This window comes from Lynx canadensis, chromosome A1 (genome assembly GCF_007474595.2).
Source record: "Lynx canadensis isolate LIC74 chromosome A1, mLynCan4.pri.v2, whole genome shotgun sequence".
NCBI lineage: Eukaryota > Metazoa > Chordata > Mammalia > Carnivora > Felidae > Lynx > Lynx canadensis.
In genome coordinates this window covers 131,414,791-131,486,879 of record NC_044303.2, presented here as the reverse complement: position 1 = coordinate 131,486,879, position 72,089 = coordinate 131,414,791, and the positions used below count along the sequence as shown (strand labels likewise).

Sequence of the window (72,089 nt, the reverse complement as noted above, 5' to 3'; positions counted from 1 at the left end):
ATTGAAGGGGAAGGGAGGAAGCTTGACAGTTGAAATGAATCAAAGACAATAAAGAAACTATGGCCCAAGGGAATGAGTGGACTTTTGAGAAAATTATCTTAAAACTCATAATTAAATTGGGGGTGCCTGGGTGTCTCAGCTGGTTAAGTGTTTGACTTCAGCTCAGGTCATGATCTTGCAGCCCGTGGGTTTGAGACCCGCGTCGGGCTCTGTGCTGACAGCTCAGAGCCTTGAGACTGCTTTGGATTCTGTGCTTCCCTTGCTCTCTGCCCCTCTCCCTCTCCCTCTCCCTCTCCCTCTCCCTCTCCCTCTCCTTCTCCCTCTCAAAAATGAATAAACATTAAAAAAATTTGAAACTCATTATTAAATTGTTTGGAGTTAGAGAATAAAGAAGTGATTACTGAAAGCGTTTCTCAGCTGAGGTGACCAACTCAGGTAGGTAGCCTGGATACACAGAACATGACAAGGAATAAACTGTCTTTAAATTCTTGAAATACATGTTTCTTCTATAATTAAGAATAACTGGAAGATAAGGTTGGCTGTTAGGAAGCCAGGAATTACCTAAGCTCACCAGAGTTTTGGACTCCTCCAAACACAGAGCTGTAGGGGAGGCCGTGCTTGCCAAAGTTGCCTCCTCAACTCCTTTTACTGTAGCCCTATCCCCTTGCTGGGACCTCCCCAGCAAGGTGTTCAGCTCAGGAGACCTGGGCTTTTGTGATATTTCCTGGGGATATAAAGCTTTCCAGCAAAGTCCCTCTAGAAAGCAGAATTGGAGGTTCCAAAATGTTCCATTTCTCATCCTTGTTCCCTTCCTTAATCTTGTTGACAGGCGAATAACAGTTTTGTAGGAGGTAAGGCTAGAGGAGTATTTTAGGCACTGAATGTTGCATTGAAAGTAGACAGTCATGACTAATGATAGACTTGTTTTAACAGAGTTGAACAGGCCAACATAGAAACACAAACCGAAGAAAGCTTTACCTTTCCAATTGACAATTGCTTACCACTCTGTTTTAGCACTTAGTTAGATTTCTGCATAAGCAGGGAAGACAATTGTCTCTGGGAAGTTTCTACAAGTGCCAGTCAGTCTTCTCTGCCTAAGTATGTTACTCCCATGAATCTGTCACAGCATCTGAAATTTCATCACCTTCCTTTGAATTAAAGCACTGTACCTCAAGTATTCTTTTGTTTTGTTTTGTTTTGTTGTTTTAGTTTCAGTCCTGATGGGGCAGAAATAAGCAAACAAGCAAAACAAACATATTTACCAGGCCAGCTTCAAGGAAAGCACAAGGGTTTGAATCCCTCTTTTGTATGTGCATACAGGCCAACTTCACGGTCTTCAGTGATCTCCTCTCAAGCTGGGGAGGAGGAGTCTCAAGGGATCCGATCTCTAGGCCATGGATGACAGAGGCTGGAGCTGGTTGGCTGGCTGGCTGGCAGTAACAGAAAGAGGGAGGGGAGCACAGGTATGAACATACAGAATGCAAGTGTCACATTTCTCACGAACTAAATAGCTCCTTTACTAAACCTGGACAGAAGGGGCCACTTCCCCTCAGCAACAAAGACAATCCTGAATGAAGGCAGCACGGCATCATGTTGGAAATTAATCTCTGGTTTTCTTTTGAGGGCTGTTTGGACTTCTATTTCAAGACTTACGGCTTGTAATGAAAGTTTACTTCTTTTCAGAATCCTATGTTTTTGTCAGACCCTCTGGAATCCAATTTTACTTTTTTGTTGCTGGACTGTTTCTTTCTGGAATTTCTCTCTTTATGTTATTTTTTTTTTTAATTTAATGACTTCAAATTTACCTCATGCACTACAAATTTTGTAACCTTAATTTTTATTCTTGCTCATGGTTCTCTAATGAAGTTTTTAAATAAGATTGCAGTGCTAACACATTAAAATCCTCTTTGCAACTCAGTGTATTTTCATTTCAGATTTTTTTTTCCCCCAGTGCTGCGGGCTATCTTTGGTGTTCAGGATCTTGCTCACATCTGAGCTAATTTGAATTAATTTGATCATTGAGTTACCATGAGCTTTGTGGTATGGAACAGCCTAATTCTTCCATCCCATAAAGTGAGAGCCACTGAAGCCTTGAGAAAGTCTTATCTACATGGTTGAAACTTCCTAGGGAGTTTAGGTGCCACAAAACTCCCACCTCCCACCTAAAATGGAACAATTGAGTCAGATTGTTCCATTAACTTGACCTATTGGTTTGGTCAATATCACAGAAAGTTCAGGAGCACTTGTGGCCTCAGAGTTGGTAGGCATTGAAGATTTCAGCCCTGCCTGTGACTTGGTGGGGCTCCCTACTTGTGCTTTCTTTTATAACATGGGTAACATTTCCCTCTTTTTGAATATAAATTTTTGAGTAGTCATGGAATTATAAAAGAGCTTTATTCTCAGAGTAAAGATTAATGGTCCATATTATCTGTTACTGGTAAATATAATTCTTGATGTTGTCTGTTTAAAATATTCTCATTCAGGAAGCTTGTTGTTGGAGAAACCTACTCTAGTTCTTCTGTTTTCTCTTTTGACCAGGAGGTACCCTCCTGTGGAGGAGGATAACTCCCCTGCCATTATGCAGCACACTGCTCCGCTCTAAGTCTCTTGAATTGCTCACGATATTTTTTCTCTTTGGTCACTTTTTTTGTCCCTATTATTGCTAGAGATGATAGGACTGTCTTGGAAAATAATTCTGTGGTCAGAGCATTCTTTTGTTTTGGAAAAATATCATGTGACATAACTGCTTTCTCCTGACTTCGTTGTCCTTGTCCATTTTTACCTCTTCCTTTATAATTTTACTTGTATGTTATAATTTAACCATATATTCTATATTACTGCAGAGAGTTTTTTCTTTTTACTAGAAGCAATAAGAAGCGCAGATTGTCTTCTTTTCCTCACTTCTTTCCTGTTGATCAGTAAAGGTGGGTTACTAGTGTTAGTGGTATTATTTTCCTTACAGCCAGAAAGCCAAAATGGTATGATTATTCTTTTGGTCACTTTCTGATGGACAATGTGCACAAGTCCCCACACTCTGCACATGTGACCTTTCTGCTTCTTCATTACATTATGTGGAGGTTGTACCTTCATACTATGGGCAATTTTGCTGGTATGCACAATGTTAATTCATTGCACAGAGATATTTAATACCTCTTTAGTCATAGTTTCTTCTGTAGGTCTCTCTGGGGATAAGAGCTAGAATGCAGAAAACATAGACACATTTAAATTAAGAGGACCCTCTCCATTGCTTTTCCACATCCTCTAAGCCCCATTAGCCTGGTACAAAGGAGAGCTCACTTAACACAGGTTGAGGAAAGAGGCAAAAGTAAAGACAACACAAATCTCAATTAGTTATAGTAAATATCACTTAGCTCTCGGTATCTAAATGAATGATGGAGAGGAAAAGAAAATGGCTCAGGATGAGTTAGTTCCCTCTTAAAAAATATATGGTTATAAACTACAATAGTTCTAAGAGCATATAGTTCTTAAGATCTGTATGTTTCTACATCAGGCAGTTTTATGGGGTTTTTTTTCACTCTAAATCATTGGGTAATATTAATCAGAAGAGATAATTCTTCTGGAGGAGGGCAAATCACTAGATCTTGTCAGTGGAAATAGAATGTTATTCTATTCAGTGAACTCAGGGGAACATGTACATTTTAGTAAGACACTGGTAAAGCAGACACAGTAAGGAAGAGGTTGCATTCTTAACATTCGGGAAGTTAGTGGCATGAGTTTAAAAGGAGGCTGCCATTCTTCTCTTCTTATTGCTATTTTGTCCCATACCAGATGGCACCTCAAATGCATATGAGTAGACACCCACTTGTCTAGAAAAATATGCCTGTGTTTCTCATTTACTCTCACACTAGTATCATACTTCACTTCATTTTTGACCACAGATATGTGGGGTTTCCATATACATCAAGAGATTCTCTGATAACAAATGGGGGGTCCTACAATTTAATTCAATTCTGAGACTGTCTATCTGGAGATAGCATCAGATTCCACAGGTTAAGGGCTCAGGCCCACAAGACTAACCTTCCCCCCACTTCAGATGTCATATGCAAGTTCTTGCTTGTCACTGGTACTTCAGATGGACTGGCTATGAATCAGGGTTCCCCTGACCTCCAACTTGGGTTCAATAAAATTGGCTGGAATGGCTCATAGAACTGAGGAAAACACATGCATATATTTATTATATATTAAAGGATATGATATGCGATACAAATGAACAGCAAGATGAAGCAATTTATAGGGTGAGGTCTGGAAGGGTCTCACGTGAAGAAGCTTCTGTCCCTGTTATGAATGAATCATTGTGTTTAGGATGTATGTAACAGCAGTCCATTCATTGGTGTAGGGGCTCTGGAAATAAGCTAGGGCATGGCTGGGAATTCTGGTATTGTTGGTAACTGGAACGTTTATGTAGAGGACAAAGGCCCATGCCCTCTCCTCAACTAGTAGAGAGAAACATGATGAAAGGAGGGCCAGAATGGGACCTCTCAAAATATAGGGGACTTGGGTGAATGGGTGATACCATTTGGTTTGTGAGACTCCAGTAACAAAAGGCCCAAAAGACAAGATTAAGCCTCCCTCCACTGAACTTTCACCATTTCTGGTTGCTTTGGTTATGAGACCACATGTTATATGAAGCACATTAGATGCAGCAGAACGACGTGCGAATAAGATAATAGTAATCAGGGACAGAACAATTCATGGCCAACCAATGCCATTTTGGGGAATGACTTGGGGGTTCATTGGAAAGGGTTTTGAACCATACATAAAGGGTGACATTATCAGGAATGTGTTACTCTTGAGTGTTCTATGACTTCTAGGAGCTGCAGACGTTTCCCCCTGACTTGGACAGAGCTGTAAGTACGCTAGATGGTGATGTATCCTCATTGTATCACTTGTATTGCATGATTCTGTGAGACTTTCCATTATGTTCCTAAGACATTTCTCACATTCACTTCATTCTTCACGTTGTCACAAGTACCACTCCATTCGAAGCTCTTACTAATTATTTTTTAAGGCCCAGCTCAGAATGATTGATTTTATAATACCTTTCTCAGGTAAACTGAACTTCTGTTCCCTAGCACCATGGATTATCAGGACAGTCCACTCGGCCTTTGGCAATTATTGTTTTATAATATATTTGCCTGTTTTTCCTGCTTACTCATAACTTCTTTTTTCCCCTAAAAACCTGGGCTGGGAGGGGAGAGGTCATTTGTCCTCACTTCCTTGGTGGCTGCAAAATAGGATGGAAAATATTGTAGGTCAGAGGTTGAGGGAGGAGAAAAAATTTGATGAAGAGAGATCACAGTATAACACTCTTGCCTCTGTGTCTAGCATTGTTTGGGAGGTCTACCTAGAATCCTCTGCACTCAAAGATAGAAGAAACCAAAAATATAAGACACTTAGCAAGGGGAACTCATTCAGAGTGGGCAGCTTAGAATCTATGGATGCAAGCAGTTATCAAGTTTTACCAATCGTGCATTTCATATGGACATGTTAAGAAGCTATATCTCTGCAAATATAGACAGTATTGTCACTATTCTGTCATTGCCCAAAAAAATTCCCGTTTCAGAACCAGTTCTTATTCAATAGCATATAGTATAGTAACATACGCTGTGAGAAAACACAGGAGAGATCTTTCCCTACTAGATGTTTTTTCTTAAAGTGATGGTGTTGTGTGTGTGTGTGTGTGTGTGTGTGTGTGTGTGTGTGTCACTGGGGGCCAGGACAGAGAGGAAGTTTAGGAAGATACATTCTCACTTTTTGCCAGAAACCTCTGTGGGTTTCTACCACAGTCTGAAAGGCTGACCACCATGTAGTCTGTGACATCAGTGAGGATTCCGAGCCAGAGACCAGAGGAATCATTTCATGGAGGAACTCGATGTTAATTAAAGATGAGGAAGTACTAAAAACCTGAGGGACTAACCCCTCTACCAGCTAGGAGAGGAGTAGGACAATTTGTGTAGGTGGGAAAGCACCATGAATAACTGCCTGTCTGCTCTCCAGCTGAATTAATTTGCATTTAAAACTCTGAGAGGTGGTCAAAGCTGCCTCTGGGAACACTGAATGTCAGTACCGAAACTTGTAGTGTCATCTGTACTTTGGAAAGTAGGATATCCTGAAGCACAAAGATCATTGAAGAAAACAGGTCTTGTTACCACTGTACCTCAGAGAGAGTACAGTGAATTTGTGGCACTTTCTGCTTACTAGCCTACAATATATCAGTGAGGAAAAGTCTCTCCAGCTTCTACTATTGCCTCCCATACTTCACTCCAATCCCTTGCCTTCTAGTCTGGTGTGGAATGGGAGGTGACCTGGTAGGAGAAGGATGCCAGAAGCATACTTCCGTCTTGGTTGGAATACCTCCTGCTGTTTGGAACCGTAGGAGGTATGGGTTCCTTCAGAGAGAACCAACTTGGTTCCCATGTCAACTCTGAGATCTGTTGCTCCATTTCCTCTTTCCCCATCCCCTGTATGGCTCATGATGCTGAAACTGGTTGAGTTGTTCCCCTCAACAACAGCTCTGATGGATTATGCTGCTTTTAACTTCTAGGATGGAGCTCCACTATGCGCTAGTCCACACTGGTGGCTGGTGCTGTCCAATCCTGCTTTGATTTGACTAGTTATCTCCCATCAATAACGAATATTTTCCACTTACACACAGCTTGTCACTCCACATCCGACTCCTGACCACAGCCACTGTCAGTTTTTTCCTGCTGTACCTCACTTGCCCAACTGACTATTCATGAAAGAAATATTCATTTCCAGAATAAGGACTGAGATTTCATTTTGTCTTGAGTTGCACTTTCCTGGCTCCAAATCTGCTGTCAGTGACCAAATGACCTGTTATGTCTGGAGCCTGAGTCATCCAAGGTGTGACATTGACAGGAAAGTCATACTATTTCCTCAATTTTTAAGATCTTCCTGTCTTGACATTCCAGTTCCACCTAATTTACTGAAGCACAGATACTCACCCCTACTGTGGCCACTGTGCTTATTTTATAATCCTAGCTGTGTTCTCCTCCAGGCTTTGGTAGATACAGGCTTTTTATTAAGATCATTGTGACTACTATTTTAGCTCCCTGGACCATCTACTTCCATTATGACTTTTGTTAGTTAGCCCTTTCATGCTGTGTTCTCTGTATCGTATATAGTTAGAAATTCCTCGTGTTTTTGTGTTCCTTGAACTTCTGGTTTGGGGCCTGATCTTTCTTAATATTCTGTGGCATGGTTTGCATGCTTGTACCTCCTTTATACACTTACTCCTTGAAATCCAGGGATGTCTGGGTGGCTCAGTTGGTTCAGTGTCTGACTCTTGATTTCAGCTCAGGTCATGATTCCAGGGTTTTGGGATTGAGCCCCGCATCAGGCTCCATGCTGAGCACTGAGCATGGAGCCCACTTAAGATTATCTCTATCTCTCTGCCACTCTCCCTGGCTCATGCATGCTCTCTCTCTCTCTCTCTCTTTCTCTCTCCAAATTAAAAAAAAAATGCTAATTCCTTGAACTCCAGTCTCTGCTTCACTTTCTCTTCTTAAATTTAAAACACTTCTTTCCATTTAGTGATTTATCTCCTGGCCGTGATTATATCTAGATTTTTGAAACAACTTTGGTTCTATCCTTGCTACGCAGGCCTTTTATACGATATCCCTAGTACAGATGATAGTAATTCTGATTATCTCTAAATAAAGAATGAGAAATGGCTACAGTAAGGACAAAAAGAAACTCACAAAGTATCCATATACTAGAAGCAGAGCCAAGCTTCAGGGAACCAGGGAAGTGATTAGGTACCACCTTTTCCTTATTGTGGCTACATTGTCTATCTTTCCACATCTCTTTTTGTGTCTGCAACATTCTTGTTTTTTTTTTTTTTAATTTTTTAATGTTTATTTGTCTTTGAGAGTGAGACAGAGTGTGAGTGGGGGAGGGGCAGAGAGAGAGGGAGACACAGAATCTGAAACAGGCTCCAGGCTCTGAGCTGTTAGCACAGAGCCCAACGCGGGGCTTGAACTCATGAACTGTGTGTGAGATCATGACCTGAGCCGAAGTCGGATGCCCAACCACCTGAGCCACCCAGGTGCCCTTGCAACGTTTTTATTTTTTTCCTGGACTGGCTTCCTCTCCAGACCTGTTAATTTACCCTTTGTAACTTTGGTCTGTTATAGGTTGGCCTTTCACCCCATCAGATGAAGTGTCCACCCCAAATCTAATCAGAGACAGCCAAGGAGTGGATCTTGTAGTAAAACACAGCCACCCAAGTTCATCGTCTCAGAAGAGGTCATGAGTAAGTGCCAAAGAAAAAGGCAGGGATTGAGCATGTTCCCCAAGCATGTCTAATACAATTAACTCTAAGAATTTGACTAAATATTGCTCAATATAGTGGCCATGCATGGATGGGTCAATAATACTAAAAAAAGCAAACTAAGCACTGCAACTGACAGAAAGTGGTGTTAAATATTCAGAGACAAGTGACTGAACCTAATCAGGTGTGAGAAGTTGGCAAAGAAATACATGCTAAAGGGAGGTAAGAAATTAAAGAAATTTAAAGAGAGTGGAAAATGTGGATAAACTTGAACTGATGACTCAATTAGTACTCAAAATATCCTGCAGGAATATATAAGGGCAAGTAAGGCATACGAGTGTATCTGGGAAAATATTTCTAACTATTGAAAAGTGTGCCCAGGGTTTGTACTCCTCTATGAAAATATCATTAAGAAACTAATTAGAGAATTATAATTATCATCGATTGATTCTCCTTAATTGAAAGAGCAGAAAAGCATATCAGATATGATTATGTAGAGAAGATTAATAGAGCCGGCTATGGGCAGGCAGATGTGGAGAAGGGCTGCCTGTACTAAGGCATTGATTTTCCTAACCTGCTGTATCCTCCAAAGACAGGACCTCAACTACCTATGTGAGAGTGAGTCATTTTATTTCTTGAATACTTATCTCTGAGTAGCTGGGAGCTTCTCTAAGGTGCCATCAGACGCAGACTGTGGGCAGCCATGACACAGGGCAAGGAAGCGATGCCATGCAAGGTATGTGTGTGTTTGCTGACGGGCTTGGACACACGGGAGTCTAAGCATTCACACAGGAAGAAGCAAGGTTAGTGGGGAAGAGTGCAGACAGCAGTCCTAGCCCCACATTTCCCCCCACACAGGTAGACTTTTCCCCACATAGGTGGACTTCCGTAGAGAGACTTCATCTTTCAAATCTTCTGTTCCCTCAGCTATAAAATGTGAAATAGCAATCCCTACATCATAGAATAGCAGTAGAGTTGTTGGTAAGATAGTTATAAAAAATACCAAACACCATGACTGACATGGCAGGTTTACAATAAATGGTGGCTGGTATTACTCAAAATGAATAAAAGGAACAGGCAGAAAAACGAAACCTAGGATGGAACATGGCACACAGTTATGCATATGAAGGTGATTTGCTATCATGCTGCTGTGTGTTGACAAAGCTTGGTAGGTATATACTCTTTAATAAAATGAGTCAAAGAATTGCAAGTATTTGGAGCTAGTTCACTGCAACAAAAAGAGAACTAGGCCCTTTGGGGAGACCTCCACATTTCTGCTGTTGGGAAAAAAAAAAAGGTGTAATTTTTCTCTATGCCTGTTAAGTGAGCTTAGTCATTGTCTAATGGATCTCAGAGACCCCTGTGAACTCTCTCTTTGCCTTCCAACATGCGTTTAAGGATCACTTATTTTGCCTCTTCTTCTCCCCCAATCTTTCTAAGAGTCATTTAGATTCTTCAGAACCACAGCTCAAGGATAAATTGTAGGCATCCCATAACTAGATTCCATTCCCATTTTCCCTAGACTGGCCTCTCCTAATCCATTTCCCTCTATCATGAATCGAGAGGTTAGTGCAAAGACTTTCTTCTTTAAATTATATCTTACCCATTTCACGCAAATTTCTTTTTTTTTAACGTTTTTTAATTTATTTTTGAGACAGAGAGAGATAGAGCATGAACGGGGGAGGGTCAGAGAGAGAGGAAGACACAGAATCTTAAACAGGCTCCAGGCTCTGAGTGGTCAGCACAGAGCCGGACACGGGGCTCGAACTCACGGACCGCGAGATCATGACCTGAGCTGAAGTTGGACGCTCAACTGACTGAGCCACCCAGGCGCCCCTCACACAAATTTCTGACAGTACCAGGTTGCTCTTGGCATCAGATAGCAGTTTCTTGTAAAGAATCAGATATTCCTGAGCTTTTGGAAGTATTTCTATTTCAATGAAATGACAAGGAAAGTCACTGGAATGTAAAATGTAGCTGTCTTGACAGTTTACCTGACCACCAAAATAATTAAACATGTGTCACCTGAAAATGATATTATCCTCCATTACAATAACACCATTATCACACTCCAGGAATTTAACCTTGATAAATCGTATTTTCTAATCTACGGTCCATACTCAAATTTTCTTAATTGTCCCTAACATATTCTTTCGAGGCTTTTTTTTTTCTTTATATATGGATGCAATCAAATATCTCTCATTGTCTTTGGTTGTCATAGCAGGAGTACTTTTAAAAACCCATAGGGTAGTTCTGATAACCCCTTTGCTTCCCTTCCTGCTGAAAGCCAGGGAGGTAGAAGCCTATTCTTCCCACCGACAAGAATTTTATTTTATAAATTCCATAACTGTATAATAAGAAATATCACACACTGGGGCACCTGCATAGCTCAGTCAGTTAAGTGTCTGACTCTTGATTTAAGCTCAGGTCATGATCTTGCTGTCTAGTCCATGGGTTCGAGCCTGCGTTGGGCTCTGTGCTGATGTCTCAGAGCCTGGATCCTGCTTCAGATCCTGTGTCTTCCTCTCTTTCTGACCCTCCTCCGCTCACACTCTGTCTCTCTGTCTTTCTCTCAAAAATTAAAAAACAAACAAACATTAAAAAAAAGAAATATCACACACTAAGCTTTCTTAAAATTAGGAATACTTCCAAAGAGATGAGGTTATTATGGGAAATTCAAGGCCCAAGATTCCTTTGGGGAGATTTCTAAATCAAGAGAACTCAAAGAGGCATTCCAACTGGGTAGGGTTGGAAGAGGGTGAGTAGAGTTCTGACCCCAGAGGGTCTGATCCTCTCTTGAGAGTTGTTTATTTTCCTTGGGCGTCAAATGATTTAGCACCTGCCACAGGTTATGAAATTGCCAAAAAGATCTCTAAGGGATAAATTTATATTTTCAGTCCAAGATGATGGTCTGAACAATGAAAAGAACCACAACTCACTAAGATTATCAACAAAGTTCTAATTATAAAAAGATAAATGCTAATATATAATATTTAAAATTCATTATTAATAATTACTATAGTGCCTCTGTTTCTCTTACTTAGTCTTTCAAAGAATGTGACTATTGTGTCCAATCTTCCCATCCCTGTAGGTTGTAAAGGGAAATCTTTTTCATGCCTGTCTTAAGAACTATGAAAGAAACTCTGAGAAGCCCAATATTTGTTTAGGGTTTAATAAATATTCAAAATCATCGCAAATGCGATCAATGCTGGACAATAGAAAAGTAACATGAAGATGTTATTCAAATATTTCATCAATTAAGAATTAGTTGATTGACAATTTTTTTCTAAAGTGATGCACTTTTCAGAACAGCTCCAGGAGCTGTCACTTTCTCTACAGTATCCTCTGATATAAAGGGTTAAGATCAGACACAAAGTAGAAGCATTACTTCTTTTTGCTTTTTTGTCTTCACATGGCCCTCCCTCTAGGATTATTTTTTTCATGATAGGTTTTATCTCAGTTGCTTTCACTTCCAGGACAGACTCCCTAGAATGAGTAGAAGAAAAAAGCACAACTGATTGATTTGGGTTGATACTGACAGCAAGCTTTGAGCTTTGTGATGCATAGAGTGAGATCTCCCCACAATTGACAATACTGACCCTTTTTACCCATCCTTCCACATCTGGTATCCAGATACTAGGGAAGAAACAAAGGCAAGGACATACCATCACCCTTCTGCTCTGAGTTTAGACTGTGCCACCTTGACTCTAGAACATAATGGAAAATGATGACTGCATGGCCTAATCTTACAAGATGAAATTGTGATTTCTTAGTGTGATATGTTTATTGTTCACTACCTTCCTTTTATTTTCTCTATTCTCTTTGCCCCTCCCTCTTCAGGAGTGCCAAGAAACCTCAGATAATTTTTGGGGGCAGTACCCAGTGGTGAAAATGTATGCAAAACCCACAGGACAATTTTCCTGGGAATGGGGGTGCCGTTGATTTTGCTTGAGATTTGGGGAGAAAGTTAAGAAATTTAAATAACAACATTATACAAATATTATGTAATGTGACAATAAATAAATATATGTTAATATAGTGCAAATAAATTCAAAGCCAAATGCTTTTTAAAGGTAAGAAAAATATTTTCTAGACTTTTTTTGCTTATAGTAAAACTATCCTTTGCCATTGCGGTTCTATGTAGCAAAAATTTATGAAATAAAGTCATATGAGCTGTAAGGCCCAAATCTATCTAAAAGCCTACTTTGAAATTGCCAAGGAATTTTTTGGTTAACATGGTTAAATTTTAGCCATATCTAATAAGGCTTCTTTCAATTTCCCATGTCATAGTTTGGGTTCCTCAGTAAGCAGATTCTGAGATGGACTGGCTTTATCTTGCCATATTTCTAACTCTAGCCAGAGTTTTGCCTTTCATGTCCCTAGAGCCAGGAAGCAGAGAGAAACCTCACATTTCTAAAGGCTGCACGTCCCCAGACTGTGGACATGAAGGTTCTCAGGGAAGAGCTGTGAATAGGAAGAAATGATTGACACCTTTCATCCTGGTAGCTTTCCTAAAGTAGCCAAGAGCTTTTCAAAGTAGCTGCTTTGGACAAAGAAACACTCATTTAGATAACAAAATTCTAACATGCTTGGTAAAATTCAGTTTTACAACTTACCATTTCCTCACGTCTCTCTGGAATGCCAGTGGAGTTAGAGTGATAGCAAGAAGAAATTTCCTTTCCAGTTTAAACCCCCAAATAACTTTGCAGTAGCTCAACACTGGTAAAGGCCTGCCCCAGCTATGCTATGATCATTTTCTTTTTTTAGTATACTTGGAAGACAGAGAGTTGTGCCTCATTATACATTGCAGGTTTGAAGTGTACTTTTCTATCATGAATAGCCAAATAGCATCCAAAGAGACTCATAAGTCAATGTAAACTATTCAGTCTAATGTTCTAGATTCTGGAATATCATTACAGAGGAAAATGTTTCCTTCTCCTTGCCATTAGAGAACTATCAAAATGAGAAAGTATGAGATGCACCTGAATGCACAAGTGAGTCATGTTTAGCTTAATGTGAGCCTCTGCCCTGGCCCGGCTCCACCTTCCCTGTTTGTGTGGCGGGTTCAGCTAGCTGTGAGTTACATCATCTGTTTCTTGGAACCAGGAACAGGGCACCTTTGTGTATCATGTTTCTTCTGCTCCCGCACTGAGACTGCATGTCTCCATGTGTTCACTCTCTGGGCACCGTTCCCGGGTGTCCCTGAATAATGCCGGTACAGATTAACACCACATTGCTGGCTCTCATTTTTCAGCTCATCACTGTATTCTTTCCTGCAGAATGAAGCCTGCTTGGCAGTTTTATTACATTCAGTCTTGTATCCCAGGGATTGGGTTGGGCTCAGTTTCTGTTCTTCCCTACCTTACTTTCACACAAATTCCTGTGGACAACCTGACTGTTATGATGTCCCATTATTCTCAGTGCCATGAAGGCTCCATGACCTGCTCCTCACACAATGGATGGAGCCATTTGGTTTTCTAGTCTCCTGGAATGGAACCTGAATTTTGTGTATTGGTCCCTATCTTTCAGCTACTGTTGAGGTCAGGATTTTGTCTATTCCTGCCCCCACCCCACGTTTTGGCTGGTTTCTCTTTCCCTTTTAGGTTGCTTATAAGGCACCAGCTATGGTATTTTATGTTTACTTTACTACGGAAGCTAACACTATCATTAAATGAAATGTTAACTTATTTCTTAAGATACTCAACAGTAATTAGAATCTGGAGCATGATCTCTTTGGAGCATGATGTGAAATTACATTGTGTTTCTTTGTTTCAGGTCTGGATTTACATGAAGACCCTGGCAGAAAGACCAAAATACCATCTCCCAGTCTTTCTTTCTACCTGCACTGAAGATTGAATTTGTCTTGGGAAACTTTCAATCTTAGATGGTTAAGAATCCAGATTCAACGTAAGGTACCTAGACAACTATTCTTTGAGAATCCTGAAAACGTTGGATTTTAGGTTTCTTTTTTTTAATTTTTTAAATGTTAATTTATTTTTGAGAGAGAGAGACAGTGTGAGTGGGGGAGGGGCAGAGAGAGAGGGAGACACAGGATCCGAAACAGGTTCCAGGCTCTGAGCTGTCAGCACATGCAGTGCTCGAACCCCGAGATCATGACCTGAGTCAAAGTTGGATGCTTAACTGACTGAGCCACCCAGGTACCCCAGATTTTAAGTTTCTTCCTTCTCCTTCCCTCCACACTGAGAGAGAAAAAAACCCAACAATATCACAACTGTCTTTATATCCATGAAAGGGCTAGTATGTTCTTTGGGGAAAATGTGAAAATCACATCCTCATAATAATAGAAATAAAAACAACAATTTTCAACATTAACACATCCATTAATATCATTCCTGCTACCACCACTGGTACCACTTAATGAATCCGTGCTCTATAGGTGCCTTAAATTCATTCCATGATCAATCCCAGCAAGGGAAGTGTTATTATCCTCATCATACTTGGAAAGGAAGTCAAGTTTCAGAGAGATCAAATAACTTCTCTAAGATCACACAGCTAGCTAGTAGGTGACTGAACCAAAAATTGAATCTAGGTCTGCTTGACCTTTTAAAAATCTGTATTTTAGCTACTACACAAAGATGACTCTCATTAGCTATCAGCTTGCTCGAAGACTGCACTTGCCCAGATTTATGTACACAAGTAAATTAAATTTTCTGGTACAGTGGAAAACTGATTTTAACCTAGGTCCCGATTTCCCTTCCTTGTTATATTTTTCCTTTTCTGCTTGTGCAGATGTTGGCAATGTCTCTGCCTGTAACCAGCCAAATTGGCCAACAAGTGCCTTCAGTGGACTGTATGTGCGACTCAGGTCAGCTGTGACTGCTGGAGCGTTCTCTGTGGTCAAGTACCTCTGAAAATTATGAGCTGCCATGCCGAACCAGGAAAGCCATTCCAATCTGGCTGAAATCTGTTCACCTTTTGCTTTTAGCCTTGCTCCTTTTCTTAGCGTGACTTTTTAGTGTCCAATTCCAGAGAAAGAAATCTTATACTTAGCTTATACTTTTCAGATTATAAAGGTAATTGCTGAGTCACTGTACTGACTCCCTGGCCCACCCCTAGGATGAAGGCAAAAGTGCAGACATTGACCCAGGCAGCAGGCTTTGATTGTCCCAAACCTCCTCCCCACATGGAAAATGACATTCAGCTTCTCTGACCTCGGGTTCCTGATTTCTGATGTTTGTTTCCAAGAAGCAAGAAGCAAGTAGATGAGTAGACCAAGTTCAGACAGTGTGGATATTAAACATGTTCTTTATTACCTAAAACCCATGTGATCAGTAGATGAAGCAAAAAGCTCCCTTTCTCTGTTTGACTATACAAGGCTCAAATGGACATGTTTACATTTATAGTCTTCTTGATTGCGTCCTTCTTTGTCTGTGTTATAAATTCCTCCCCAAACCCTTCCCCAGAGGTTCATCGAGGAGATCTCGTGAGGAATTAACGCTTTGCTTCATTTTATGTAATTTTCCTCTTTTTAATCTGTGGCCATAAGGTGAGGGTTCAACTTCCAGGGCAACTGTGTGTGGAGAAAGTGTGGTGCTTTTTAATAGGAGTCCTTAAATTGTTTGGTCTGATTTCTACTAACTAGTTAGCTCTTTTCACTTGTGAGTTAAAAGAATGCAAACCATTCCACTACCCTGCCTTTTTCTATTCTTGTTTGCCCCTATTCCTTCTCAAGATCTAGTGTGTGTGCCCTCAACTGAATTTACAAATTTAATTCATTTTCTTTCTACCAGCTCAGTTTGATTCCTTTCACTTCGTTCTATGTCAGATCCTCCCTTGGATCAATATGTTCCACTCAAAAGGAACTGGTTTCAAAGCTCAGCTTCTCAGTTCAGAAAACAACTTTAATTATCGTTGACAAACCCTTTCCTCTATGTGACACCTGTTATGTAACTAGAGAAGATTTAGCCCATGCACTGAGATTGATCAAATGAAGGATTTCTCTGATCTCTTTTTGTTTTCAGAAATCAAAAACTACCAAAATGTTTTGGGGTGGCTGGGTGAAGAGAGTATCACCAGAGAATAAAATCTCAGCTTAATGATAGGGAGAGCATTTTAGTATTGTATAAGCCACCATAATTCAGAAACGAACCAGTGAAAAAATGAGGTGTGGCTGGAAGAATACAAACTAAATCTGAATTCAAAGATAAGTGTTTGGAAAGGACACTCTTGATAATTGCACTTCCAAGAAAAAAAATTAGGAAAAAATTTATATGTGACATGTGATGGATTTCAGAGACCTATTTAGAACCATGGACTCAAGAAGCACTATGGGTGAAGAAATGCTTGGAAAGCATCTATTTCAGCAGCTCATTCTACTGAGTAGAAAACTGAAGTTTAGAGATGAGAAATGAGTTTTCCAAAACTACCTAACTACTTAGTGTCAGAGTTCAGACTGGTGTTTCCTGGGTAAAAGATTCACAGCGGGCAGAAATTACCAAGGACGAGATTCTAACTATGCTTCCATCTGAAGCTGCCCTGAGATGTTTACTTCAGTTCAGTTTAATCAGTTCCACGTAACTTCTACCCTCACTGCTTCCAAGGATTTTGGAAACCTCCATAGGAATTGAAGTCCCTGGAGCTAAACAGCCAGAAATCCAGACAGTCTAGACTGACATTCTTTTCACTGAACTTGATATCACAGAAGGCAAAAACGACTCTTTTGGATTTTCACTGCTGGACAATAGCCCCTAGGAAAGGAATATAAAATATACATTTTTATGGATTCATGGAAGTATGTCAGAGGTTGGGTTCCCCCTAAGAAGATCCTGATTTGAGTGAGAAAAGTTTCTGTGAGAGATAATCCCAGAAAGTACCAATTGAGGAATGAGGATGTGAGCCAAGGAAGGACATCTTATCACTGTAGACAAGTAGGGTTCACTGATGGGGACCTCTGAGATGCTCTATAGAATATTCCTCAGAGTTGTTCCACGCAAGGATATTTGTTCACCAACTCCCAACTCCCATATACCACTGGCTGAGAGTTTCTCCTGTGACTAAACATTTTGGGTCTGTACTAGGAAAGGGCTGCACTCCAGTTCCTAAGGCTAGAGAAAAAAAAAAAAAAACTCAGTAAGAGAATTGTGGATGATTGTAGTAAGAAACCACTGGTGCCCATGGGAATGGTGCATATTGAGGGAATGTGGGTAGAGTATGGATATTACCTGTTAAAAGAGGGAAATTAACAGTGCTAAGAATGGAGCATGAAGCATATAAACTCAAGGAGACAAGCCAAATGCCTTTTTAGTCTCATGGTATTTTCTTCAGGATATGAGTCTGGGTTTAATGGTTTTCAGTCTCTAGAAATGACTTATTTTACAACTTGAGATTATGTGGATTTTCTGTAAAATGTGCCGAGTAATACTGAAGCTGACTGGGAACTTCCCTGGATATTCCCATAAAGATGTCTTCAAATATTCCTAGAAAACTTTCGGTGAGCACCTTGTACATAGCTTCTTTGTTTTAGAAACATCTCAGGTCTGGGTAATGAAGGGTCAGAGGAGGTATGATTGGGAGCCAAGAGAGGAACATTTAGCGATGGGGACAAATAAAGATTGTTTATTATTTTAGTAACATTGGACATTACATCCCTGAGTTAAGGTTGACAATTCCAGGCTAAAAGACTGTAAAACCCAATGCATAATACTATGTGTGAAAAGTACTTGGGTATAGTTAAACTCTATTATTATTATTATTTTTTTATTATTGATGTGGGGATTTGAAGCAATCAGGAATTCAAGGAGGTAGGTCAGGGAATGGTAGCCACCAATAGGTGGACATCTCAACACATTCTGTAAAATCTATGGAAATCAACAAAAATGAAAATGAAAACCACACCAATCCCACTCTTTGGAATGACTCCATGTTATAGTGAAATACACCGTTCCATTTACCAGTGGGTGGGAAAATAAATACCAGTCTGCAATGGAACTATTTCTCAACTTCCTGTTCCAAGATTTCCAGAGAGCAAAGTGTGGAAAAACTCTGCAGAAGAGACAATAGAGAAAACAGAGACCCTCGGGGCCACACTTCTGGGGAAATGACAGTAAAAGCAAGGGGAGAGAGCTTTTTGGAAACTTCACAGTGAAAGAAGCAAGAAGGAAAATGTTAGAACCTTATAAGATAAATACAAATATAAATTATCTTAAGACACACCGTTTTCCACTTTGCTTCAACACTAAAAAGCCATTTCCATTGTCACACTGACAGTGGAGGGTGATACAGAACTAGGCATCTTGTTTACCTCCCAAATCATCATCCCTGGTTATTAAATGCAAAAATGCAAGCAATCTTCATCTACATGAAGAAGAAAATAAAGAATTAGAACAAAAACTTGATTTTACTTGATAAAAATTATCTCTGAAAGGCAACCACAAACCAAAGAATACTGTCATATAACTCTACTGAATTAGTTAATTCTCAAATAAATTAAATATATAACAATATAAAGAAGTGCTTTGATCACTTTTCTAAGAACAGAAATGGAAAAGAAAAAACAAACAAACAAAAAAAAAAGAAATGAGTATTTCATTCAGGGAAGAAATATAAAAAAGGAAAAAAGAGAGACTAAATTACAAGTTGCTCAATGGAGAAAAAATTAAATAAAAACTTAAGTGTCAATGAAGAGGAGCAGAACAATAACTAAAAGAATGAAAACAAGATAAAGAAAGAAAAAGGGTCAGAAAGAAAGGGATGAGAATGGGAAACAGATCAAGAAAATTCAATACTCGAATAATTGAAGTTCTGAAAGGAGAAAAAGAAAACAATGGAACAGGACAAATATTTAAATAATAATCTAAGGCAATTTTCCAGAAATAAAAGGAAACTTGCATCTACATATTTAAAGGGCTTTCTGGGTACCTAAGAAAATTACCACAGGATGATCAAATCTGAGGCATATCCTAGTGAAACTTTTGGACTTTAAAGTTGAGAAATTTCCCAGTGTCATAAAACAAAAGGATCTAATGGCTTAAAAGGGCAAGAGACTCAGGGATCAAGCAATGATGAAGCAGCATATTCAAGAAACTCAAGAAAAGAATGTGTGCTCTAAGGATATTCAGCCAAGATAGCTTACAAATATCAAGACACAAGAGCTAATCATTTCAAACTCAGGGTGAGCAAATGCTGAGAAAATACACAGAAAATACTATAAGCATGGTATTTATAACATAAGGTAAAATGACAAGGTGACACCAACAGTGTCAGTAATATAAGTAAATATGAATGAGCTTAATTCATTTGTTAAAAGAAAAACAATTTATAATTTATCTCAAAAAGCACGATCCAACTATACACTTTATAAAAGGCGCACATCTGAACCAGACTATTCAGAGATGCTGAAAATAAAGGGCTGAGCAAAGGTAGGAGAAGAGAAACAATGACAGAGCAGGGATTGAGATACTGATATTCCTGCCGCAAATGCATGACCTTGATATAATCACAAGGAAATACCAGATAAACTCAAGTCAAGAAAGATTTTTACCAAATAATTGGCCTGTACTGTTCAAAGGTAAAAAAAAAATTATAGTGGAAAATAAAATCATAAACTGTGCAGATCAAAGGAGGTTAAACAGTCTGGTAATTAAATGGAATGTGTGGTACTGGGTTGGGCTGTATACCAGGCTTCTTTTTATTTTTTTTTTCCTACAGAGAACATTATTGTTGTAATCAGCAAAATATTAACAAAGCTTATAGATTAAATAATAACACTGTATCAGTGCCACTCTCCTAATATTAATATTTTTACTGTGATTATGTAAATAAACATCCTTGATCTTAGCAAGTACACATTGAAGTATTTAGGGTTAAAATGGTATCATATGTGCAAAAGTTACTGCCAAATGGCTCTGAAAATTTATAATAGTCTGTACTGTGTGTGTGTGTGTGTGTGTGTGTGTGTGTGTGTGTGTGTGTATGTGTGTAGGTAAAATGTTCAGGGATTCTTTGTAGTATTCTTGCAACTTTCTGTAAGTCTGAAACTATTCCAAAATTTAAAAACTACAAAAACAATTTTAATGGTATGGATACAGACTGATTAAGTTAGGCATTTGCAGCCAATGGAAGGATTTAAGTGTATCTTCTGCAGGCTTTGCTGTGTCATAAATTTCATTGTTTCTGGGTGAATCCTGTTTCAAGGACTTGCTCTGCCCTGGTTTTTGGACTGTGACTGGATACAAATGCCATCAAGTTCAAAGTAGTGTGATTTTTAGAGAGAGAATACACACAAATTCCATCTAAGTGATTTTGCCTTTCCCGAAAAGAATCTTACTTAGATAAAGTGAAATTAGGAGTAAAGATGCGGCCCAAGGGGCTCTTTGGACATAGATGCTTTGGAGGTTTTCTGAGAGGCTAATGATGTTGTGTTGATTCCCATATGTTAAATACAAGCCTTAAAAAAAAATCTGAGATGGAGTGCCTGGGTGGCTCAGTCAGTCGACCATCTGACTTGATCTCAGCTCAGGTCTTGATTTCAGGGTCTTGAGCTGAAGCCCTGCCTGGGCTCCGTGCTGGGTGTGGAGCCTACCTAAAAAACAAAAATCTGGGACATCCTGGGGCTTTTAAAATCACCAAGTACATTTCTATTGCATCATAGAACTCAATCTTAATGGTAAATTAAACAAAAGCAGAGATAATGGCCCTTGGAAGTAATAGTTTGTAAAACAATGGTTCTTAGGCAGCTTGCTCTCTTTGTTAGCTTTCTTGCTCACTTTCTTTTTCATTGATTTTGGAAAAGATGGAGGCATTATATGATGATGCAATTATTTTTATAAGCCTCCAGATCCAACATGAGATAAAGTTTAAGCTATATTAGGAGTTACAACATGCATGTAGCTATGGGGGGAAAAGGAATGAGAAAAAGGGTAGATATTTCATTTTATGGTCTTTTGTTTTGCCTTGAGCCTATAATCATCACATTAAAAATATTTAGCACTTTTAAAACATGCTGAAACAGATTTAAAGATACAGAAACATACAGAGGATGGCTTAATGCATAGCCATGATTCAATCACCAAGACTAATAAATATTAAACTTCTGTTATTTTTGCTTTAGGTATAATCTTAATACAAGAAGTCCCATTTCTCTCTCTTCTCCTAAAACAACGATTGTCCTGAATTTTGTATGTATTCTTCAAGTCCGTGTTTATTACATATGTTTATCCATAATAATATGTATTTGGGGTATGTTGGTATTGAAAATTTCACAAATTATACCATGCTAGCTATATCTTTTCACGAAATATTTGTTTGGGATCTGACCTTCAGTGATTGTATTTAAATCTCATTTCATTTTAACTGCTATACAAGTATCATAATGTACCCCATTTCGTTTATCTCTTTTAATTACAATCAATGTTGCAGTTAGCAATGTGATACTTAACCTCTGGAAGTACACGTGTAAGAGTTTCTCTGCAATATATCTAAAAGCAGACTTGGTATGTTTGCCACATATTGTTGCTTTTCAAAACAGTTCAAAGACATAATTGCTCTTCTAAGCAGCTATGCAAATGTATACTCACCATCTATGATTTATGAGTCCCTGTTTCCCTAGGAACTTGCCTATGTTTGGCGTGTCAACGTTTTTGCCAGTCTGATGGATTTGACATGGTGGCTCATTATTGTTGTAATTTTGCATTTCTTTGATCATTAAGGAAGCTGGGAATCTCATCATATGTCAGTCATTTAGGGTTCCTAATCTGTGCGTTATGTGTTCATATCCTTTGTCTATTTTCCAGTGGTTAAAGAGGTTGTTTTAATTTTTTTTTTCTTAGACTGACTTAGAGGATTTTTTTTTCATGTTTAGCATACTAACCCTTGTCATATATATCGCATACATATACATATATATGTCAAATATATTTGTCATATATATATGACATGTATATATCATATATATATGACAAATATATTCTCTCCCTAAAGTTAAAAAGTTTTCACTTTCATAATGACTTTTGTTTTATGTAAATTTCAGGGTCAGTTAAGTTCATGTTTAGGTTTGTTGAGATTTTTTAAATTGATATGGCATTGAATTTATAACTTAATTTGCATAACATGCATATCTTGACATTATGACTTTCCATCTGGCATCACGTATTTGCCTATATCGTCATTCATTTAGATCATTTAGATGTTTCATGCTCGTCCATAATGAGCTGAGTATTTTTTTCATCTCATTTGTTAAAATTATTCCTAAGTGCATTATATATTTATTGCCACTATGAATATTTTCCATTTTATCTCTTTATTGTAGGTATATATGAAAGCTCTTATTTTTTATGTGTTAAGTGGAAATCCATAACTTATTTAGAATTCTCTTATTAGCACTAATCATTTATAGACATTCTTTTGCTTTCTGTGTACATAATATTTCCTAAAGGTAATGTTACATTTGCTTTTAACTTTTCAATTATCGTGACTCCTATTTCTTTTTCTTCTTTTATTATATGGCTTGGGATCTTTAGTGTAACATTAACTTTATTGAGAATGTTCCTGAAGTTTTACCAGTAGAATGCTTATTATTTCCTGCTATAAATTATGGATAGACTCATTGTGTCAAGCAAAGGGAGGGCTTTTTATGATTAAAGTCTGAATATACTGTTTTATAACAAATGAATGTTAGATTTTATCAGGAAGGTTTTATTGCTTGTTTTGGTTTTTTTATGGACTGATTGGGATCATGTGCTTTTTTTTTCTTCCCCAGGGTGGGCACATGACTGAGGCTGGCCCAGTGGCTAAAGGAAAAAACGGTCAGTCATACTTGAGAAGTGTTTTGTTTAGCTTTGTTTTTCTTTCTTTTGCTGCTGGATCCAAAAAAAAGAAAAAAAAGAAAAGAAAAGAAGAAGAGGAAGAAGGAGGAGGAAGAGGAGGAGGAGGAGGAGGAGGAGGAGGAGGAGGAGGAGGAGGAAGAGGAGGGAAGAGGAGGGAAGAGGAAGAAGTATTTGCCCTAGTTTCTACAGGATGCAATCCTGAGGAAAAAGCTAATAAAGAGAGAACCCAAAAGGAACAAAAAGTAACAAAGTGCATCCTAACCCTTTAGGTCCTATACATGGAGCCCATTCTACCTATAATCTTCTTGTTAGGGGAACTGATAAAAATTATTAACTTTAACTCTAGTGTCAGTACTAGTCATCTATCACTTGTAGCCTGATGCTAAAGGGTAGTAGAATTCTGGGGCGTTTGGGTGGCTCAGTTGGTTAGGTGTCTGACTTTTGCTCAGGTCATGATCTCACAGTTCATAACTTAGAGTCCCATGTCATGAGTTCAGGCCCTGAGTCGGGCTCTGTGCAACAGAGTCTGGAGGCTACTTAGGATTCTGTGTTTCCCTCTCTCTCTCTCTGTCCTTCCCCCACCTATGTTCTCTCTCTTTCTCTCTCAAAAATAAATAAATAAACATTTAAACAACAATGAATAAAAAATAAAGGGTAGTAGATGTCAATACCTCTGCTGGTAACATTCAGAGAACAGATGTAGAGAGTCCACTAGCTGACAAGGAACAGAATATCTGTGCAGTTCAATTGTGAAATTCCAAAGCTAAGATCACTTGTGAACATGGTAATCTTTTCTTTTTCAAGGTATTTCCTCATATTCATTACATAATGAAGTATGTAGCTGCCCAAGTATTAATTGCCCAAGTAATGGACAAAGAATATCAGAATCTTCAAGTCTGATTAAGGCATAGACTCTGGAATGAGTACAGCTGTGTGATGGTAAACAAGGTACTTGACATCTCTGAGCCTCAGTTTCCTCATCTTTATTTATTTTTTTTTAATTTTTTTTAACGTTTATTTATTTTTGAGACAGAGAGAGACAGAGCATGAACAGGGGAGGGGCAGAGAGAGAGGGAGACACAGAATCCAAAACAGGCTCCAGGCTCTGAGTGGTCAGCACAGAGCCCGACGCGGGGCTCGAACTCACGGACCGCGAGATCATGACCTGAGCTGAAGTCGGACGCTTAACTGACTGAGCCACCCAGGCGCCCCTCCTCATCTTTAAAAAATGAAGTAATGCATGAAAAGTATTTGGCAGTGTCTGGCATATAATAAGCAGCACTGAATGTTCATGATTATTGCCATTATCAAGAGGAAAAGAATCTTTTTTTTTTCTGAAGCCTCCATAGACAGAGGTCTGAAATACAATGCACCTTTGTCATCCCTGTCGACTGATTTTTCTTCAAACAGAATTAAATTCCAGTCAGCACTAAACTTTTCCAAATGTTGGAAAGTCTTTAATAACTCTCTTAGGTATGCACAAAATGAAAATGTCTGAGGCAAAGAGAGCAAGGAGGTAGAGTGGTTATCTGTAAAGGTAAAGCTGAAAATTTGAGAGCAATTTGACACTGTCCCTAGCTGTGACAAGCTAGCTGTAACAACCAAATGATAGCGAAAGAGAAATGAAATGATGCCTGATGTCTAGCCATTTCAGTTCAATTAAAGACCATGACTTGGTGATTATGCTGTGTTCAAAATACTGCTGAAGTCTGGAAGGTTACTGCCTTGGGAGAAAAGCATTATCGGAGGTTGGTAAAATATAGACCACAACGGAAAATTAACAAGTTGCTTGGATCAAGGGGTAGTGATTAGGTGAATAGATGCAGGAAATTGCTACATGGACTGCTACAAGTATAATCATGACTTGGTTCTTGAAAATAAATTAATCAGATGGATGGAAATTTCTTCCTGTGAGAAAGTGTCAAGGGAAGAGGATTTAGTCCTAGGAAAACAAAGAAAATGAAGGGGTGTTTTGAATGCAGACGTTGCAATGAGGTATGTGTATCTTCTAGAGTGTCAGAGGTACATTGACAAGGGGGATTGACCACAGATGGAAAGCTGAGAAATCCTGAGCAGGACCCAGTGACCAAGACCACAGCCTCTGGAGCCAGACCTTTTGTATCTCTGGTCCCTGTTCCACTGCTTATTAGATGTGTGATCTGGTAAGTGACATAACTTAGTGCTTCACTTTTCCCCTCTTTAAAATAGGAAAATATAACATCATAAAGGTGTTGAAAGTAGAAAAATAATTAATATGTATAAAACCCTCAGAACAGTGTTTGGTACATGATACTTACTGTCTGTTAGTTATATGTTATTGTTATCATCATTAGAAACAAACAAATCTATAATTCCTGTGGTTGTTTTGGAAACTTATCTGTGCAGAGGTGGAGGTTAGAACAGATGTTTCAAATCATTAATACTAAGTGACTGCCAGGAAGCAAGCCTGAGAGGGAAGAGGAAGGAAGGAAGGAAGGAAGGAAGGAAGGAAGGAAGGAAGGAAGGAAGGAAGGAAGGAAGGAAGGAAGGAAGGAAGGAAGGGAGGAGGGAGGGAGGGAGGGAGGAGGAAGGAAGGTAGTTGAAGTCTCCAATCTCTAAGAGGAGCACCCCTTCACTATCATAACATACAATGCATGTATAGGCTTGTTTTCTAAGTACTCCTGCACAACCTCCTTCTGCCTTTACATGGGATGACAAGGCTCCCCTTTCTGAATATTCACCCTAAACTCTAAATAAAAAGAGCCCATTCATGACCAATTAAGGGCCCAGGGCTTTGGAAGTTATTCCCGTGATCTCCTTATTTGCTGCAAATAAAGATTACCTTTGGGGACAGTTCCATCTGATGCAGTCTCAGTCAGTAACTCACGAAGGAGCATACGCACATTAGTCGGGTTACAGGTGGACAGCCTCTCACCTTGTTCTCTGCCCAGATTCCTCCTTGTCCTTGGACCCCGGAAGGGGGCGGAGGGTGGGGCTTCCTTTGCCTCCAGGTGTGTGGAGTTTAGTAGCTTAACGATTTACCAATCACAGTTAAACTTTTCACCAGGAGGACTAGAACCTTTGCAGATAATTACTTCATCATCACATCCCTCAGGAGACAACGTCAGGAAACAGAATGATGCTTCTCAGAGCTCCAGCAGAACGGAGGTCCAACTGCCCATGGTGATAGTCTCTACAATATGCTCTTACATCCACTGGCTTTCCCTCTTGCCTTTTCCCTGTCATTACATATCCTCACTTCTGTTCCTTGGGGTCACCTCCAAAACCACTACTTGTAACCCATTCTTTGTCTTAGATGCTGCTTATGAGGGAAGTAAGCTAACGCCCATGCTGGGGTTTACATATTTTTGGAATGAAAGAATAAATGATGAATAAACAAATGAGGTAATGAATGAGAAGACAAACTGTGCTGTGTTTAGCACTGCTATGGCTTATTACACTTTGTATTCTGTTGATTTTTGCTGATTCCAATGGAGAGAATGGATGCTGGAAGTCTACAATCTATTTGATGGCTCTACTATAGAAATTAGGCTTCTGGTCGCTCCCTGCTCTCTTGCTCGGCCTCACAGAGAGGCCAGTGTGTGTTTCTAAGTAGACTTCCTGAGGCTCACATTTCCTAAACTTGAAGCAGTTTGTTTCTAACAGGAGTGTGAGAATGGAAGCCCCAGGATGTGACCAAATTAGCCTTTGGCCAATAATAGCAGACCAAAGTTGGTATGTTTTTCACAGCTTGATTAGAGGCGTTTGCATTTAAGAAGCGCAGGATTATTACATGTGACTTCCAGGAGAGCAGTTGGGACATTATTCTCTCTGTTGCCCACCACAGAGAATCTGCTCTAGTTGAGAAGTTTCTCTAGTCCAACCCAGATCTGGCCTCCCCACCTGAATGCCTTTCTGATGCCGGAGCCCTTAGCTCCCCAGCTGTCTCCCCTTGTGCCTGAGCTGCTTTCTCCCTACTGTCCTTTGACTCTGTGGTGGTCCTTGAAATTTGCCTCCAAACTTAGATTTCTCCATTTTCTATTCCCTCTCAAAAGTGGTTGAAGAGCCCTTGGGTACATTGAGAATCCGGAAGAAGCATTTATATGTATTACCAAAAAGGCAGCTTTTTGTAAACTCCTATTTCCCTTTGGCCTTTAAACCACTGGCACTAGAAACGTAGAGGGCTTGTTAAATGTACAGATCCTCGGGACCTACTCCAGAACTACTACTCAAACAGAATCACTGATTGTTGGGGACTGGGAATCTGCATTTTAACAAGCTCTTCAAGTGATTTTATGCACACTCAGGTTTGAGAGACACTTTAATTTGTTCCCTTCTATCATGTTTCTCAAATGTTCTCTCCTCTTTCCTCGCTGAGAAGGTGAAAAGGACTCACTGAAATGTCTATTTCTGTACAGCTTTTGACCGAAGCCAGAACCAAAGCAGATTTGCTATGCAGTTTTTCCTCATTAGATACAAGGTCAAAGAGGTAATTACTCATTTATTTTCCATCGGAGGTGACCAAAAAGACTTTCTTGTTGTGGCACATTCTGTTGTAGTTGGTTGGTTATTTTTTTCCCCTGTGTCAGGAAGGAAACCCATCTGAAGCAAGCACCAAAGGTGAGTGTCTGCATTCTTTTTAGAGGCCACTATAAGTAGGAGAAAGCTCTAAGCCAGCTCAGCAATTAACCCAACTTACTCACTAGAATCACCTGGAAAGCTTGAGAAATACCAATGCCCAGGCACTCTTGTCTAGAAATTCTGATTCAATCTGTTTGGGGTAGGACCTGTCTATTTTAAACTTTTTTTCTTTTACCTTTATTTTTATTTATTTGGAGAGAGAAGTAGAGAGCAAGTGTGGAGAGGCAGAGAGACAGGGAGCCAGAATCCCAAGCGGGGATGCAGGGCTCAAACTCATGAACTATGAGCTCATGACCTGAGGTAAAGTCAAGAGTCAGACGCACGACTGATTGAGCCACCCAGCCGCCACATACCTATCTATTTTAAAAGCTACCTAGGTGAGATTCTAAGTAAACTACATAATTATTGTGTAGTCACTAAGGGCTTGGGCTTGGGCCTTGTGTTGGGGGTATACATGTTTTTAGTGGAAAAGTTGGGGATGTATATGCCAGGTTGAAGGAGCTGTAAGAAATTATGTGGAGGAATGGACATATGGGGATATCTAGGAGGCAAGTAAATTCAATTGACCCAAGATTACCATCAAAAAACCATGTTCATGGAAGTATACATACAGATATAGATATAGATCCATTTCTGATGAAAGGCCTTCACTAAGATAAAACTTTAACTTTCATGAAGTGACATTACTTTTGAACTTATGCAAAATGGCAAGGAATATATAACTTACTAAATTATTTGTATAACTTACAAATCCAGGACAAGTCTTTATCTCCTAATGTAACTTCATCTTTCCTTTAACTAGACAGAGAAAATTATGTGGTCCCTGATATTTTATTTTAGATTTTGGCTACTGGGAAACTCAGTATTAATGTTAGTGCTCAATTACGGAAACTCATACCAGACTCTAGATAAAATTTTCTTCTCCACTCTTCGTATTTTTTTCAGTATTTCTTGTTAATCTATTTTTTAATTAACTTACTTAATATATGCTTTAACATAGTAATGTATCTATTCCTTTGTGGAAGTGAACAAATATAACCTTTATATCCATCTACCTTTCACTGATATATGCCAAAATTACGAAAGACGACACGATCTGGCTCCTGCCCACTCTCTGATCTCATTCCTTCTCACTTTCCACTTTTGGTGGTCTCTGCTTTTTCTGTTACCCAACATACTAGGCTAAATCTCATTTGCTTTCCTTCCTCTTGGATTTTCCCTTCAGCTAGGATAGTGCTGCCCAATGCTTTACCTATCTTGGGACACACAGAAAAATGGGAACATTTGCACAACAATTTGGAGTAAAGAGAGAAAACTATCGACTACTGAGTCCTAGAGGCAGCTGCTTAAGGGCTTCACTGCCCCAGGCTCTGCCCAAAGGCAGAGATGATCAGTATGTTACTGTCACATCCCATCCGTGAGATATTGGAATGGCTGTCTTCTTTACATTATTTGGATGTCAACTTAAATGTCACCTCTGAGGGAAGCCTCACAACACTAATCCTCTAAGAGTATGCACCACCCCCCCACCCCCGCAGCCACTCCACCATATTGCTCAATTTTATCTTCCTCATAGCATTATCAGCACCTGAAATTATATGTGTATGTATGTGTGTATGTATGCATTTATTCACCAGCTTATAGTTTGTCTCTACTAGTTTCAATACAGGGTCCTTAAGTGCCTTGTTTATCACTATGAATCAAAAGCCCAGGAAAAAAAAAGTAAGTACTCAATAAACACAGCAGAATGACTGAGCCAGGATATTCTTCACTCCTGATGAGGCTTTCTAGTGTGGCCGGGGAGCATGCCTCACTAAATGAGTTAATACAGGGGCTCTGTCTTCTTCATAGTCCTCAGCACATGTCTATCTTTATAGTCTTACAGCCTGGCTCACAGTAGACATACATTAAGTGCTCACATAAATGAATGAAGGGAGGAAGAAAGGAAAGAAGGAAGGAAGGAAGGAAAAGATTATTGAAAGCTTCTTTGGTCTATTTCAAATTCTTTGGGTATTTTCAACTGGATTTGGGCAGGAGGTTAGCCTGAAACTTGGATAGTCATGGTATGTATCCTTTAACTGATGCAGTCAGACCAATATAAGGTATCCATTATGTGATCTAGGGCAAATCACTTAACGATGAGGACCTTCAGTTTCCTTTTCTGCAAATTGATTAAGTTTGGGCTGGAAGAGCTTGCAGTCCCCTACCATTTTATACCAACTGACAGAAAGTCAGGAAGGAGGTGCTGAGGAAGTTAACAGGCAGACAATCCATACTAGTTAGGGTCTCAGGGTCCTCCAAGGGGCATCAGAGGCTATTCTTTAAAAACATGATTGGTAATGGGGTGCCTGGGTGGCTCAGTCGGTTGTGCCTCTGACTTTGGCTCACCTCATGATCTCACGGTTCTTGGGTTCAAGCCCCGTGTCAGGCTCTGTGCTGACAGCTTGGAACCCAGATCCTGCTTCAGATTCTGTGTTTCCTTCTCTCTCTGCCCCTCCCCTGCTCACACACTCTCTCTCTGTCCCTCAGAAAAGAATAAACATTAGAAAAACATTAAAAAACATGATTGGTAAGAATAAGCCAGTAAGCCCCGAGGACATGTTTTGAGGAGGACTGAACTTTCTACTTAGGATGTATGTTGTCCTCTCTCTCTGCCTGATTAATGCTGAGCATGAGGTGGTGACCTTGAATGAATGAGCAACAACAGTTGCTCCACAGGTAGTTGCGTGTAGGAAGTCGTTTTCTAGGGCCGCAAATTTTGTTTCCTCATTATACTCAAGCATTTAAGAAACAAGCACAAGGCCTTTCTTGGCCTCCATTTATCTGTCTGAAAAATTGAACGGCCTACACTCTTATGAAGACGAAATCAAACAGTACATGGAAAGGGCCTGGCATAGTGTCAGGAATATAAGAAACAATCATGCTGGCTATTACTGTTATTACATTATGCAAGTCATGAGCTGGAAGCCAGAATATTTAATCCCAAATATTGGCATTTGATTCCACTTCTTTCTACTGAAGACAGAGCAGTTGGCTCCTCAGTCCAGAGGAAGAGATCCAGGACCACACATGACAGTCATCTTCAAATCGAATGCCTCCGTGTATTAATAAGCCCAGCTGTGCTTCCCTAACAATTTGGAAAATCTGCAAAATCCAAAAAGAAGCCAAAACAAGAAATAGTCTGGAAGCAAATTTCAGTTTTAGATTCATTAACTGATGCACCTGGGATGAATGGCTTCCAATCGTCATTCCAATTTTCAGTAAAAATTGCTGAAAGGCATAGCTCGTACTTGACAATTCTATTTACTTAATTTTAGTTTTCAAGGTGTAATTGGAGATTAGGAATAAAATAATTTTAGAAGACAGATATTATTCACTATAAAAATGGCTACACTGCTAATGATGAGCTCTAAACAGAATTTCAAAATACTAGTTCTCAGACAATTTCAAGTAAGAAATTGGTTTAGTAAAACATTAACAGGGGCGCCTGACTGGGTTAGTCTGTACAGCATGAGACTCTTGATCTCAGGGGTGTGAGTTCAAGCTCCATGTTGGGCATGGAGCTCACTTTTTTTTTATTTTGTTTTTTTAATGTTTATTTATTTTTGAGACATAGAGAGACAGAGCATGAGTGGGGGAGGGACAGAGAGAAAGGGAGACACAGAATCTGAAACAGGCTCCAGGCTCTGAGCTGTCAGCACAGAGCCCGACGCGGGGCTTGAACCCACGGACCATGAGATCATGACCTGAGCCGAAGTCAGACGCTCAACCGACTGAGCCACCCAGGCGCCCCGGAGCTCACTTTTAAAAAAAGAAAATAAATAAAAATAAAATATTAATAGCAAATTTTGACTAATTTTAGAACTCTTTTCTGTAGAATTTTTAAGTCATTGATTATCAGCTTAAATAATAAGTTTTAATATAATTTCTCTATATTCTGGGGCATCTGGGTGGCTCAGTTCGTTGGGCGTTTGACTTGGGCTCAGGTCATGATCTCAGGGTTGGTGAGTTTGAGCCCCGCATCAGGCTCTGTGCTGACAGCTCAGAGCCTGGAGCCTGCTTTGGATTCTGTGTCTCCCTCTCTCTCTGCTGCTCTCCCACTTGCATTCTGTCTCTGACTCTCTCAAAAATAAATAAACTTTAAAAAAAAATTTAAAAACAATTTCTCTGTATTTTCCATTACATAAAGTGATGCATATATAACTGTCTTTTAAAATGTAAGATAAAATTCTATATTAATATTTATGCCGATGAATATTTATGTTTGGTGAACAGAGATTTTGCATAAATGGAAAAGATGAAGAAAGCCCCATATTTTTTGAAAAACTAAGTTTGTTTTTTTTTTTAAACTAACATTTCTCAAACACTTATAAGGAGCTCTGCTAAAGTTCTTCAGTTGCATTTTCTTATTTAATCCTGATGTAACCTAGTAAGGTGGACATTTTCCTAACTTGTGCTTCTGGTAAATCTTGAAGATTCTATATTTTAAACTTTCTCCCACTGCAAAATACCAAGGAATCATAGGCAAGTAAAAACTAATAGGCAGAGCTGAGCTCTCAAGAAATTAAGGACAATCTTGAGTGTCCTCAAAACAATAGGAAAAAAAAAAAAAACAGTGTAATTATCCAGAAATGAAGTTACAGATACCTTGGAGACATCTGCTGATCACAGGTACATAAATCCTGAAGTTTTAATGTCTTTTCAGTGAACCAGAACAAATCCTAAGACATAAAAGATGGCAGGGTTGGGAGTTGGAATGGAGAGTGACATAAAGCTAGAATCCTCAGAGAGCTTCAGGGAAAACAACATGTAACTCTGATTTGAATCCAACACAGGGATAAAGACAGATCTGATAATACCTAGCCATAGATGATGCCCCCACACAGGTTAGTAGTATGCTGTCAAAAACAAATCTTCCTGGAAGAAGGTCCGCTGAACCAAAATTTTCAGGATTCCCATAAACAGAGACTAACCAAATTTAAACTCACGATATAAAATCACCAAACACAATAGCAACCAAGCTATGATGAAAATTAGCACAAAAGAGAATTAGGGCACAGATATTATAATAATCCAAGACAGAATATGAAATGAACATGCTTAAAGTTTTAACAGAAATGATGTAATTATAAACTTGAGCAAGAAACAAATGTCTATTAAAATAACTTGGTATATTTGAAAAACAAAGCAAAACTTCTAAAAGCAAAATATATAGTTGAAATTGAAGACTTAAAGGATTGGTTAAACGGCAGATTAAACACACTAAAGAAAGAATTAATAGACTAGAAGATGATATGAAGAAATTAACCAGAATGCAATATAGGAGGAGAAATTAAAAATATGACAGAGAATTAAGACAGTGAAGAGAAGGTTCTCCTCTTACTATATCTAGAATCTCAGGAAAAGAATAAAATGAATAAGGGAAAGGAAATACTTGTTGAATTAATGGTGAATGAATGAATCATAATTTCCCAGAGTTAATGGAAGTTATAAATCCTCAGTTTTAAGAAGCTAAATAAATCCCAGGAAAACTAGAAAAAAAAATCCACAGCTACACATACTGAGGCAATTTGCAAAACCCAATAAAAACTAAAAGCCAGGGATCTCAAATCCAGCCAGAGAGAAAAGGAAGTTTACTCATACACTAATGACAAATGACAGTAAGTTTCTCATCAAAAGCAATAATGCAAGACAAAAAAATATTCCAGTAATATCTCCCAGTTCTGAGAAGCATAAAGCTGTCAACCTATAATTGTGTACTTAGCTAAATGAGGGTGAAATAAAAACAATTCTGTCAATAAAAAACGAGGAGAGCTTTCTGCTAACAGACCTCTATAAAAGAAATTTCTAAAGGATATTTTTAAGGCTGAAGAAAATAATCCCAGAAGTATGTGAGACACAAGAAGGAATGCTGTTCAAGTAAATTGGTAACATATGGACAAATGTAAGGAAACACTGACCATATAGCGCAAGAGTCATGTCTAATTAAGAGAGTAACAATCAAAAGCATGAGGCAACTGATTGCTTCACGACAATACCCTGGACAAGGATGATCTGAATTAAAGTATTTAAGTACACTTGTGTGATTTGAGAGGCAGTGACAAATATGAATAATCTTTGTAGTTTAAGTTGTTTTTACATGTTAAAATGTTAACATCTAGTCATGACTAGAATACAGAACTTCTAATACAATGAGGAAAAAAAACCTAATCTTGAAACTCAGCCAATTGAGTGGAAGCAGCAGAAATGGGTAAAAGAGAAACATAGAAGAAACAAAATGAAAATAAAAACTATAAAATAACATAGCTGAAATAACATAGCTGATACAGACATAGTCATAGTAAAATTAAGACTAAATTCCTATGCTAAAACAATAATATTTCCAGATTCAGAAAGAAAATAATTATAATGCTTTTACAAGGGACTCATGTGAAACTTGAAGATATAACAAAGATGAAAGATAATAAATGGACTGAGATAAACCAGGCAAATGCTTACCAAAAATAACTGATATAGACAAAATAGTACTTAAAGCAACAAACAATATTAAGGGTAAAGAGTGTAAGCTATTTACGTCAGCAGGAAGATATACTAATTATAATAAGTATGTACTGATCTATTATTTGTCCAGAAGATATATAAAGCAAATATTAACAGCACTACAAGGAGAAGTTGACAAATCTGTCATTGTGAGAAGTTCACTTATCCTATCCTATCCTATCTCCTTACTAATTTTTGTCTGCTTGATCTATCAACTCCAACATTTATCAGAGGTTGATAGATCAAGCAGACAAAAATTAATAAGGATTAGAAACTTTGAAAAACATAATTAACAGGTTTGATCAAACAGATGTGAAGAGAGCCACAAAATATGATTAGATGATATGTCTTCTCAATTACACAGGCAATACTTATGATAATTAATCGTGTACTAGGCAATAATATCAATTTCAAATTTTATTTTTTTTTAATTTTTTTTTTAATGTTTATTTATTTTTGGGACAGAGAGAGACAGAGCATGAACGGGGGAGGGGCAGAGAGAGAGGGAGACACAGAATCTGAAACAGGCTCCAGGCTCTGAGCCATCAGCCCAGAGCCCGACGCGGGGCTCGAACTCACGGACCGCGAGATCGTGACCTGGCTGAAGTCGGACGCTTAACCGACTGCGCCACCCAGGCGCCCCTCAATTTCAAATTTTAAAGGAATTGGTGTATTTTACTTCAGATTCTCTGACAACAATAAAATTAAGTTACAAACTAATAATAGAAGGTATCTAAGAATGACTTCATTTGATTGGCATTTTTAAAAAAATTTTTCCAAGTTTCTATTTGAATTCCATCTAGTTAACATACAGTGCAATGTTAGTTTCGGGTGTAGAATTTAGCGATTCATCGCTTACACGCAACACCCAGTGCTCATCACAAGTGCCCTCCTTAATCACCTGTTTAACCCATCCCCCTGCCCCTCCTCGCCTCTGGTAACCTTCAGTTCATTTTTTGTAGTTAAGAGTCTATTTCTTGGTTTGCTTCTCCCTTTCTTTTCCCCCTTCTATGTTCATTTGTTTTGTCTTTTAAATGCCACAGGAGTGAAATCATGATATTTGTCTTTCTCTGGCTGACTTATTTTGCTTAGCATTATACTCTCTAGCTCCATCCACGTTGTTGCAAATGGCAAGATTTCATTGTTATGGCTGAGTAATATTCCATTGTATATTTATATACCACATCTTCTTTATCCATTCATCAATCAGTGAACACTTGGGCTTCTCCAATAGTTTGGATATTGTAAATAATGCTGATGTAAACATTGGGGTGTATGTATCCCTTTGAATTAGTGTTCCTGTATTCTTTGGGTAAATACCCAATAGTGCAACTGCTGGAATATAAGGTAGTACTTATTTTTAATTTTTTGAGGAACCTCCGTAGTGTTTTTCAGAGTAGCTACAGCTAGGCAAATTAAGTCAGAGAAAGAAAAATACTGTTTTCCCTCCAACAGTGCAGGAGGATTCCTTTTTCTTCACATCTTCACCAACACCTGTTGTTTCATGTGTTGTTGATTTTAGTCATTCTGATAGGTGTGAGGTGATATCTCATTGTGGTTTTGATTTGCATTTCCATGATGATCAGTGATGATGAGCACTTTTCATGTGTCTTTCGGCCATCTGGATGTCTTTGGAGAAATGTCTGTTCATGTCTTCTGCCCATTTTAAATTGGATTATTTGTTTTCTGGGAGTATTGATTTTATAAGTTCTTGGTATATTTTGGACACTAACCTTTTATCAGATATATCATTTGCAAATATCTTCTCCCATTCCACAGGTTGCCTTTTAGATTTGTTGATTGTTTCCTTTGCTGTGTTGAGGCTTTTATTTTGATGTAGTCCCAATAGTTTATTTTTGCTTTTATCTTCCTTGCCTCAGGAGACATATCTATGAAGTTGCTATGGCTGATGTCAAAGAAATTATTGCCTATATTTTCTTAGAAGATTTTTAAGGTTTCAGGTCCCACGTTTAAGTCTTTAACCCATTTTGCATTTATTTTTGTGTATGGCATAAGAAAGTGGTTCAATTAGATTCTTTTGTATGGACCTGTGCAGGTTTCTCAACACCATTTGTTAAAGAAACCTTTTCCCCATTGGATATTCTCCTGTGCTTTGTCGAAGGCTAATTGACCATATAATTGTGGGTTTATTTATGGATTTTCTACTCTTTTTTATTGACTTATGTGTCTATTTTTACGCCAGTACCATTTTGTTTTGATTACTGATGCTTTGTAATTAACTTGAGGCGTGGGACTGTGATGCCTCCAGCTTCGCTTTGCTTTTTTCAGGATTGTTTGGCTATTCACAGTCTTTTGTGCTTGCATACAAATTTTGCGATTGTTCCTTCTGAGAAAAATGCTGTTGGTATTTTGATAGAGATTGTATAAAATGTGTAGATTGCTTTGGATTGTATGGATATTTTAATAATATTTGTTCTTCCAATCCATGAGAATGGAATGTCTTTCCATTTCTTTGTGTGGTCTTCAGTTTCTTTCAACAGTATTCAGAGCACAGGTCTTTTACCTTTTTGGTTAAGTATACTATTATTTTTGGTACGATTATAAATGGGATTGATTCCTTAATTTCTCTTTCTGCTGCTTCATTTTTTGGTGTATAGAAAAGCAACAGATTTATGTACATTGATTTTATATCCTGTGAATTTACTGAATTCACGTATCAGTTCTAGTAGATTTTTGGTGGAGTCTGGATTTTCTACTTACTGATTTGGATGCCTTTTATTTCTTTTTGTTGTCTATTTGCTATAGCTACAACTTCCATTACTATAATGAATAACAGTGGTGAGAGTGGATGTCCTTGTCTTTTTCCTGACCTTAGGGGAAAAGCTTTAGGTTTTTCATACATGGCCTTTATTATGTTGAGCATGTTCCCTTTTAACCCACTTTGTTGAGGGTTTTCATCATGAATAGATGTTGCACTTTGTCAAATGTTTTTTTCTGTGTCTATTGAAATAATCATATAGTTCTTATCCTTTCTTTTATGGATGTTATGTATCACATGGATTGATTTACAAATATTGAACCACACTTGCAACCCAGGAATAAATCCCACTTCATTGTGGTGAATGATTTTTTTTAATGTATTGTTATATTTGGTTCACTAGTATTTTGTTGAAAATTTTTGCATCCATGTTCATCAAGGATTTGGCCTATGGTTCTCTATTTTAGCGGCTTCTTTTCCAGTTTTGGTATCAGGGTAATGCTACCCTCATAGAATAAATTTGGAAGTTTTCTTTTCTATTCTTTGGAATACTTTGAAAAAATAGGTATTAGTTCTTCTTAAATGTTTGATAGAATTCACCTGTGAAGCCGTCTGGTCCTGGATTTTTTCTTGTTGGGAGTTTTTTGATTACTGATTCAATTTCTTTGGTAGTTCTCAGTCTGTTCAAATTTTTTATTTCTCCCTGTTTTAGTTTTAGTTTTAGTAGTTTATGTGTTTCTGGGAATTTATTTCTTCTAGGTTGTCCAATTTGTTGGCATATTGTTTTTCATAATATTTTCTTATGATTGTATTTCTGTGTTGTTGATTGTTATTTCTCCTCTTTTATTTGTGATTTTATTTATTTGAGTCTTTTCTCTTTTTATCTTGATAAATCTGGCTAGAGGTTTGGCAATTTTCTTGATTTTTTCAAAGAGCCAGCCCCTGGCTTCATTGATCTGTTTTGTTGGTTTTTTAGTTTCTATATTATTTATTTCTGCCCTAATCTTTATTATTTCCTTCCTTCTGCTGGTTTTTGGTTTTGTTAGTTTTTCTGGTTCCTTTAAAGTTTAAGGTTAGGTTGTTTATTTGAGATTTGTTTTTCCTTCTTGAAGTTGATTTGTATTGCTACCAATTGCCCTCTTAGAATAGCTTTTGCTGCATCCTAGAGGTTTTGGACCATTGTGTTTTCATTTTCATTCGTTTGCACGTACTTTTTTATTTCTTTATTTCTTCATTGACCCATTCATTCCTTAGTAGCATGTTATTTAACTCCATGTATTTGTGGACTGTCCAGATTTGTTTTTAAGGTTGACCTCTAGTTCTATAGCATTGTGGTCAGAAAATATGCATGGTATGACTTCAATCTTCTTCAATTTGTTGGAATTTGTTTTGTGGGCTAGTATGTGATTTGTTCTGGAGAATTTTCTGTAAGCACTTGAAAAGAATGAAAATAATGTGTATTCTGCTGTTTTAGGATAAAATGTTCTGAATATATCTGATAAATCCATCTGGCCCAATGTGTCATTCAAAGTCATTGTTTCCTTGTTGATTTTGTTTAGATGAACTGTCCATTGATGTAAGTGGGGTGCTAAAGTCCCCTACTATTATTGTATTATTATGGATTCATTCCTTTACATTTGTTATGATCTCTTTTATTTATTTCGGTGTTCCTGTTTGATACATAAATATTTACAATTATGATATCTTATTGGATTGTGCCCTTTATTATTATTTTTTTTTAATTTTTTTTTTCAACGTTTATTTATTTTTGCGACAGAGAGAGACAGAGCATGAACGGGGGAGGGGCAGAGAGAGAGGGAGACACAGAATCGGAGACAGGCTCCAGGCTCTGAGCCGTCAGCCCAGAGCCCGACGCGGGGCTCGAACTCACGGACCGCGAGATCGTGACCTGGCTGAAGTCGGACGCTTAACCGACTGCGCCACCCAGGCGCCCCTGCCCTTTATTATTATATAGTGTCCTTTGTCTTTTGTTAGAGGCTTTGTTCTAAAGTCTATTTTGTCTGAGGTAAGAAATGCTGCTCTGGCTTTCTTTCGATGTCTATTTGCATGGTAGAGGTTTCTCCATCCCTGCACTTTCAATCTGCACAGGTATCTTTAGATCTAAAATGAACCTCATCTTGTAGGCAGCATATAGATGGATCTTGTTTTTTTATCCATTCTGTTGCCCTAAGTGTTTTGATTAGAACATTTAGTCTATTTACATTCCAAGTAATTATTGATAGATATGAACTTAGTGACATTTTATTACTTGTTTTGTGGTTGTTTCTGAAGATTTTCTCTGATTCTTTCTTGTCTTTCAGTCTTTCGTGTTTTGCTGATTTTCTTTAGTGATATATTTTGATTTTTTTCTTTATTATTTGCATTTTTATCAGTGGTTTTTGATATATGGTTACCATTAGGATTGTATACAATATCTTCTGTGTATAGCAGTCTATGTTAAGTTGATGGTCATTCTCCTCTCCTCTTCATGCTTTAGGTATAGGTTATTATATTTTATAGCCTTTCTTTTAGTGAATTCCCTGACTAATTGTTTGCAATTGTTTGCAGAAAGATTCATTTTTAGTCCTTTTGTGTTTCCTAACTTCATACAGTCACTTTTGGTCTCTGCTTTCCACACAGAGTCCCCTTTAACATTTCTTGCAGGGCTGATTTAGTGATCATGAACTCCTTTAGTTTTTATTTGGGAAACTCTTTATCTCTCCTATTCTGAATGATAGTCTTTCTGGATAGAATATTCTTGGCTGCAGATGTTTCTCATTCAACCCTTTGAATATATCATGTCACTGCCTTCTGATTTGGAAAGTTTCTGTTGAAAAATCTTCTCCTGCTAGGCTTATGGGTTTTCTCTTCTAAGTTACTGACTTCTTTTGTCTTGCTGCTTTTAAGATTTTTTCTTTACCATTATATTTTGAAAATTTAATTATAATATGTCTTGGTATTGGCCTGCTTTGGTTGATTTTGATGGGAGTTCTCTCTGCCTCCTGGATCTGGATATCTGTTTCCTTCCCCAGAGTAGGGAAGTTTTCAGCTACTATTTCTTCAAATAACTTTTCTGCCCCCTTTTCTCTCTTGTTCTTCTTCTGGGACTCATATAATAAGAATGCCCCTATATTTGGTGGAGTCTCTGAGTTCCCTAAGTCTATTTTTATTTTGTGTAATTCTTTTTTCTCTCTTTTGTTCAGCTTGACTATTTTCCATTACTCTGTCTTCTAGGTCATTAGTTCATTATTCTGTTTCTTCCCATTGTTCTATTTGTTCTATTAAGTGTGTTTCTCATTTTGTTTATTCAGCCCCATACCTCTGCTATGTTATTCCTTATCTCTGTGTTAAGGGTCTGACTCATGTTTTTACTCTTTTCTCAAGTCCAATGAGTATCCTCGTGATCATTTCTTTAAATTCTCTATCAGGTATGTTACTTAGATGTTTCGCTTAGATCACTGGCCTTATCTTTGTCTTATTCTTTCATTTGGATAAATTTCCCTGTCTTCTCATTTTGTCTGCCTGTTTGTCTATTTCCATGTGTTAGGAAAGTCAACTATATCTTCCTTCTGCTGTTAGCACAGAGCCCAATGCAGGGCTCCAACTCATGAACTGCGAGAGCATGACCCAAGCCAAAGTCAGATGCTTAACTGACTGAGCCACCCAGGCGCCCCAGATGACATTTAGTTTTAAACATGGGATGGGGTGAGCTTCGGGTCCTCCTACTCTATCATCTTCCCAAGCTCTTCCCATTTAATTGGCATTTACCAAATTGCCCAATTTAGAAATAACAGTGGAAAACAGAAAATAGCTAAAATTGGATGATGATAATAGCATATATCAAAATTTGTTAGATGTAGCTAAAATTCAATTTCAACAGAAACATATATTTCTAAATTCATATACTAAACATCATTTTATATTTAATGAACTAATTGCAAAACTTAAGAGTTAGAAAAAAACAACAAAATTCCCTGAGAAGAATACAAAACATAATAAAGATAAAAGCAGAAATTAAGCAAATAAAAAACAGTCACTGGAGAGGATCGGCAAACATAAAGGTTGCATCTTTTATAAAACCAGTAAAATTGTTGTGGCTGATCAAGAATAAAAGGGAGGAGCGCCTGGGTGGCTCAGTCGGTTGGGCGACCGACTTCAGCTCAGGTCATGATCTTGCAGTCAGTGAGTTCGAGCCCTGCGTCAGGCTCTGTGCTGACAGCTCAGAGCCTGGAGCCTGTTTCAGATTCTGTGTCTCCCTCTCTCTCTGACCTTCCCCCATTCATGTTCTGTCTCTCTCTGTCTCAAAAATGAATAAACGTTAAAAAAAATAAAAAAAAAGAATAAGGGAAAAGTCTCACAAGGATAACATTAAGGATGAAAACAAGACATTCGCTGCAGATATAGAGAAGTTCATTGATTTAAACAACTTAGTAAAAATAAAGACATTTTTATTTTTTTTTAATTTTTTTTAACGTTTATTTATTTTTGAGACAGAGAGAGACAGAGCATGAACGGGGGAGGGTCAGAGAGAGAGGGAGACACAGAATCCGAAACAGGCTCCAGGCTCTGAGCTGTCAGCACAGAGCCCGACGCGGGGCTCGAACTCACGGACCGCGAGATGGTGACCTGAGCTGAAGTCGGACGCTTAACCGACTGAGCCACCCAGGTGCCCCAAAAACATTTTTAAAGAAAACTATATCTGAACATTGACTCTAGAAATATTAGAAAACCTGAATTATCTTGGAACCACTAAAGTAATTGCATCAGAAGTTAAACACATAGTCACCAAGAAAAATCAGGTCCAAATGTTTTTACAGACAAGTTTTACTAAATAGTTTTACCAAACAGATAACTGAGTTCTTATAAAAACTATTTCAGAGAATAACAAAGTGAGAAAGTATTCCATACCTCATTTTTATGAGGTTGGCATAACTTTTGGTAGTGATACTAGTCCTATGAAGAATCATTACAAGAAGCAACAGTACGAGAAGGGAAACTTGTAGACAAATCTCACTGGGGATTAGATGTAAGATGTAAAACAAAATATTAGTGACATAAATCTAGAATAAAACTGAAAATAAAACTTCTTTACCCTGGTTAAGTATATATACCTTTCAGACATACACTGTGTTGTGTAGCATTAGAAATACTGTCTCTGGCATCATTAATGAGGTGAGTCATTATGCAGTCATATCACTGCATTTCTGAAATATTAAACTTAAGTACAGTTCATTAGGAAACAAAAAGGTAAGTGCCAAAAGCTTGGAGAGAAAGATAGATTGTAATGTTTGTGGATTGCTAAGTTGTTAATATAGAAAAACAAACAGAATCTACAGACATTTTAAAGTGAATTACATCAGGAGCCCCTGGGTGGCTCAGGCAGTTAAGCATCCGGCTTGGTCTCAGGTCATGATCTAGCAGTTTGCGGGTTCAAGCCCTGTGTCAGGCTCTGTGCTCACAGCTCAGAGCCTGGAGCCTGCTTCGGATTCTGTGTCTCCCTCTCTCTGTCCCTTCCCTGTTCATGCTCTGTCTCTCTCTGTATCTCAAAAATGAATGTTTAAAAAAATAAAAATAAAATTAAGTACACCAAAGATAAATCAACTTAAAAAGTTAACCACATTCTATATACCTAAAACAATTGAAAATATAATTTAAAAACATTCACATTAGCTATCACCTATACAAATATAATCACAATAACAACAAAATGAGGTACCTGGGGGAAAAAAATCTACCAAAAGCTGTTCACGCCATTAATGGAGAAAATTAAAAACTTTACTGAAAAGCAAGAAAGAGCTAAATAAATGGTTAAGAAGATTCACATATAATATTTAATATCATAAAGATATCTGTTCTTTCCGCATTATCACAATTGCAAGAAAAATTCCACAACAGTTTTGTGTAGACATATGGGAATGGTATCCAAAAGTTGATTCAACGTTAATATGTATATTAACATAAAGGGCCAGCAGCAGCCAAGAAACTTTTAAGGAAGAATAAAGAGCAGATATTATGAGATATTAAGTTTATTTTAAAAAGTAAGACACTGTATTTTGGAATGGAGATAGACTAATTAAAGACAATAGAGAGCCCAGCAAACTCACCTGTATGTGAAAACATAATGTATGATGGAGGAGACTGCAAAACCGGGAAAGAAAGGATTGACTATTAAATAAATGGTTTGGGGTAATTTTGAAGTCCTACAGTAAAAATTAAAGCAGATCCCTACCTCACATGATATACTCAAAAGCCAAATCTAGATGAACTAAATATGAAGCTAGAAAAAAGATTGTTGACTTTTATCTTTATGACCTCAAGGTAGAAAAAGATTTTTTAAGCAAAACACAAAATGCACAGAACAAAACCAGAAATATTCATTGACGTTAAATTGAAAAATATAAATTCATCGAAAGACACTTTTAAAATTTTTTTTTTCCAACGTTTATTTATTTTTGGGACAGAGAGAGACAGAGCATGAACGGGGGAGGGCAGAGAGAGAGGGAGACACAGAATCAGAAACAGGCTCCAGGCTCTGAGCCATCAGCCCAGAGCCCGACGCGGGGCTCGAACTCACGGACCGCGAGATCGTGACCTGGCTGAAGTCGGACGCTTAACCGACTGCGCCACCCAGGCGCCCCGAAAGACACTTTTAAAAAGCAAAATCTGAGCCAAAGTGTGGGAGACAATATCTTCAATAATACAAATGACAAACAATGAATACCTATAATAGATAATGGACTTTAAAATTTTAATCAGTGAGTAAAAGACAACATCAAAGAACCTAGTTTAAAGGTAAGCACAAACTATGCTCCAATAATTCACAGCAAAGAAACATGAAACTACACTCAACCTTGATGAAGCAATGAAAACTTACACATTTTTAGTGGTTGTATTAGTTTCCTTGGGCTGCCATATTAAGGTGCCACCAACTGGGTGGGTCGAATCAACAGAAACGTATTTTCTCACCATTCAGGATGCTAGACGCCTGAAATGATAGTGTTGGCACAGCATAAACTCTCTGATGGGGAGACTTGTCTGTTTTTGATGATAGTCCTTGACGTTACTTGGCTTGTGGCAGCGTTAAGTCCAATTTCTGTCTCTTGTGTTCACATGGTGTTCTTCCCTGTTTGTGTGTCTTCATGGGGTTCTCCTCTCTTTGTGTTTTTGTCCAAATTTCCTTTAGTTTCTAAGAGTATCACTCTTTTGATTAGGGCCCACCCTAAGTGCATATGACCTCATTTTAACTTGACTACATTGCAAAGATGCTATTTCCAAAAAGCTCACAGTAACAGACACTGAATCCTTTATATCCTTTTGGGTAACACAAGTCAACCGACAACAGTGATAGTGCAATTTTATACATTAGTATGATGTATACTAAAATTAGTCTAAATCTGCGAACATTGAGTTAGGGCACATCCCAGTAATTCGACTTCTGGCTGCTTAGATCCTTGCTACCCTAAGTATGGTCTGTAAGTTAGCAAGATGAGTGTCACCTGGGAGCTTGGTAGAAATGCAGAGTCTTGGGCCCCACCCCAGACTTATAGTGTCAAAATCTGTATTTAAGCAAGATCGCCAGGTGATTTGTTTGAAAAGTATTGATCTAGTTTACATTAGTTAAAAGAAGACATACAGGGGCGCCTGGGTGGCTTGGTCGGTTAAGTGTCCGACTTCAGCTCAGGTCATGATCTCATGGTCCGTGGGTTCGAGCCCCGCGTCGGGCTCTGTGCTGACAGCTCAGAGCCTGGAGCCTGTTTCAGATTCTGTGTCTCCCTCTCTCTGTGACCCTCCCCCGTTCATGCTCTGTCTCTCTCTGTCTCAAAAATAAATAAACATTAAAAAAATTAAAAAAAAATATGCTTATTAAAAAAAAAGAAGACATGCACATGAATGCTCATTGAACTATTGTTTATAAAAGCAAATATTTGGAGACGTCTTAAAGTCTCACTAGCCAGAGAATGGATAAATAATTTGTGGTATTATTCATACAATTTAAGTCTATACAGTAATGAAAGTAAATGAGCTAGAGGTGCTTCTATCAATACAGATGAATTTCACAAAGATAATGTTAAGGCAAAAAAGAAAGTTGCAAAAGAACATATAGAGAATGATACCATTTCTGTATGGCTTAGTGACACACACAGATGATATAAAAGTATGAAGTAATTTACAAGAACGACAAACACTTAACTTGAGAGCAAACAGGGGAATCAGCGGAATCATAGTATCATACTATCTTACTATTCTTGTCCTTAAGTTTTTCTTAATCATACAAGTATTTAGTGTATTAATCTTTACAATACATTATTCTTACTTTTTGGTAAATCTTAAATAATGCATAATAAAGTTAGAAAATTTAAGGAAAACTTTGTCTAATGAATGGGAGAGTAGTGATTTGAATCCAAAACCGTGGCCCTGAGCCACTATTACCAACTAACATATCACTGCTTCAATAGACCAAGTGGCACAGTTATAGATTGGTATCTTATAATCAGAATTATATGGGGCGCGTGGGAAGTCGGTTGAATGTCCGACTTCCGCTCAGGTCATGCTCTCACAGTTCGTGAGTTCGAGCCCCGCGTCGGGGTCTGTGCTGACAGACCTGGAGCCTGCTTTGGATTCTGTGTCTCCCTCTCTCTCTGCCCCTCCCCTGCTCATGCTCTGTCTCTCCCTGTCTCAAAAATAAATAGACATTAAAAAAATTATAATCATAATTGTAGCTTTTATATAAGGGACATGTTTTATAACAAGATTAAAATAATGCATCAAATATTGGATTTAGTTTTATGACAAAAATGTGACTTGCTAAAGCTAGTAAAAATGTAGGCATTTCCTTCCAACTACTGTTACTTAACACAGTAATTAAATTTTGTTTCAAATAATCATTAGACAGAATTTAATTTCCAACTATCCTTAGATTAACAGGAAATATTGAGCTAACACTCTAAACATGTTTCTCATCTCAACCATGTTCTTTTTTTTTTATAATTGTTTTAATGTTCATTTATTTTTGAGAGAGAGAGAGAGAGCAAGTGGGAGACGGGCAGAGAGAGAGGGACACACAGAATCCCAAGCAGGCTCTAGGCTCTGAGCTGTGAGCACAGAGCCGGACGAGGAGCTCGAACTCACGAACCCTGAGATCATGACCTGAAATGAAGTCAGACACTTAACTGACTGAGCCACCCTAGTGCCCCTCAACTATGTTCTTATCCTTTCAGAAGTGAGTCCTGAAAACATTGTCAGTAAGAAAGCAGTGTAGACTGATTGAGCTCAGGAAAGTACATTTACTAACACCTGCCACTAACTTTCTTAATTACCCGTAAGCAAAAGTACTGGCTTTTTAAAAATCATACTTTTATACATTTTATTGGGATCTATGAATTTCAAGTATTTATGTTATGCTTTTAAACAGATGGTTAAGCTCCCAGAAAAAGGGAAGACTTCTGTTCAGTAGTGATTACTGAACTTTTGTTGACATGTTTTTTCCCCCTTCAATAACTTGTGATTTAAGTCAAGAAGTTTTGGAATGCAGAGGTCCAATCTATCTTTATTCACTTGTCTTATACTCACAATTTTCTAAAGAATTGCAAGCTTACCAGATACTTTAAGCAATAGGAAGAATGTCACATCCATGTGCAAATTGTTTTCACAATAAATTCTCACCTGACAGAGCTCTTGCTTTTTCACAAAGCGTATGTAATTCTTTCTTCACACTGCTCAGCAGTTATCAGTAGAGAGAGAATATTATTACTTTGCATCCCTGTTACTTACTCTGATCGTTTAAGCTGTTGGGTATTTATTGAGACCATTTAGTCTTCACGAGTGAATGATAACATTGATTTTACTACTGAGGAAACAAGAAGGTCAGACAACTTTCCCAAGGTCCCACAACTAGCGAATATATGTTACATTATTTTCACTCTCCATATGTTGTGGTTTTAGCATGCGTATTCAATAAACCAAGTCAATCTTAATGGTTCTAGGAGCACAGACTGAGGCTCCACTGTTTGTGTCTTGGTACTGAAAATCAAGTGCAGTTCTGGGCCTCTAAGAAGTGCCCGACATGTAGACATAGCAGTGAAGGAATGATACCACCGGGGGTGGGGGGTGGGTGGGGGGGTGGGGATGGTGAGGCTTGACACACAGAAAAAGCATACTCAGTTTTACAGGAGCATTTTTTCTCTTGCATTTTGGTTACATTTTTTTTTTTTATAAATGCCCAGTTAATTCTTACTGATACTCAGAAGACCACATTTCCTAAATTATTTAAGCAAACATTTCTCTTTGAAGTTTTGTTTTTTTTTTTTTCACTAGTGAATTCCAGTGAATCCATAGTTCTGGAAGAACTACAATTGCCCTATTGCTTTACTATTTGATGACTAAATTCAGAAAGGTATTTTTATATAAAAAAATAATCTATCTTAGTTTCCACTTGAAAAAAACTAAAAACTTTGTTTAATAGCTTTTAGAAATCACTTTTGCAATCTCCTAAGTACATTTTCAACTCTTGACTATGTAAAATATTTCCTCATTAATAGAAAATTCAGCCGTAATTTGGGGATTGTTGATAAACTCATCAATTACCGAGAAACCTCAACCATTACTAAACCTTTAGTAATGATAAGACATTCAGAGTTTATCGCAAATATCTTTTTAAAATATATTATCAGCTTAATACCTTTTTATCTTATGGCCCTGGTCAAAGAACTACATTAAAATGCAGGGCCTGTATCAAATTTCCTGTGAAAATGTTAAAAATCTTTATCTCTCATGAACTATTTTCGAGAAATTTCACATGATGAATGATGTATCATACTCCAGATCCATAACTGACAAGTTGCGTCTAGCAAATTCAAAGAAGAAATAAAAGCAGAATGACTGCAAGGTTTTTGTTTTTGTTTTTTTTTTCAAATGACATCCTCAATAACATCCATTTTAAGGCTAGCTTTTCTTTAGGCTAAATTCCGAGGCCTTGATGAACAAGAGCCTAACTATCCAGTTCTTTGGTTTGCACCATTTTCTCCTGGCATATCTGGGATTCTGTGTCTTTAAGGGTTAAATACAGAAGAATAGGCAAAGCATGAACATGAAGAAATGCAATGTCATTGTGCTTTTAATATATATCACAGTGTTATCAGTTCAATAAAGGGTTATATAGTTAACTATTAGCCACATGAAGGTTGATCCCATAATCAGTGCTATATATCCTTTTCGCATTTTTATTTTCTTCGTAGTGTTCAGAAGAGTGCCTAAAAATCTTGTTATAAATGTTAAGAAATGAAATGTTTGATATCATGTACACTATTCCTATGGAAAACATGAAGTACTTGCGATTTTTTTCAACTTATAAAAATGCTGCATCATTGAATATTATAGCAGAATAACAAATGCCAGATTGTTAATTATTAATTCCAGATTGAAATCATTTTAGCTTTTCTGAAAAGGAAAAAACAAAATTTTCACTTATTAAACCATTTAGGATCCAACAGATGAATGCATATTGCTGGCTGACATATTTATTGACATACATTTGTATGCACTAAATTTGACACATTCCTATTCAAGGATGTCTTTGATATGCATACATTTACTTTTTAAATTTTAAATTTCTTGTATTTTACTCTTTATTTATGTTATCAACTCTATTTCCAAAATTTCATCTTTGAAGAATCCAGATTTTAATTATTTTCCTTTTATAATTTTTGGATCCACAAATATACTTTAATAAAGCTATTTAGTTCTGTTTTTGTGAGGATATTTTAAAGGGGGGAATGAACACCTTCACAAATCTTAAAAAAGACATCTTCAGAGTCTGTAGCCAGTATTGCTGTGTATACTTACCTCTTTCTTTTTGAGGCCATGAATCATTATAAATGTCAGGTTCATTATTGTGGCATGCTGAAATGATTGAGTGGGAACTGTGCCCAGCATCACATTGTAAAACAATCCATCCCCAAACACATTGCCCTGGACTGTATGCATCAGCCAAATTAGATTTTCTTTGACGCTTTGGTGATTGCTCTTTTGTTTGGTCTTGGAGAATTCAAAGCCATAAAATTCAGAGTTCAAATTTGAACACAATATCAATATTATTGCTCTCTGTGGTGAATCTGTGCATGTTAACTAGAGTCATACCTGTCATATCTGCTTGTAGGATTGGATTCTGCACTTTTCCTTCGCTCCAGTCATGCAATCAGAATGTACAAGTGAACTTTGTTGTGCTATGTTTTTTTCTAGCTTAGGAATCCCATTCTTATGTTCAAATGGGATTAAATTTGCCTTTCTTGGTAAAAGAAACAGCTTAGAAGCAACCCATGGTAGTGGATTCATTTTCTATGTTGTCAACCCTATTTTGCAATCAGATTGCAAAATCTGATACTCCCCCCCCCCACCCTTGGTGAACATGTCCAAATGTATGAGCTCCAAAGTGAAGCCTTTGTTAGCACAAAACAAACACAGATGAAGCTGTTTACATAGGTCTATTAATACCCAGTTCCTGGATAGAATCTACGAATTGCTGATGCTGTGCGCTTTCAAAAAGAGCTGGAAAATAGAATAGGCTTGATATACAAGATTAAGAGCAAAATAGGGCAATAAAAGAAATTTTTGAAGAAAATAGAAGATATACAAAATTCAATATTACTTTTTTTTTTTAATAACCGTATTTTTCTTTCTTGAAGTTATGGGATTGCCACAATACTTGCTTAATTTCTGCAAGTCAAAGGTTTCTAGATGGCGCTCCAAAGCATTTGCCAGAAGGTGGCGACATAAGCCCTTGTTGCCTAGAGCTGTCCCAAGTGCTGAAGACAATTTCGGCGCTTAAGAGAAACTGCGGGCCAGCGACCAGGGGTTCCACCAAGTTCTCCCTAGAGGTTTGCAGGCTGTGATAAAAGAAGCAAAAGGCTGTATAAAACGCCCAACGTTATTTACAGAACAGTGGCGAAAGATCCCCTTCTCTAAATTTACTCGCCACGAAGCTATGAAACATGGTAATGTTTATTGACATTAAAAAGGTAATGGTGATGGATAGGCGTATTTGTGTGTGTGTGTGTGTGTGTGTGTGTGTGTGTGTCTGTGTGTGTGTGTAATACATATCGAATTGAGTTTTTTCTTCACTTTGACATGCTGCTTTATCTGTCCGGTGACGCGCCCTTTAGAATCCCTCTCCCCGATAATTCCCCAAGGTTAAAAATAAATAAATAAATCTACAGGAAACATCCTCCCCAAGGGAGTCGGGCTGAACTGTCAGATAATGAACAGGATGGCTTCTTTCATAAGCTAAAACACACTTCGTCTTCTTTCCATCAATTAACAATAATTTACAGACTAATCCAAGGGCTGTCTACCTACCCATTCAGGTTCCCTGTGGCTCCATTTCTCATTTCCTATTGTCACTCTGTGCTGCTAACTCTTCTTAACAATTTGACAGAAATATGAAGCAACGGATAGTTAGGATTGTTTTTTCCCCTTCTCTAGTTTGGCTGGGTGAGAGGCGGAGTTATATGTTGTAATATCGGTGTGACCAGCGGAGGATCCGGTGAAAGTGGATTCTGAATCTCTGCCGACAAAAAGGGGCTAGAAGGAAAAGACGCTTAGCTAGAGGGAGAGGAGGGCGGGGACCCAGAGGAAAGAGACACTCAGGGTTGGGGAAGTGTTAGGAGGGGAGGGTTAGCGTAGGAGGAGGGCCACCGTCGTCGTAGCCTCGGAGCGACACAGAGGGATAAAGAAAGGGGAGTGAGAAGGAAGAGGGAGACTGAACGAGGGCTGAGAAGGGAGAGGGAGAACGGGGAGAGAAGGCTTCAGAGAAAGAGAGGAGACAGGAGGAGAGAGTGGCAAAGAGGAAGGGAGAGACGGAGGAAGAGATCACAGAGTGACCGCAGAGGACGAGGTTTCTCTATTCCAGATACTTCTAAGACCGAAGATTGTTTGCTAGTGGGGAGACTCCAGCTCCGGCAGCCAGTTGAGCAGCGGCAGTGTAAAATGGACAGTGAGAAACAGACGTTCCAGCCACCTCTCGGCCGCTCAGAGGTCCCGGAGCTGTTCTCTGGCGAACTCCTTTCCCCTCTGGAGTCTCGGAGCCTGCTGGACCAACGGAGCCCACGGAGCTCCTAGAAGCTGCTCCTCGGAGATGCCCTCGTCCGAGCAGTAAGAACTTCCTGCTTGAGTCCCGGCGTTTCCTCCACCTGGAACTCCCCGGGGGGGAGAGAGGGGTAGAAGACCCCAGGGGGAGGGGCGAGGGGGATCCTAAGGCAGCTCTTTCTCCCCTCCCCCTCCCCCCGCTGGGCGCGCAGGCATGGATGTGCTCAGCCCTGGACCTGGCAACAACACCACCTTGTCCGAGGGTCCCTTCGGGACACGCGGCAACGCTACTGTCATCTCCGACGTGACCTTCGGCTACCAAGTGATCACCTCTCTGCTGCTGGGCACGCTCATTTTCTGCGCGGTGCTGGGCAATGCTTGCGTGGTGGCCGCGATTGCCCTGGAGCGCTCCCTGCAGAATGTGGCCAACTATCTCATCGGCTCGCTGGCTGTCACCGATCTCATGGTGTCGGTGCTGGTGCTGCCCATGGCTGCGTTGTACCAGGTGCTCAACAAATGGACACTGGGACAGGTCACCTGTGACCTATTCATTGCCCTCGACGTGCTGTGCTGCACCTCGTCCATCCTGCACCTGTGTGCCATTGCGCTGGACAGGTACTGGGCCATCACGGACCCCATCGACTACGTGAACAAGAGGACGCCCCGGCGCGCCGCTGCGCTCATCTCCCTCACTTGGCTCATTGGCTTCCTTATCTCCATCCCGCCCATGCTGGGCTGGCGCACCCCCGAAGACCGCTCGGACCCCGACGCGTGCACGATTAGCAAGGACCATGGCTACACTATCTATTCCACCTTTGGAGCCTTCTACATCCCTTTGCTGCTAATGTTGGTTCTCTACGGGCGCATTTTCCGAGCTGCGCGCTTCCGCATCCGCAAAACAGTCAAGAAGGTGGAGAAGAAGGGAGCGGACACCCGCTTTGGTGTGTCGCCAGCCCGGCAGCCCAAGAAGAGCGTAAATGGCGAGCCAGGGAGCAGAGAATGGAGGCAGGGCGTGAACAAGGCAGGGGGGGCTCCGTGCACCAATGGCGCGGTGAGGCAGGGTGACGACGGCGCCGCCCTGGAGGTGATTGAAGTGCACCGGGTGGGCAACTCCAAAGAGCACCTGCCGCTGCCCAGCGAGGCCAGTAGTATCCCTTGCGCCCCCGCCTCCTTCGAGAAGAAGAATGAGCGCAACGCCGAAGCCAAGCGCAAGATGGCCCTGGCCAGAGAAAGGAAAACGGTGAAGACGCTGGGCATCATCATGGGCACATTCATCCTCTGCTGGCTGCCCTTCTTCATCGTTGCCCTGGTCCTGCCCTTCTGCGAGAGCAGCTGCCACATGCCCACGCTTCTGGGCGCCATAATCAACTGGCTGGGCTACTCCAATTCTCTGCTCAACCCGGTCATTTACGCCTACTTCAACAAAGACTTCCAAAACGCGTTTAAGAAGATCATCAAGTGCAAGTTCTGCCGCCGAAGATGATGTACAAGTCGTCCGCAAGTAGGCCCGCCCCATCCTCTCTGCCTCCTCCAGCCCTCTGGAATCAAACACCTCTGATAGCCTGCTACTTTTCCCGACTTTCTCAGTTGCTGTGTCCGCCGCTTCCAGACCTCCTCCCTCCTCCCCCGTCCCCTAATCCCCTGTCCCCTAATCCCTTGCTCGGAGGGTGTGCGCTTTGGGCAAAGAGGCCCCCAAAGGTGGGGCTGGAGGGCCTGGGAAACTACCTGGGTCTGTGAGAAGCGACCTTGGCTCACACTTTGGCCTCGGAATCAGTGTTGATCCTTGTAGTTGCCTCCTCCCTCTTCGGCACTCCACATCTTCGCGGCGGAAGTTTGAGCCTTAGCGGTTCAAGGCAAAAAATCTACGCAGAAAAATAAACTGTACACCCAGCCGCCGCCCCCACTAACGGCTCCCACCTAATCGCCCCACTGCTAGAACTTGAATTTAAGGTTCAGAAGTTTGCTTCGTTACCTAGTCCCAACCCTGGCCCGCACTCCTACCCTAGAAACTCACTTTTTTTTTTCCCCAGTTTCATCTCGCCAGTCCCTATGCATTGGTTTGCTACTAGGGAAAGGCTGGAGGTTCTGTTTTCCCAGTGCCTGTGATGTCCCTGGGAATCCCCGCTTCCCTGTGTAGACTCGCTGAATAACTCTTTTGCGCACAGCCCCATGCTCTGTTTTCTTGGATTCCAAACAAGTGGCCAGAAGCTGTCTCTTAGAGTGGACTTGTAAGTACAAGCAAGGCTGGGCCAGTGGGGGAGAGCGAGGCGGGAGTGAGGAACGATTGTATCCGTGCTTGCCTTCGTGTCAGCACTCACCAAAGAAACTGACAACCAGTGGGATGGGAGAACGGACTTCTGTTTGTATAGGCTGGTGGCGAGTCTGCACGTTCTGGCATCGCCACTTACCCACCCCGGACCATGCCCGCCAGCCAAGGTGGGCGTGCTGGGGACCCCCAGCGGCCTAAAGGTTCGCGCGCCTACCCAGCCAGCTGCTGTCTGCTTTGCACTTGGCGCGCGCGCGCGGAGATGTAACCCAAACCAGAGCCATCCCTCCGCCTGCGCCGCGGAACGCGCAGAAGCGCGAATAAACAACACGGTTTGAGAAAGCGCGGGGAGCTAGGTCAGGCGGGAGGAGAGAGACCAGGGGAGGCAAAGAGGTGTTGGTGTCCGGCGCGCAGGCCGTCCTGCAGATGACGCTCCCCGTGGAATCTGAGAGGGCAGTTGTATCCACAGGATGCAGACTCTTTCCGCCCAATTCACCCCCTGTCCTGTTGGATAGTATAGTTCTGTTTAGCGCGTCCTAACGTTACATGGGATTTGTTTCTGCAAGACGTCTGGGACACGTAGCTATTAGGACTTTGCTTTCCAAATAGGAATTCCGGGCTTCCAATCGAATGGGTCCCGATAGGTTTAGTACTGCCTGGAACCTCACAGGCGGTTACTTTAAATAATGGGACCCCAAAGACTAGTTAACTAGTTAGGGGTGCTCTCCCTTCGGAGTCCCCGAGAATCTTGTACAGGGTTATATTCGCTCCTTGGCCTGATGTGAGCCACAGGTCTAGGACAAACCTGTTTCTTGCCATTTGACTATGTGGAGCACTCCAAGCCTTCTCCCCCCAAAAGTTACTCTTTTGGCCTTGCCATTCTTGCTGAGAAACTAGTTACAATCTTTACTGCCCCCAGAAGGGAAGTTATTTTGGTGCTCCGTTTGAATGTAAATTTCCATCCACAGGACTGGGATCAAGAGGTTTGTTAGTGAGAAGTAGCCTCTCATTTTCTGATGAATACCGGTTGTGTTTTACCGTAACTGCACAAAGTTATTGGTTTTTTCTGCCGTCTCCCTTCAACTCTACCTTTTGAATGATTGCGTCTGATGTTTTGAGAACAGTGTTGCAAAAGTTGCCAATGGAAACTTCACTTGTGTTTTTATTAAGAAGGTGAAAAGACAGTTCTATCACTGAAGCCATTTTATTGTTTGTCCGCTGAACAAAGCCTCCATTTGGTATCTTTTTCTGGTACCGAAACTGGGAGTAAGTATCATATCCCGTTAAAACAGAGAAAGTTTAAGAACTCTGGACACTCAGTGGATGGTTCGTTGATGCATAGGTAATGCTGATAAGGGGCTAAGGTGGAGCAAATAAGGTAGATATCTTCAGTCCAAAAATTATTCACTTGAAAATTCAATTTTTTTTTGCTCACAATAATTTCAGTACAGCTGTATGAAAAAAAATGCACTTTCTGTATGTCTTCCTTAATTTTTTGAACAAATTATAGATATATATAAAATAATTCAAGCTCAAAATTTGCTTACCCAAATTATGCCTTGGCCAGCAAGTATTACATTCAAAGGGCTGAGTCCTCCATTTACTTGTGTCTTTTACAGCACTGTATGCCAATGATTTCTGGACATTTATTCTTCCTGCTTTGGAGGAATTACGTGAAAATGGGGAAGGAGCATCCAACTGGAGTACAATTGCCAAGGCAATAGAGAAATTTGGGGAATAAGTGCATAGCAGTAAACAGCCCCTGATGCTTCTTATTTCTTTTAGTATTTATATTAAGATAAAGTATATATGCATCAAAATTGGCCTTCACTCTTCTCTGTGACAATAAAAGACTTTATTAATGGTAATGCTACAATAAACTGATATCAATAATACATGCATCTTTATTTTAATCAGAATTACTGTCTACTTGTATTTATTTGTATTATTTAAAAATCGAAGTTAAAAAATACACTTGTCAGGAGAAGATTCTGCTATACAAATCAGGGATATGACACTTAGGGAAATAAATTCAGTTTTTAGTGCTGAAACTCAGTCTAAAGGAGTGATTTCTTTAAAAAAAACACAAAAATCCTATCTCTGAAAAGAGGAGGTCACATATCATCATTTAGCCACAAAACCATGAATTTTCCCTGACTGACACCTACAGTTAGGACTTAGACATTTGTCTAAGTAATATGGACAGGGCAGGGGACATGAAGCAGAGAAATGCAGTCTCTGTAAAATCAAGGAGGCCCCATCCTGTCTTTTTATTTTATTTTTTTTAATTTTTTTAACGTTTATTTATTTTTGAGACAGAGAGAGACAGAGCATGAACGGGGGAGGGTCAGAGAGAGGGAGACACAGAATCTGAAACAGGCTCCAGGCTCTGAGCTGTCAGCACAGAGCCTGACGCAGGGCTCGAACTCACAGACCGCGAGATCATGACCTGAGCGGAAGTCAGCCGCTTAACCGACTGAGCCACCCAGGTGCCCCCATCCTGTCTTTTTAAAGCAGTAGACAGTCTGACACCCCTCCTCTGTCTTCCCCACCACTTCCTGCTAGAGGAAAATGGCTTCACCTGGTTTCAAATAAAGTAACTCATTGTTCTGGGGTTTGTCCAGCAGTTAAAAGTGGAGAGGCATTTTCCTTTCCGGCTGGGTCTCAGCTGATAGTGGGGTTCTGTATATAAGATCTATTACGATGTCAAATTATTTTTATGCTCTGTTTTCCCCTATTGGAATCATCAGGAATGCCTCTTATTTCCCAGGTTTTGGTTGTCAATTCCACCGCTTTCTAGTGTCAGAATGATGGCTGCAGGGCAAGGTGAACCCAGGTACACTGTAAGGGGAAAACACAGGCCAGGGATATTTTGGCCACAGAAGAGAGCACCTTTGAAGCTTCACGAACCCTTGTTCAGGCAACACGTGTATCTAAATATTCTCCCAATAATGAAACTTAAAGACAGAGGAATTGAGAGAAGAAAAACTGTCTGGAAGTTCTCATATGAAAGCTATTACATAAATGTGTCCCTGACCTTGAGGAAATTGATGCATTTGGAACATTTGTCTTTTAGAGTCTGGCTATCTCCCTTTTTTGGCCCTTTGTTCTCTGCTCTAGCATCTATTCCTCCAAGGAGACTATGGCTTTCCATTTTCTACAGGCCTCCCTGAGTCTCTATCATCACTCAAATGGAGAAAGAAAATTGTTATCATTCACTTCCAGCATGACTAGCAAGCCCGGATAACAAATTAGCAGCCGCCACGTGTAAGGCTCCATTAAATAATGTTGAAACATGGGCCTACAAATTAAAGTAAGATGCTTTTGTCACCTTGAGGGAGTTTCACCCTCCTTGGGTCTGTAACAACAAGCTACTAAGGCTAAGTAAACATTAGTGGTAGAATATTAGTATCGTCTAAACAGGACAAGTCACAAGAGTTTGGCTCTAAGAATTCAGGGGACAGAGATCACCGTGAGCTGGGTGTGGGTAAGAACGATTCAGCAGGGAAGACAGTGTAAAGCCTCCAGGATTGAGCTGTGGGCACACGGCTGTGGGTGGTATGAAAAGGCAGACATTCTTTAGGAGAGGCCAAAGACAACCTGATCCCTTCTTCTTGTTAAGTGGGGGCCTGGGATAAAATTTGTGATGGGAGTGCTGGATGCTTGTGGCCTGGGTTGACTGAAGTGGAGAGCCTAGAGAAAGATGCAGACTCATGGCTTAACAATAGATTGGTCAGGGTTAGTTACAAGACAGAATAATTCATGCTTCTGTAATGTGTAAGTAAGTTTTTGCCAAGTAATTTTCACTCAATATACTGTTTAAATTTAGGTAGCAGATCCTTTTGGAAATACCCGTTAGACCACTTTAGCCAATGCAGAGGGTTCACACTGGGTAAGTATAGAAGAAAGTGCTAGAGGGGTGCCTGGGCAGCTCAGTAGGTTAAGACTCCAAGTCTTGATTTTGGCTCAGGTCTCGTGATCTCATAGTTTGTGGGATCCAGCCCCACATGGGGGCTCTGTGCTGACAGCACAGACACTGCATGGGATTCTCTCTCTCCCTCTGCACCCCCCACCACATGTGCGCGTGCACGCACATGCTCTCTCTCTCAAAATAAATAAATAAATAAACATTTTTTTAAAAAAAGGAAAGTGCTAGCGATCATATGTGGAATTATTATATTTCCAGATTAAAAAGCTAGAACTATAGTTTTAGTCACTGTAGACCACTAAGAATGAAGGCTGAAGTTCTGTTTGGAGCTCATTTCAATGACACAGGTGTGAAACAATAAAGACCTGTATGGGGGATGTTAGCAGAAGGGATGGGAAACAAGTTAGACTCTGAAAAGTACATCAAAGGAAGAACTGGCAGGACTTGGTATCTGGGTGTGAGGGGAGAGGGAGGTGAAGATGCTACTGAGGCTTTGTGCCAAGAAAATGTGGGCAAATGACAGAAAAGGGGAAGTTGAGAGTTACTTCTCCTCTGGGTCTTTGGGGTTTGTTTTTTTTTTTAAGCTTTATCTGTAAATATAAAAGGGCTTTGTTTCCTGCTAAGAGAATTCCCAGCCCAGATGGCAGGGGCCTGCTGGGAAAGGTATTGATACATGTCACAGCATTTGAACACTCTGTCATTTGGGAGACTATGTGAGTAATGCCACCTTAGAGAATGCTTAGATGAATACCCTGATTGTTGATGCACCTTTTTTAACTTTCAGTAGAATTTGTTTGGAGAGGCCACAATTCCAAGATGCTACAGCAGCCTTTCAAGAGGGGCAACCGAAATGCATCATCCTGGGCAGTGTGTTAAGGATACACGAAGCCCAGAAGATTGAGTCTGTCCAGTTGACCAATGGACAGCAGAGCAATACAGTTTACTCTTTAAATCCAGTTATCAAGAACTATAGCAGACCCATTTGATCCCTAAACAGATATTCCTGGAAAATCTGGATCCAGGAGGCTAAAGTATGCAATGGGTTGTTTCTATTTCCCAGCTCACTTTGCTATGTGGCAATGGCAGGGATGAGGAAATGAGTTGAGTCCCAATAACTGATCAGTTATTTCTGCAACACTTATCTATAATACTGCACAATGGTCCAGCTTCCAGAAAGTTCCCCGAGCCAAGTTTCAAGGAGATGTCTTGTATTAGCAAGTGGTTGCTCTCTTGTGTCTCAACTGGATTTAGGTTTGAAGAAAGAAAAAGAAACAGGCTGGTTGGAATAAGGGACGGAGAAAGAAAGGAGTAGACAACAGGACTCACCTATCTTACAGGTTATATAGCTGTGGAGATGGAGGAGAAAGTTTTGAAACTTTTCTAAGGTCCTTGGATGAGAAGCATTTTATGAAATATGGTGTGCTTCACCGTCTATGGAAGCAAGTAGTGTAACTTGGAAGAACTAACTAAGAGAGAAAACAAATGGTGAAAGCTCATTTTAACTTTAAAAGAACAGTAGAGCAGAACTCCAATTGCAACTATTCACAATCAATGTAGTTTCTTGCAAGCATATACTGCATTGCAAGGATTTGTAACGGAGAAGAGGCAGTCTATGGGACAACCTCTGGTTTAGACAGAGTGGGCATGTGATTCATTCATTCCTTCAACTAATATTTCTGGAATATCTGTGACCTATGCACTGTTCTAGGTGCTTTGGATATAGCAGTGAACAAATCAGAGGAAGTCTCTGTGGCAGAGTTTTTTGTAAGAATGCCACAGTTAGTGCCCTCCGTGTGTCCCCCTTTTTGCAATGTGAGTTTTAGCTTCACCCAGAAAGACATGGAGGCTTTCTCACTGCTTGAATATGGGTTGGCCTTGTGATTTACTTTGACCAATAAACATGGCAGAATTGATGTAACCATGCAATTCATGAGGCTTTGCACGCTTCTACATGGTACCTCAGAATCCTGCCCAACCACCATGGGTACAAGCCTGTGCTCGTTTGCTGGAGACCAAGAGATCACCTGGAGCAGAGAAGACCCATCCTGGCTAAGGTTATCACAGATGAGCCAGATCTCAGTTGACTCAGAGGCTGACTGCAGATGCAAGAGTGAGCACAGCTCACACCAGAGAAACCTCCCACCTTCATTTATCACCAAATTGTCAAAGCACAGACTTGTGAACAAAATAGATGGTTGTTATTTTAAGGCACTGAATTTCAAAGGGAATTTGTCAGGCGGAAAAGGCTAACTGATACAGTCTCATGCCTTAAAGAGTTTACATTCCAAAGAAGGAAAGAGAAAATCAACACTAAAACCACGAATATATGTTATATATCGGATGGTGATTAGTATTATGGGAAAAAATTAACTAGAGTATGATATATAGCAAGTGGTGAGATGTAGGGGAAGAGTGTTGGTATTTTTTACAGGATGTTCAAGGAAGGGCTTACTGATAAGGTAACATTTCAATGGGCACCTTGAAAGAGTTATCAGACGCATGAGGTTCAGGCTTGTTGAAACTAAGCCCTTGAACAAATAAATCATAAATCTTATACGATTTACTATGAAAACTCTAAAGGGCCTATTTCCAACAGGAAATACCAGGAAATCGAAGATTTTGGGATTTGTGTGCTCAAATTCTAGAATTTTCTCAGTTGCTGACAGCAGATTCATTTATGTTGAAAGTGTTAGTATTTAGCCTGTTAGGGCCTAGGTCATGGGAAGCCCTGAACGGGGCCTCACCGTGTCTCATATAGTTCTATAATCCTCAAAGTCTAGCATACATTCTGCATAGTGTATGTCTTTGGCCGGCCACGTCACCCGAGTTTAACTTCTTGCTGTGCCACTACTGACATCTTGCTATGTTATATAGTTTTATTTTGGAAACAGGTCTATAGAGACCTGTTTCACATTCTTTACATTAACCCATTAGAGTATACACTTTGAAAGTTTATAGTACATTCACAGAGTTGGGCAGCCATCATTGTAATCCATTTTAGAGAATTTTTATTATCCCTCAAAATAATAATAGTGCTATATTCATTAACAATTGCTCCTTATTTTCCACTAAACCCTGAGCGCTAGGCAGGCAATCACTAATCTACTTTCTGTCTCTATGACTTTGCCCATTAAGAGCATTTCATGTAATATGTGGTCTTTTGTAAAGGGTTTATTTTACTTGGTGTAATGAGTTAAAGGTTATCCATGTTGTACTAGGTATCAGGACTTTATTTCTTTGTATTTTCAAATAATATTTAATTTTATAGATCTACTACACTGTATTTATTCATCCATTAATAAACATTTGGATGGGGCACCTGGGTGGCGCAATCGGTTAAGCGTCCGACTTCAGCCAGGTCACGATCTCGCGGTCTGTGAGTTCGAGCCCCGCGTCGGGCTCTGGGCTGATGGCTCAGAGCCTGGAGCCTGTTTCCGATTCTGTGTCTCCCTCTCTCTCTGCCCCTCCCCCGTTCATGCTCTGTCTCTCTCTGTCCCAAAAATAAAAAAAAAAAAATAAATAAATAAAAAAATAAACATTTGGGTTGTTTCCACTTTTTGACTACTATGGATAATGCTGTTATGAACATTTGCATACAAATTTCTGTGTGGGCATGTTTTCATAATCTCGGGTATAAAACTAGGAGTAGAATTGCTGAGTCATGTGCTAACCATATGTTAAAAATTTTAAGGAACTTAATAATTGTACTCCAAGGTGGCTGCACCTTTCTTCATTCCCACCAAGTAAAATGGTCCCTTCTGAGGTCTCTTGGCCAGTACTTGTTATTATCCATCGTTTTGATGACAGCCATCCTAGTTTGTTTGAAGTGGTATCTCACTGAGGTTTTTATTTGCATTTGTCTAATAACCAATGATATCGAGCACGTCTTCATGTGCCTATTGACCATGTGTATATTTTATCTAGAGACATAGCTATTCAAATTCTTTTCTCATTTTTAAACTCTAGTGGTTTTTTGTTGAGTTGCTAAAGGTTTTTTCTATATTCTGGATACTGTACTCTTATCAGAAGATGATTTGCCTATTATTTTCTTCCCTTCTATTGTCTTTTCACTTTCTTGAGGTTACCGTACGCAACAAAGGTGTTTTTAATTTTGGTGAAGTCCAATTTATCTATTTTTTCTTTTCCTGCTTATGCTTTTTGTGTTGTATCTGAGAAGGACATGAAGGTTTACTCCTATATGTGTTTTTTAAGGGTTGTATTTAGCTTTTACATTTAGGTAGCTGATCCATTTTCAGTTAATTTTTGTGTGTGCTGCAAACAAGTTACGCAACTTCAGATTTTTGTACTTCCTGTAACATTTGTTGAAGAAATGACTATTTTTCCTCATGGAATTAATTTTAGCACTCTTGATGAAGATCAATTGAGCATGAATGTAAGGGGTTATTTCTGGACTGTGAATTCTATTACACTGATCTATATGCCTGTCCTTATGCCAGTATCATATATTCTTGATTACTATAGATTTGTAGTAAGTTTTGAAATGAGAATATATGAGTTCTTCGACTTCATTCTTTTATTTGCAAGACTGTTTCAGTTATTGTGTCCCTTACCTTTCCATATGAATTCTAAGATCTGCTTGTCAATTTCAGGAAAAAAAAAAAGGTAGCTGAGATTTTAATAGAGATTGCATTGAATCTGTTGTAGATCAATATGAGGAGTATCATAACATTAACAACATTACATCTTTGGATTTATGAACACGGAATGTCTTTCCATTTATTTAAATATGCTTCAAGGTACTTTTTTTTAATGTTTATTTTTTGAGAAAGAGCGAGCGTGAGCAAAGGAGTGCCAGAGAAAGAGGGGAACAGCGGATCTGAAGAAGCAGACCCTGCACTAACAGCAGCTAACCCAATGTGGGGCTCGAACTCACGAACTGTGAGATCATGACCTGAGCCGAAGTTCGATGCTCAACACACTGAGCCACCCAGGTGCCCCTACATCTGCTTTAAGTTACTTTAACAGTGTTTTGTAGTTTTCAGAATGCAAGTGTGAGTTCATTTTGTTGAATTTATTCCCAGATCATATTTTTTTTCTGGTGCTATTGTAATTAAAATATTGCTTTCTTTTTAAAAACCTTAAAAAAATTTTAATTGAAGTATAGTTGATACACAACGTTACATTAGTTTCAGGTGTACAACATAGTGATTCAGCAACTCTATACGTTATGCTGTGCTCACCACTAGCGTAGGGACCGTCTGTCACCATACAACACTATTACAATACCATTGACTATATTCTCTATGCTGTACCCTTCATCTCATGTGACTGATTTGTTCCATAACTGGAAGCTTATTGCGTTCTTTATATCATTTTCAAATTGTTCATCTTATATAACTCTAGATTTTTGCATATTGATCTTTTGTTCTGCAGTCTTGCTAACTTGTTTGTTCTAATATACCATTAGTGAATTTCTTAGGATTTTTCAGTATGCAACATAGTGTCATCTGTAAACAGAAATAGTTTTACTTCTTTTATTCCCCAGTATGTACACCTTATTTCATTTTCTTGCCCAATTCCCTGGCTGGAACCTCTAGTACAAAATTGCATGGAAATGATGAGACCAGATATCCTTTCACCTTCTTCCTGGTCATGTTGGGAGAGCATTCAGACTTACACCATTATTTATGTTGTTCAGTACAGATTTTTCATAGCTGTACTTTATCAGGCTGAGGAAATTTCCTTATTTTCCTACTTTAACAATTGTTTTTTTAATCATAAAAGGCTGTTGGATTTTATCAAATGCTTCTTCTGGATCAACTAAGATGACCATGTGCTTCTGTTTTTTTTTTTTTTTTTTTTGGCTTTATTCTATTGATATGGTGTATTACATTAATTTGTTTTCAGATGTGAAACCAACCTTACATTCTTGGGATAAATCTCATTTAGTCATAGTGTATATTTCTTTTTATATGTTACTGGATTGGGTTTGCTAGTATTTTTTTTTGGATTTTATATCTGTATTCATATGAAATATTGGTCTATAGTTTCCTATTTTTGTTATAGCTTTGTACAATGTTGACATTAGGATAATACATCATTGTTAATGATGATTAGACATACTGTGCATATATCACATTGCAAATGTGTAATCATTACCTATTTATGAACATGCACAGGCATTTCAAGGTTTAGGAGGGATTGACCATGCATGGACATGTTAGAAACACCCAAATGCATTTCAGTTCATGTAAAGAATCAGACTGGGTCCCCACAATTCTAGAAACAATCCTAATAGTCATTGACATTAACGTTACTGTTTGTGCTTTCTAATTGGTTACAACAGCATCTTATTATGGTTTACTAATGTATCAGAGCATGTTTGTGGTCGTCAGTATGCAAGAACTTTTCTTCCTGAGTAGACAAACAGACTAGATTTTCCAATTTTTCTTCTTGTAGGGTGTGGCCATGAGGCTGGTGTCAGGCTAATATAATACGTGCAGAATGATATCACCACTTTGAGGGTTGGACTGTAAACACCTCCAGAATGAGCTTTTTTTCGCACTTGGTAGGTGAATGGAAACGACTCCCGAGACAGAAAGGAGGATTGGGGTCACGGATGTAAGGAGCCTGGATCTCTAATTCTCTATGTAGACCAGAGTCTTCCCCACCAACCAGCCTTTGACTGTCATATGAGCAGAAATATGCCTTTTCCTTTATTTGAGGAATCCTTTTCTTTCGTTATGCTTTCCCCGTTAGGCTCGCAAAATTTGTACTATGTATCTCCCTAATGAAGTCTCTGACTTGAAAATTTTATTCCCCATTCCTTCAATTTTGGATCATGCCAAAAGTGGTGGAGGAGCAAGCCAGGCCAAGAGGAACAGAACATTGCCTAAGTTGACTAGCAATCACAAGATGCGAGGACAGCTTTCCTTTTACCACTTGGACAACTGAAAGGGGGGCTTCCTATATGTTCTGTAATATAGATAGCACTAATTGTTATGGCATTACACCAAAAAAACCGAAAGCACTATAGAACGCCTTATGACTGGTGTATGACCATGGTTATAGCATATATAAAGCATCTCAAGGGAAATGAAATTATCTGCACCATGCTTTTTCAGTGACGGTTTTCCAAGCTCATGGGTTTATACATGTAAGTTGATGACCATAAGATGACAAATGGCCAAGAATCTTTCCTGTATTACCACACGAGATTACTTAAGAATTCTGTAGCAAACTTAAATGACTATTGCAGTAGAATAGCATAAACTAGTATGATGGAGGAAGGATGGAAATGGGAGTGATTAATAACAAAGGGCTGCAAGGAAGAAGTCGAGAAGCCTGCAAGATGGACTGGGTGTTTAAAATGCTGTTTGAGAGGAACCCACCATTGGAGACTGGAGATGATTGCAATAGACTAGGAATAAGGAAATTTAGAACAGAAGGTGCTACTTGGCGAGAGAAGAAACATCTCTTTTATAAATTTCCAGAATTCAATTTTAGTCTTAAAAAGAGGAAGAAAGCAGCTAAAGGGAAGTTTGGGTGACATAAACATTTCTTTTTCTTTCAGAGAAAATGAGACCAAAGCATATCTCTGGTGGCTGGGGAAAATGGAAGCAACAGAGGCGAAAGGCTGAAGGCAGGAAAAACTGAATATTCTGGTGAAAGAAGGAATCACTGAAGGAGCAAAGTCTTGAAGAAGGCAAGAGGTTGAAGGGTTGAGCTTTGAGGTGGAGATATTCTGTGAGACAAGACATGAAGGGAGGCTGGGTGAAGCCAGCTTTGGGGTGAAAGGAAGATATGTTATGAGGGTCAACTTGTCCACGGTTTCATTCAAAAGTTATATGTCTAGACGGATGCTCCAGGTGAACAGTCACAATGAAAGCACATCTGTACTGGAGAATCTGCTACCTGGAAGCCAGATGGAAGGCCAGATGGAATTGCACGGAGTTGGAGGCTGCAATAGTGCCTGTGGGAAATAGACTCAGAGTTTGAGCTGACCTTTAAACTGGCATATATACAACTTCTCTTTCTGGCCCTCCTGGCCTGGCTTGCTCCTTCACCACCTCAAGTGTGATTTGAAATTGAGAGAATGGGAAGTCTAGGGCTGGCAGTTGCTCTGACTTCCTCCACTTCCCCATTGCCTCTAAGAACACATAGCACTTTTAATTATTGAAACTTTGACAAACAGGAGAGAATTTGTGCCTGATGACGTTTTTATGAAAGAAATAGGGTAACAGGTGGTAGGAATGGGGGCAATGATCTCAGTGGGGTAAATAAAGTCTGCAACAGTTAACACAACTAACATCGCACTAGTGTTTTTATAACAGAGTGATTCTTAAACTGTCAAGCTACTCCAAGTTACCGAGTTATCTACTGATATTATACACTCTGGCTTTGTACTAACTAGATCTATGGGAATGGACATTTCCTAGCTTATCACACGATTCTTTGCCAATATCCCTAACTGCCAAGTCCAGTGGCTCTACTTTTGTGTCTCTCATATATGCCTTTCCTATTTTTTAAAATTTCTCACATTCTAGTTTTAGGTTTTAGTTCATGATTGCATGATGGTCATAGCTTCCTAAATTGTCTTTTTTTAATTTTTTCATTTTTTTAAATTTACATCCAAGTTAGTTAGCGTATAGTGCAACAACAATTTCAGGAGTAGATTCCTTAATGCCCCTTACCCGTTTAGCCCATCTCTCCTCCCAAAACCCCTCCAGTAACCCTCAGTTTGTTCTCCATATTTATGAGTCTCTTATTTGTCACCCTTCTTGTTTTTATATTATTTTTGTTTCTCTTCACTTATGTCCATCTGTATTGTCTCTTAAAGTCCTCATATAAGTGAATTCATGTGATCTTTGTCATTCTCTGACTGACAGATTTCACTTAGTATAATACCCTCCAGTTCCATTCATGTAGTTGCAAATAGCAAGATTTCATTCTTTTTTTTTTTAATAAGATTTTTTTTTCAAGGTTTTTTATTTATTTTTGGGACAGAGAGAGACAGAGCATGAACGGGGGAGGGGCAGAGAGAGAGGGAGACACAGAATCGGAAACAGGCTCCAGGCTCTGAGCCATCAGCCCAGAGCCTGACGCGGGGCTCGAACTCACGGACCGCGAGATCGTGACCTGGCTGAAGTCGGACGCTTAACCGACTGCGCCACCCAGGCGCCCCAAGATTTCATTCTTTTTGATTGCAGAGTAATACTCCATTGTGTGTGTGTGTGTGTGTGTGTGTATACACGCACACACACACACACACACACGACATCTTCTTTATCTTCTTTATCCATTCATCCATTGATGGACATTTGAGCTCTTTCCATACTTTGGCATTGGGGTGCATGCGTCCCCTTGAAACAACACACCCGTATCCCTTGGAAAAATAGCTAGTAGTGCAACTGCTGGGTTGTAGGGTACTTCTATTTTTAGTTTTTGGGGAACCTTCATACTGTTTTCCAGAGTGGCTGCATCAGTTTGCATTCCCATCAGCAGTGCAAAAGAGATCCTCTTCCTCCGCATCCTCGCCAACATCTGTTGTTGCCTGAGTTGTTCATGTTAGCCATTCTGACAGGTGTCAGGTGGTATCTCATGGTGGTTTTGATTTGTATTTACCTGATGATAGTGATGTTGAGCATTGTTTCATATGTCAATTGGCCATCTGGATGTTTTCTGTGGAGAAGTGTCTATTCATGTCTTTTGCCCATTTCTTCACTGGATTCTTTGTTTTTTGGGTGTTGAGTTTGATAAGTTCTTTATAGATTTTGGATACTAACCCTTTATCTGCTATTTCGTTTGCAAATATCTTCTCCCATTTTGTCGGTTGCCTTTTAGTTTTGCTGATTGTTTCCTTTGCTGTGCAGAAGCTTTTTATTTTGGTGAGGTCCCAGTAGTTCATTTTTGCTTTTGTTTCCCTTGCCTCCAGAGATGTGTTGAGTAAGAAGTTGCTGTAGCCAAGATCCAAGAGATTTTTGCCTGCTTTCTCCTCGAGGATTTTGATGGCTTCCTGTCTCACATTCAGGTTCTTTATCCATTTTGAGTTTATTTTTGTGAATGGTGTGAGAAAGTGGTCTAGTTTCAACCTTCTGCATGTTGCTGTCCAGTTTTCCCAGCACCATTTGCTGAAGAGACTGTCTTTATTCCACTGGATATTCTTTCCTGCTTTGTCAAAGATTAGTTGGCCATATGTTTGTGGGTCCATCTTTGGGTTCTCTAATACGTTCCATTGATCTGAGTGTCCGTTTTTGTGCCGGTACCATACTGTCTTGATGATTACATATTTGTAATGCAGCTTGAAGTCCAGGAACGTGATGCCTCCTGCTCTGGTTTTCTTTTTCAAGACTGCTTTGGCTATTTGGGGTCTTTTCTGGAACCATACAAATTTCAGAATTATTTGTTCTATATCTGTGAAGAATGCTTGTGTTATTTTGCTAGCTACTGCATTGAGTATGTAGATTGCTTTGGGTAGTATCAATATTTTAACAATATTTGTTCTTCCTATCCAGGAGCATGGAATAGTTTTCCATTTTTTTGGGTCTTCTTCCATTTCTTTCATAAGCTTTCTATAGTTTTCAGTGTATATATTTTTCACCTCTTTGGTTAGATTTATTCCTATGTATTTTATGGGTATTGGTGCAATTGTAAATGCATTGTAAATGCAATGTAAATCGATTCCTTGATTTCTTTTTCTGTTGCTTCATTGTTAGTGTATAGGAATGCAACCTATTTCTGTGCATTGATTTTATCTCCGGCCACTTTGCTGAATTCACGAATCAGTTCTCCCAGTTTTTATGTGCAATTTTTTGGGTTTTCCATATAGAGTATCATGTTATCTGCAAAGAGTGAAAGTTTGACCTCCTCCTGGGTGATTTGGATGCTTTTTATTTCTTTGTGCTGTCTGATTGCTGAGGCTAAGACTTCCAGTACTATGTTGAATAACAGTAGTGAGAGTGAACATCCCTGTCTTGTTCCTGACTTTAGGGAGAAAGCTCTCAGTTTTTCCCCAGTGAGGATGATATTAGCATTGGGTCATTCATATATGGCTTTTATGATCTCGAGGTATGATCTTTCGATCCCTACTTTCTTGAGGGTTTTATCAAGAAAGTATGCTGTATTTTCTCAAATCTTTCTCTGCATCTATGATTCTTGTCCTTCCTTTTATTAATGTGATGAATCACATTTATTGTTTTGTGGATATTGAACAGCCCTGCATCCCAGGTATAAATCCCACTTGGTCATAGTGAATAATTTTTTTAATGAATTTTTGGATCCAGTTGGCTAAAATCTTGTTGAGGATTTTTGCATCCATTTTCATCAGGGAAATTGGTCTATAATTCTCCTTTTAGGTGGGGGTCTTTGTCTGGTTTTGGAATCAAGGTAATGCTGGCTTCATAGAAAGAGTTTGGAAGTTTTCCTTCCATTTCTATTTTTTGGAACAGCTTCAAGAGAATAGGTGTTAACTCTTCATTAAATGATTGGTAGACTTCCCCTGGAAAGCCATCTGGCCCTGGACTCTTGTTTTTTGGCAGATTTTTGATTACTAATTTGATTTCCTTACTGGTTATGGGTCTGTTCAAATTTCCTATTTCTTCCTGTTTCAGTTTTGGTAGTTTATATGTTTCTAGGAATTTGTCCATTTCTTCCAGATTGCCCATTTTATTGGCATATTATTGTTCATAATATTCTCTTATTGTTTTTATTTCTTCTGTGTTGCTTGTGATCTCCCCTTTTCATTCTTGATTTTATTTATTTGGATCCTTTTCTTTTTCTTTTTGATTACCCTGGCTAGTGGTTTATCAGTTTTGTTAATTCTTTCAGAGAACCAGCTTCTGGTTTCATTGATCTGTTCTGTTTTTTTGGTTTCGATAGCATTAATTTCTGCTCTAATCTTTATTATTTCCTGTCTTCTGCTGGTTTTGGGTTTTATTTGCTGTTCTTTTTCCAGCTCTTTAAGGCATAAGGTTAGGTTGTGTCTGAGACCTTTCTTCCTTCTTTAAGAAGGCCTGGATTGCTATATATTTTCCTCTTATGACCACCTTTGCTGCGTCCCAGAGGTTTGGGGCTGTGGTATTATCATTTTCATTGACTTCCGTATACTTTTTAATTTCCTCTCTAACTTCTTGGTTAGCCCATTCATTCTTTAGTAGGATGTTCTTTAGTCTCCAAGTATTTGTTACCTTTCCAAATTTTTTCTTGTGGTTGATTTTGAGTTTCATAGCGTTGTGGTCTGAAAATATGCATGGTATGATCTCAGTCTTTTTATACTTGTTGAGGGCTGATTTGTGTCCCAGTATGTGGTCTATTCTGGAGAACGTTCCATGTGCACTGGAGAAGAATGTGTATTCCATTGCTTTGGGATGAAATGTTCTGAGTCTATCTGTTAAGTCCATCTGGTCCAGTGTGTCATTCAAAGCCATTGTTTCCTTGTTGGTGTTCTGATTAGATGATCTGTCCATTACTGTAAGTGGGGTGTTGAAGTCCCCTACTATTATGGTATTATTATCAGGGAGTTTCTTTATATTTGTGATTAATTGATTTATACATTTGGGGTTTTCCCACATTTGGAGCATAAATGTTTACAATTATTAGGTCTTTTTGGTGGATAGACCCCTTAATTATGATATAACGCCCTTCTGCATCTCTTGATACAGTTTTATTTTAATGTCTAGATTGTCTGATATAAGTATGACTACTTTGGCTTTCTTTTGCTGACCATTAACATGAGAGATGCTTCTCCATCCCCTTATTTTCAATCTGAAGGCATCTTTAGGTCTAAAGTGGGTCTCTTGCAAACAGCATGTAGATGGATCTTGTTGTCTAATCCTTTCTTTTACTCTATGTCTTTTGATTGGAACATTGAGTCCATTGACGTTTAGAGTAAGTACTGAAAGATATGAATTTATTGCCATTATGTTGCTTGTAGAGTTGGAATTTCTGGTGGTGTTCTCTGGTCCTTTCTAATCTTTGTTGCTTTTGGTATTTATTTATTCATTTATTTATTCTCCCCTCAGAGAGTCCCCCTTAAACTTTCTTGCTGGGCTTGTTTAGTGGTCACAACGCCTTTAATTTTTCTTTGTCTGGCAAACTTTTAATCTCTCCTTTTTTTTGAATGACAGCGTTGCTAGATAAGAATTCTGGCTGCATATTTTTCTGTTTCAACACATTGAATATGTCCTGCCACTCCTTTCTGGCTTGCCAAATTTCTGTAGATAGGTCTGTTGCAGTACTGATCTGTCTTCCCTTGTAGGTTAAGGACTTTTTTTTTCCCTTGCTGCTTTCATGATTCTTTCCTTGCCTGAGTATTTTGTAAATTTGACTATGATATGTCTTGTTGATGGTCGGTTTTTGTTGAATCTAATGGGCATCCTCTGTGCTTCTGGATTTTGATGATTGTCTTTCCCCAGGTTAGGAAAGTTTTCTGCTATGATTTGCTGACATAGTCCTTCTACCCCTTTTCCTCTCTCTTCCTCTTCTGGACCCCTATGATTCTGATGTTGTTTCTTTTTAATGAGTCACTGATTTCTCTAATTCTTAAATTGTACTCTTTTGCCCTAGTCTCCCTCTTTTTTTTCTACTTCATTATTCTCCATAAGTTTGTCCTCTCTATCACTGAATCTCTGATCTGCGTCATCCATCCTTGCCGCCATGGCATCCATGTAGATTGCAGCTCAGTTATAGCATTTTTTATTTCATCTTGACTAGCTTTTACTTCTTTTATCTCTTCAGAAAGGGATTCTAGTCTATTTAGATTCCAGCTAGTATTCTTATTATCATGATTCTAAATTCTTGTTCAGACATCTTGCTTGTATCTGTGTTGGTTAAATCCCTGGCTGTTGTTACTTCCTGCTCTTTCTTTTGGGGTGAATTCCTTCATTTCATCATTTTGAAGGGAGAAGGAATTAGTGAGGTAAAAAAATTAAAATTAAAAAATTAAAAACAACACACATACACACACACACACACAAAATCAAATAGATGATGATAAATCCTAGGTGTATTTTGGTCTGGGTGTTGGAAGTGGCTTGATAGATTAGAGAAAAAAGGAGAAAAAAAAAGGAATTCATTTGAAAATTTGAAAAAATGAATACACTGGAGTAGACTAAGATGAAATGATTGAAGTAAAATAGAATTTGAAAAAATTTACAGAAAAGTAAAAGAGTAGAAAAAATTAAAGAAAAATATTTTAATATAAATTGAAAATAAAATTTTTTTTCTCTTTCTGTATTTAAGAAAAAGAAAGGAAATGAAAATTTGAAAAAAAAAAGAAAATTGAATAGATGGACCAGTGAACAGACTGAAATACGATTAAATTTACCTCTTTTTTCCCTAGAAGTCAAACCATGAAGCGCTACATATTCCATAAACTAAGCAGGTAGAGGGATTTGCATTCCTGAAGAGCAAGGTTGGTCCAGTTGGGTGGAGCTTAGTGTAATGGCTCCGTTCTCCACTAGATGGCACTGCTTAGCTTACTGGGGTGGATTGTTGTGGCACTTGTAGGTGTGTATGCGCATGCACAAGAGCGGTGAAAATGGCATCATCCTGCTACCCAGTCTCTAGTATTGGAACTCTGTTCTCCCCAATCAGCAATTGCGCACCATTCCTTTGTCTTCAGCGTCCATCCACTCCCTGCTTTTACACTGTCTGTGACCAAGCCCCAGGCAGCACCTCCCTCCTGAGTTTTATCTCAGATGTGGCCGTTTTTTCCAATCCCTTACTTCTGACGGACTGTGGCTTTGACCCATTCTTCCTCTCTGTGGCAGGGTCTCACGGAGCAATGGATGGGTGCTGGCCACGCCCAGGAGCATTCTTGGGACCGTGCTGCTGCTGATGTCCAGAGACTGCAGCTGGGTGCCAGCCCACTCCAGAAAAAG

At 39.2% G+C, this 72,089-nt stretch overlaps 1 protein-coding gene and 1 non-coding gene across 2 annotated transcripts; one reads left to right on the top strand and one right to left on the bottom strand.

Moving 5' to 3' along the window:
* Positions 1-31,420: 31,420 nt before the first annotated feature.
* Positions 31,421-31,505, bottom strand: TRNAR-UCG. The gene has a single exon. It is a non-coding gene; the product is annotated as a tRNA-Arg (tRNA).
* Positions 31,506-50,472: 18,967 nt separating this feature from the next.
* On the top strand, positions 50,473-55,372 carry HTR1A (5-hydroxytryptamine receptor 1A). Its single transcript, XM_030321859.1, has one exon. It carries the CDS (start codon positions 51,270-51,272, stop codon positions 52,536-52,538), a length of 1,269 nt encoding a protein of 422 aa, XP_030177719.1. The 5' UTR covers positions 50,473-51,269; the 3' UTR covers positions 52,539-55,372.
* Positions 55,373-72,089: the final 16,717 nt, after the last annotated feature.

Coding starts and splice junctions, on each gene's coding strand:
- HTR1A (XM_030321859.1), top strand. CDS start 51,270: ATGGATGTGCTCAGCCCTGGACCTGGCAACAACACCACCTTGTCCGAG.